We start from the raw sequence: 56708 nt of genomic DNA on the forward strand, positions 1-56708 counted from the left end.
GAAGAAGGGATCTGCGGGTCAAATGGAAAGGTCTAGATAGACTTTCGACTAGTCCTATTTCAGTCTCCTTCCACTCCTACTTCCAGAGGTACGGAGGTCACATTCATGACCACTTAGGGGTGCTCTGGGGGGATACTGAGCTGCTCCCTGGCGTTCCCCACTGCTGGTTGAGTCAGGTGTCTGCTGAGTTTTGCTTTCCTGCTTGTGGTCTCCTGTTGTTCTTTGTGGCTTGCTGCCTTATAAATTAGTAAATAAACCTTTTATTTCAGAATGATTTTAACTTACAGAAAAGTAGCAACGGTAATACAGGGAGTCGCCCTCAGACTCTCCCTCCTAATGTACCACCTCGCATCACCACTGCACCTCTGTCAGAACTAGGAAATGAACCGGCACACTACTGCTAACAGATTTCACCAGTTTTCCCCGATGTCCTTCTACTGTTCCAGGGTCCAACCCAGGACACCGCCCTGCGTCACTGCGTCCGGCTGCCAAGTCTCCCAAGTCTCCTCAGACTTATCTTCCTGGTTTTCCACGACCTTTACACTGCGGAAGAGTACTGGTCAGGCATTTGGTAGAATGTCCCTCCACTTGGGTTAGTTTGATGTTTTTCTCATGGTCAGACTGGGGTTAATAGTTTTGGGGGAAGAATAACACGGCGAAGTGTCCTCATCACGTATCAGGATACACTAATGTAAAATAACACAAGGGAGACTGATGGTTCATCTCTAGCTCTTAATTCTTCAGCCTACGATGTCCAAAGCGTATGCAATACATTAGGAGACAAAGTACACATGAATGTAATGACATATTAGTCACTGTTCTGTCAAGAAAGAAGGCCACTTGGTCATGTAAAATCAACCTAACACGTCACTGAATTGAGTTTTAAGAAAGTCATGACATTTCAAAAAATTTTTTCCTCTTTATTTGAACACAGAAGACATTTACAGCATGCAGGTTAGCTATAATTATATGGCGCCTTCCCAAACCAATTATCTTTGAATGTATCTTCAAGCACTGAAAAGAAACCAACACATTCCACAGGTGAACTCAGACTCTTTTCTATCACCTCCTGTCAAATTGAGAGTTACGCACAGTAGTTTTCTTAAATTAGGCAAATAATTTAATTGATCACCATGAATAAATATTTTTATTTCACTGAGTTTCTCTTCTGAACCATTTATCAATACCACTCAGAAGAACATTAATACAGTCAGTCAAAAATAAAAGACACTGCAAATTGAAGTAAGTGTCAATGTTCCAGATGATCAGAAATTTTCATTTGTAAGAGTAAACGCTGTGTTTAATGACCTACCATAGCAAAAGCAGTTCAGTGAAAACAAATTTAGGAAATTCTCTGTACACTTTGTGAAAGTTTGAAATTATAAATAGAAAAGAACCATTAAGATATTTAAAAAACCCTAGCACTGTATACTCTGAACCACATGCTAGTTACAATTCATTGTTTGTTACACAGTACCAATACCATGATGTATCTTATAAGAATGAAACTACCATGTTCAGACAAAAGAGAGAAAAAAAATTCTGCTTCATCTAAGAATATTGCCCAAAAAGCAAGCTTTCGTTTGAAAACAAAATACAAATGTGTATGTGAATGCAGCCAAACATCTCTCCATTTAGAAAACTATCATCACAAATAGGTGGTAGCACTCTTTTTAAGTGAACTGCACTGCTTCAATCTTGCTGCTCTACAAGGTTTCATCTCAATTTTTGGAGTGTTTCTTTTGATCATTCCTAAAAACAATACAATCATTTGTAAGGTTGCAGATCGTAACAGCAAGGATTTTTGACTGTTAAAAAAATAAATTTATATTTTAAATGAAAACTATTATAAAAGTGGAAATTGCAACAGTTAAGGAAATAGAAAAATACGCCAATTATGATCTGAGTCTTCTGACTACGGCTCCAAATTTAATACAAATATCTGTATATAAAACTTTTTCGAAAAGTTAATTCTGCCACCCAGATCCTAACAGAACTTTCCAACTTTCTCTTCTGAGTAACCTTAAATCCCCATTCTCTGCAAATTTCTGCTAACACAGCTGCAGTTACCCACCCCCAACTGATGAAGCACACATTGAAATCTCTTCCCCTGTTACTTTTATAGCTTCTAAAACAAACTGCTGACTCAGTTTAATCATCTGAGGAAGAAGAACAGGTACAGTTAACGACAAAACTACCAGCTACTGCCAACAAAATAATTTATTTGAGGATTGTTAGTGACTTGCAAAAAATTTACTACTTCTAGACTAAACAAGAAATAAATTATAGTGTTATGACTTAGTGTACCAGGTAAAAAACCTCAGGGATTTCAGACCAAAATTTAACCTATATATTTATAAATTTACCATATATTTGTCTTGTCCTTCCATATTTTTTCTCAATTTCCATAGGCTATAAATTTAGATCAAACAATACGGTACTAACAATATAAAATTATGTTTAATCCTATAATATCTTAGTTCACTTCATTATATAGTAAGATGACAAATCATTATCCAATTCTTCTGTTAATTAGTGGGCTCACCAAAACAAAGCAGGCTGTTTTCATTCCATCAAGCTATGTGGATTAGAGCACTGGGAAGAACAGAAATAAATTCCTTTTCCAAACTCTCCTTCTTAAACAAAAGCAAAAGATTTGCTTTTGATATTGTAAAGTATTTCTATTCAAGATAATTCAACAACAGTCATTTCATGAGATAATTAAGTAGCCTTGCTCAGTCTCAAATGTCTAGTTAGGCAGTTTTAAAGGTTTCAGTGCTCAAAGAGTAGTTTTCAGAAGCAAACTTCAGAGATGATACAGATAATTTTTAACTCCGAAGTCATTTCAAGGGATTTTAATGTACAGTACTGACCTGATATAATTTGTGGGCATGTAGTGTTATAAGTGGTAAAATTTAAGACATTTAATCTAAAGCTTCCATTTCCCCTAAAATATTGTTTTAATAAGAAAAGAAAAACAACAAGCAGTAGCAGCTAGGTAACTTAAACTGAGATTAAAAAATAAACACAAAAAAACAAGTACAAAAAGCACAGTCCTGTATGACACAGTTAGGTTGGCACAGTGAAGACTAAATTTAAGACATGAAAGACAAACTGTGTAATAAATAGGGCCACAGTTGTAAACTGTCGTTTTTCCCTTCTAAGACACCAAAATTGCACTCTAGTTGTGTTGGGAAGCAGCAGAGTTTACGAGAAGAGAGGGCAGGAAACAGCTGTACAGGCCAGGTACAATTTATACACTAAAAAAAGGTTATAATTCTAAAGTTCCCAAGGGATACAGGCTATAGTCATTGATATAATGTCCTCTTCATACTTCAATTACTTTTAACACCTGAAGATGGAAGAAAGCACAGAGAAAAATATTTTTATTTATACAAAACTTGTGTTTGACATAATCATGAAAAGAATTAAATAAAATATACTAATGAGTTTAAAAACATTTAGCCAACAGCTCTGACCATTTTCCCCAAAACTGAAAAGATGGCAACATTAAATGACTGAATTTTTCCTTTTATATGCCTCCTAAGCAGAGCCATTTAGGGACAGTACAATATTGAAAGGAGGTCACCCTGCATGCTTTTACTCCCCGCAAGAGCTATGAGTGAGCGGATGTACGAGTTAGATTTTTTTAAAAAAGAAAAGGATGATTAATAGAATGGCAGCCAGTGGACAGTGGCAGCGACATTAAGCCAAGGACCACTAACTAACTAGCAATGTTACATACATGGTAGCCGTAAGAAACAAAAAGGGGCCGGGGAGGGATAAGCAAGAGGTACACGTGGTGGGAAGTGACAGTGAAATAAACAAGCCCAGGGACTTCCCTGGCACTCCAGCGGTTAGGACTCGGTGCTTTCACTGCTGTGCCCGGCGCAATCCCTGGTCTGGGAACTAAGCAGCTGCAAGGCGAGCGGGTGTGGCCAATAAACTACACAACACTACACTACACTACACACTAAACTACACTACACAACATTACACAACCCCGGCAGCAGGTGTCGCCTAGAGGCACCTGTGTTCAGCTGCCTACCTGCCTCCATGTTTATTAGAAAACCTCCACCTGTCCAAAGCATTACGCAGTTAGAAGAACCAGCCATGTAAAACTGGGTACTGAAAGTATCAGTATCACTCATACATTGCCATCTTTTCCCAAAATAAACCCAGTGTTTTGAAATGTTTTTCTTAATAATTAAAAACTAATTTAAAAATCTCTACAAAGTATCTAATTTTTTCAACAATTTATCACTTATGTAGATCATATACTCCTCAATCATGGGTTAAGAATGATCGATGCAAGACTTTAAAAAATAATAACCATTATCCTTTGGACCAGCAATGAAACAAACCTGTAAGTGGTTATACTTTTATAGTTACTTCAAGTCTTGAAAACCTGGGTTAGCCAGGTTAGCCATCTCCCTCATGTGCTTAAGTGCTGTCATGACGCTGCGATCAGCATTCTACTTTCAAGCTAAAACCTAGTTATATTTAACAAAGGCCATGGACTATCCTCTCTGCAAATGAGATAGGAGTTCAAAGTTCACATGTGAATTTTAATGTGAGGACAATATCCAAAACGGATAAACTTTTACCTGTATTTATAATTATCTTTTGAAAACTGCCCAGCTCCACTTCCAGAAAAGGCAGCTTGCCTACTCAGCACCTGTGCTGTACTAGGTAATGACATCTTAACTTGCGTAATTCTCAAGAATGACTTTCATTTTATTAGTAAAGGGGCTCAACAAGTTATTAATCCAAAGGGGGAAAAACAGAGGCCATCTCTTAATTGGCAGGAAAACTCCTGTAATGTCTGCTGATGTGACACAATATTAAACACGTATCACCCACAGTGTAGTCTGTAAACATGTTTAAAAGAATCCAATAAATGCTTCTAATAAACAGGGAATAGAGGAACAAGGCAACTACACACAGAAACAACCGAACACATCCGAGGAGGCATATGCTCAAGGACACTGGCTTAGTCTATTCAGTAAGTCAGTGTCATTAGAAAAGGGGGGGTGTTACTCTAGATTACAAGAGACTTAAGGGGAATAACCGCATGTAAACATCAGTCCTGGGTTACTCCCTGGTGTAGACAAACCAGCTGTAGAAAACTTAACCACAAATAAATAATTAGAAAAATCTGAATATGGATTGGTATAATACTAAAAATATTTTGTCAAGTGTGATAATCTTATTGTGGTATGTAGAAAAATGTTTTATTTCAGAGATACATTAAATAGGTCATAAATCCGTAATTTACTTTTACACTTAAGAATTTTTAAAGAATTTTAAAAGGAGTCAAAACGAGACAAATTAACTGTTTAAAAGTAACTTGTGCAAGCTCATAAAAGTAGAAAAATCAGGATGCAAACTTAGATGGGACTCCAGTATCTGTACTCTTTCCACTGTATCAATCCTCTACCGTGTGGACAAAAAACTGTATTAAATTTATGGAAATGCGACTCCTCCAGAATATTGCGTAATTTTCCACTCAAACTGAGAGCCAATGTTATGCAAAAATGACAAAGTAAAAAGCAGGATTAAAATAAACTGACTTTAGCACTGTTAGAAACAAAGCCAGTCCCTATCTCAGAGTTATCTACTGCTTTTAGTTTCCATACCACCTACACACTTGGGATTTGCTGAAGAATTTAATCTGAGTTCCTGTCATATGATAAAATATTAGGCAGCTATAATCAGTCATGCTGTATAAGAATATGTTCAGAATATACTGCCAAGTTAAAAAAGCTGGCTACAAAGTAACATATATAGAATAGCGTAGTATGTTGGTAGTATGTTATATTAGAATGTTTATTAGACACTTCAAACTTTCTAATTTAAAAGTTATAATATGTAAAGAAAGCTCCAGAAGAATATATACAATATATTGGGTGGTGTCTCTGGATGACATTTATCTTCTTGATAATTATCTTTTTGATAATTCTTCATCCCCCTACAGGGAACAGATATTACTTGTATTTAGAAAGAAACAAACAAGAACTCATAAATCAGTTAGAAAAACCACTCACAATAGGTAAATGGGAAAGGACACAGAAATAATTCATAAAAAACATACGTATATAAGTGGGCCAATAAATATACGAAAAAATCCAAATTCATTAATAAATCAATGAGATGCTTATTTTAGCCTATTAAATTAGAAACTTAAAAACTATTAATACTCAATACTGGCAAAGATGCAACAAAATGCAGTGTCCTTGGCTAAATACAATTTGGTGCGGTCTTTCTGAAGAGCAGTGTGTTAGTATGTGTCAAGAGCCTTAAAAATGTTCATTTTCTCATAATTCCACTTATGGGAATCTTCTGGAAATAATCTGAAAGTGAGGAGGTATAAAAAGATGTTTCATACTTCAGATTTCATACATGGAAATTTCAATTTTGGAAAATTTCAAGTATGGAAAAACTGACATAATTAAATGTCCAGTAAAATAGTTATAAACCATGGTATATGCATCAGACAACAGCCAGAGCTTTGAAAAATGACCCAATATTACGTTAAAAACAGCAAGAGCACAAATTAGAATATACATATAGTATGATCTGAACTATGAAAAAACTAGACGAAACCATGCTAAGTTACTTTTATAATCCCATACATTATGAAGAAATCATAACACTACTGTGAGAATCCAAAACACTGCTTAGCCACCAACGGCTGAACATCCCCACGGACAGCGGCGACTCCGAAGCCAGCCAGAGAGCACAGACCCGAGGGCGCCGCGTGAGGCCACGCCTGCTCACCTCCTCCGCCTCGCACGGCCGCCGGCGGGCCGTTCTGCACAGGTGCACCTCCCCCACGAACTGCACTGGGATGAGCCGGAGAAGCTGCCGGATGTTGCCCAGGACGAATAGGTTTAGCTGGGATGAAAAACAAACACTGACTTCAGAACAAATAACACACAACCCCAATGATTCGTTAAGTCTCTTTTCTTATTTACAACGAATTCCCAAATGTCTTGTTTTTCTTTGCCTTCTTGTTTCTCAGTGAATCCCTCTATCTCTTTTTCTTTTTCAGTTACATCCTTTTCTCCAGGACCTATACAATCCTTAGCCTCTTAAAAACCTTATTCCTGCATCAATGCCTAGCAATTAAAGCATGAAATACCGTGCAGGACATTTTCTTGCAAGTCTCTTCTTGCTTTCATAACATCGCTCTACACAGCTGCTCCTACACCTGACCAGTCTTGCTTGTCTAGTTCTGATTTATCTCCTTGTCCTGTTAATTAAGGTGGCTATTCCTCAATGCTCTGCATTCCCAACAATGCCACTCTGGTAAATTAGAAAATACAGACAAAAACCACCGTGACATCACATAACAAATCAATCAGATTACGTTCTCAAGTAAATAAAAACATTCAAACCAAAGCAAGGTTTAAAGGTTTTTTGGTTTTTTTTTTTTTTTTTTGGTTTAAAGGTTTTATTGTGTCCTACTAACCAATTTGTGCAGAATGCCCTCTTCTGGCCATATTCTTTGACCTGACTGCTTCCTTTATACGATCTACTTCCTGCTGATAGCGTTTGCGATCGCGAGATGCATTTTCTTTGGCCTCTTTCAGTGCCGACTCCAAAGCCTTCACTCTCTCAGCTGTAGCTCTGAGTCGCTTTTCCAGCTTAGGAAGCTCACAGCGAAGATCTGCGTTATCACGTACCAGCTAAAGGTATATAGGAAAAATAAGGATTCTGACTTTAACGATGATTTGAAAAAACAGAAACATTTCATAATTTCTCTTGAAAGAAAAACTACATTTTATACTAAGGTTTTTCTCACTTAGCTAATTTAAATAATTTAGACAGCAACAAAGAATACATATACCCATAAATATCATCCTCACATATGTTTCTCCCCAAAATATAACTTCATTCAATACTGGGGGATTGGAGAGACTGTTCTTTTTCCCTATGACAATATGCTACAACACTGTGTTAGGTCTCTTCATTAAGATACTAATCTGGTGGAAACAAATATCTTTTTAGATACAGCAAGATCCACAATTACACATAAACTTGGCAAGTCTCTTAATAAGCACTGAAAGCAAGGAAGGCTAAAATTCCCTTAACCCCACTCTACTGCAAACATCAGGTTTCTAGTAACAAAGACATACAACAATAAAGTATGCCAAGAAACTTAAAAAGTAAGTAACTGAATCACATATCAAGCCTTAATAAAAAATAAGCAAAAAAACCCCACAGTAAGCATTACTTTAAAAAAAATACGAACTCCCTCATTATTGTAGTATTTCAGACTCTGGGGCATTAAATGTATAAAGATCAAAAAAAAAGGGGGGGGGTATTTTAACTCAAAGACTTGTCTTCCAGAGATTTAAAAATGACCATGAATAAATTAAGAAAACTAACAGACCTGAAACCCTACAAAGAAAACAACACGTTTTCATTGACCTCTTGCTAAAGGCTGTTAGGAATATTAACTCCCATAAAAACTGCTAGTTGTTTGTTCCTACAATTGCGTGATAAAATAATGGAATGGCTCAGGGTATGAAAATCCTTAGGACTCTGAAGACTCAGATACATGCCACTCCTCAGATTTTATTGCAGCGAACACAAAACATTCTCCTTGTTACCTGTTTGTGGACTTTGGTGAGTTGTTCAAGATTATTCTCGAGAAAGGAGATTTTTTGCTTCTGAGCAGCACTGCCTCCGGTGTCGTCCGAATCAACCTCGGCGCTCTAGAGAAGACGGGCAAGTGCTATGAGACCAAGTAAGGGCAACGCTTACCTCCCCACTCTTATGACAGTGTGAGGCTACTCCACTCACAATGCAATTAGACACAGTAAACACAGTAACACCGACCCAGTATTATTTTATTACCTTTTTAACCCTGGTGGCCAGGTCCTGAACAAAGAGCTTCCGCAGGTTGTGTAAAGTCTGAAGTTCCTTCGCCTTGAATTAAGAAAGCAGTATTTTTAGAAGTAGGTCTTCAAACTGAGTAACTAGGGGAAGAACCCATTAAATATTCCCCAATCCTATTTATATCCAAGTTTTTCTTACCACCGTCTCTTCCAAACCCTTCAGGTCTTGTCTCGCTTGTTCTCGTCTATCTTGCATAACCCTAAACAGTGGAAGAATATACAAATACATTTTCAACTTTGAGTCCGTAAATTCTATATTTAGCAGAAATATTGAATCAAATATTTTTATGTGACAGGATCAATGCTTACAAATAAGTAAAAGATTATCATAGAAAAAAAAAAGATCATCATAGTTTTAAAAAACAGCTTACCAATGTTGTGTCTTTCAAAGAAATTTCTATATGCCTTGTAATTTTCTAAATCTATGGTTTATTAGAAAAAAACTGTCCTAATACAGCAATGGAAGCGATGAAAGAAAACGTGGCAGAATTCAAGGAATAAGGAGCGGTTCTTTTTATATTTTAAGAATATGCATTATCATATAGCATACTGATCTTTATCCAAAATAATTCTGATTAACTGAAAATTACAGAGATTATAAATTATTGCAGACTAAAACATTTTATGCATTTTAAGTTACCGTTACTCTAAACAAAATTATGGCTGAGATTCGGCAGAATTGTTAAAAAATCAACTCTGAGCTGGTCCTGTGGGTGTGCCCATCCTAACCAACTGTTCCTTTATAAATTGTCTCTGATAAATTCAAGGTATGTGAAAGTTATAATCGTGAGTTTTCTACCTGCTCAGATTATAGAAAACTGTGTGTTGACTATACTTTTAGTCAGTAAATAAAAAAAATAATAAATGGCAAAAACCTCTGTTCAAAAGGCAAGGCTAAAACAATAATGGTCTTTTATTTATGCAAGATCAAATCTGACAAAAATTCCGTTTTTGTGGCAGATCCTGAAATCTTCTAAATTACCAAATGTCATGTTTTAGGTGATTACCAGTGAAATATTAAGACCTGGCTTTCACTTAAGTACAAGAAAGTATTGCAAGTTTTTAGGTATAAATCAAACCAACTCAGAGGGTTTAAGAAAAACACCCTTTAGCCTACACGAAGTGAAAACTTTATCCACTGGATATTTCTGAGAGTAATGCCAGTAACTCTCTCATTTAGCTTTTACTTTTATACTTGAACTAAGGGTCTACTCACGTAAGTTCACGTAGCTTTCTGCTTTTGTCCTGCTCTGTAGCTTTCAGCTTCTCGTGCTCCGCTCTCAGGCGCCCTTGCTCTAATGCCATCTTCTGGTTCTGGCTGACAAAGTAAAAACCTCGCAGCATCAACATCCCCATCTTCTAGATGTTGCCATTATAGCTTTCCAACTCTCCAATTCCACAGTCTCACCATTCAAACACGGCAGGCCTCCTCTGTTAGGATGTGACCCCCAGCAGCAAAGAGGACTGGGCTACGTTCAGCCCACAGTACTTTTTATACTTTGGTTTGAAACCATAACTTGATTTTGTATCTTTCATCTCCCTGAATTCTTATCCCTAAATCCGTTAACAATAAGCCCCATGTCCCAAACTTTGCCATCGTTTTTTGTTACTCTCCTCTGGTTCCTACTCAAATCATGATTTGGTCACAGATCTCAAATTTCTATAAATTCTGTGCTATACGCATATGGTTCTGGAAGTAGCAAAATGTGTCCCAGAAAAATGGAGATGATAACTCCTATTAAAACACACACTTCTAAAATCCACAATTTCCAATAAAGTTTTTCTCAGTTAAGAATATTTTTTAAAAGTTAAGGAAATGATTCGGAGGAGACAGTAGTATCTATTTGTAATAATGGTTGAAGTTGGGAATTCTTTACTTTTTACTGAATATTTACATCAAAAGACCTAAGACATTTTTCCAAAATTTCCTATGGAACTTAGAAGTTCCACTCATAAATGAAAAGATTCTTCATTTTCAAGTCAAAAATTGTTTCAAAGAAAAATGCAGGTTTCTAATAAGGATATACTGTCCACCAGTAGTTTCTGCTATCTCAGAGGAAAGCATACTTACTCTTGAAGATCAGTGATAAGTTTTTCTTTTGCCTCGACTTCATCTCTCAAACTACTGATCTGTTTTTGATGTGTTTCTCTGTGGCTTTGGATCTGCTGTTCAACGGCTTGCTAAAATCATTGGGGGAAAGATATTACGTCAGATTACTCAAGATTAACAAGGATGAATGAAAACTGTGAGGATCCAATGCTACGTCGAACTTGCCTTGACTTCATTTGCAGTCTGAACTTTATTCAAATGCTCCTTTTCCATTTCATGCACCTTCTCTGTTTGGGTGGGGAGAGAAAACAGAAGAGAGGAAATGGGCCTTAGAGTTCTTGATATAAACCAAGGGGCAAATGGGTTTTATGAGGCTATGTTCCTTAACAGTACTTGACTTTAAATTATCCAAATGCCAAACGGTAAATCTTGCTCTCTATGCTCAAGACATACTGACTTGTAACTTTATATTCTTTGTGTTTCCTTTTACTTTCTTTGGTTTCCTTTACTTTCTTTGCCAAGTCCTGGAACAGATGGGTTAGCACATGGTAGGGAAATGAAACAGCTTTCCCCTATGTCAGGACACACACACACACACACACACCACTTTATAACTTTGTGGGAAATTCCTAGACTGGCCACTTGAATATTCAAACACGATTTCAAAAATATGTTTCAAAGCCACATTAAAATGTGTTATTTGTTTACTATTCCAAGTTACCTGTATTCCTACTAATCTCTATCAGTGTGAATGTTGACTACAATTATACTAAAGTAGGTAATAACTTACAATAGAGATATAACTCATAAATAACCGGAAGTGAGTACCTTGTGCTCGAAGCTGGACTAGTTCTTCACTGAGGGAATCCACAGACTCCTCCAGCTGCCTTTTCTTTTGCTCCACATTTTGAAGGTATTCAGTCAATGACCTGATTTTGGCTTCATGCTTTTGGGAAAAATATACTGCTATGAGGTGGAATAAAATCTCTGACACAAACTTTGTTGTCCAGAATATTTGAAAGTAAGCAAGTTTTATCGACATTATCTAAACATATAATACATTTACAGAATAAGATATTTAAACCTAAAATGTTCAGGGGCAAGATTTACAATGATAAAGAATTTAATCAATGAAATGGTCATGTGTACAAGTTTTTAACACTTATAAAATAAGGCACTAAAGGCTGACATATGAGATAATATTCTTACTGTTATCTCCAACTAACATTATTACCCTCATCCCTCCTGCTACAATTCCTATCTTGGTGAATGGTCTCACCCATTTAGTTGCCAAAGCCACAAAATCAGCCCCACATTTTTATTCACCCTAGAATCCTTCCAGATTCTTCAATAGTCACATCAGTCACAGCTCTCTAGTAAATTCCTCCTATACGTAACATACACGTTACCAAATACAACCCACTTAAATCATGCATGTTATTTTACTGCAGCTAGAGTAAGAAAAGCTAATTGAATTAACCTCTTAATGTTGTTACTCAAAATAACCTACGGACGGTCATTTTTAGTAACACGTTTACAATAGATAAACTTTACACATGGCTGTTCAGGAATGAGGACCCTGCTCTGCGGCACATACCTGGGAGATGCGAAGCTGGCACGCCGCCAACTCCTTCTCATTTTCTTCCACTTTTCTGCTGCTCTCAGTCTGTGTGCTTTCTAGCTGTCTGCAGCGCTTCACCATGGTTTTCACTTCTGACTTCATTTTGCTAATGTAGAGCCTTGCGACAGTGAACTCTTCATCTATCATGCCAGTTCCCTCAGGCTGCTGTGAGAAAAAGGGAAACAGAAATGAAAGACAGAAATGTCTAGTTAGTGTTTACGCAATTAGACTCTAAAATCTTAAAACAAAATTAAATATTTTAATACTACTCAACATTTGTAGGAAGTCTGGAATTTTTTCTTTTATTAAATATTGTTTTTAATAAAGGGTGAGTAAAGCAGAGCTTGATTTTTGCCTTCCTTACTTTCTAAAACTTAAAGTTAATACATGCCTACAAGGAAGATGGATGTAAGCGTAAAAACAAACAAACAACACTAATGAACGCTGCCTCTTTCAATTTTTGGATTTCCTCCTCAAAGGCCCTCTACAGTAAATTCACTGTTAATCATGTATATGTCCAGTTCAAAACTTAACAAATAATGATGTTTAGGTGGCAGGGAAATGATGACTTTTAAGTTCTCCAAGGAGGAACTGTGGTCAGTGTACATTCCTTAGTAACTTTCATTACAAAATTCCAGTACAATACTCAGTGTCAAAAATAAGGAGCTCAGGGGAATTCCCTGGTGGTCCAGTGGTTAAGACTCAGCATTTTCACTGCTGGGGCATGGGTTCAAGCCCTGTTCAGTGAACTAAGATCCTGCAAGCTGCACAGCACGGCAAAAAAATAAGAGCTTGACCTTCCTACTAAAATCTGGAACAAGACAAGACACTCTCACCAATTCTATTCAACACAGTATTGGAAGTTCTAGCCAGAGCAATCAGACAAGAAAAAGAAGTAAAAGGTATCCAGACTGGAAGGGAAGAGGTAAAACTGTCATTATATGTAGATGACATGATATACACTATATACAGAAAACCCTAAAGACTCCACACAAAAACTACTAGAATTGATAAATGGAATTCAGCAAGGTAGTTGGATACAAGATAAACATATAGAAATTGGTTGCATTTCTTTACACTAACAATAAAACATCAGAAAGGGAATGTAAAAAAACCAGTATCTTTTAAAATTGCACCAAAAAAAAAAAATACTTAGGAATAAACCTGACCAAGCAGGTAAAAGACTTAACCGCCAAAGCAATCCTGAGGAAAAAGAAAAAGGCAGGAGGCATAACCTTCCCAGACTTCAGACAATACAAAGTACAGTAATCAAAACAGCACGATACTGGCACAGAAACAGACATATGGAGCAATGGAAAAGAACAGAGAGCCCAGAAATAAACCCACACAACTATGGTCAATCACACAGCTTTGACACATGAGGCAAGAATGTACAATGGGAAAAAGACAGTCTCTTCAGCAAGTGGTGCTGGGAAAGTTAGACAGCCACATGTAAATCAATGAAGTTAGAATACTCCCTCACATCATACACAAAAATAAACTCAAAATGGCTTAAAGACTTAAACATAAGACATGACACTATAAAACTCCTAGAAGAGAACATAGGCAAAACATTCTCTGACATAAATCGTACCAATGTTCTCTTAGGTCAATCTCCCAAGGCAATAGAAATAAAAGCAAAAATAAACAAATGAGACCTAATCAAACTTAAAAGCTTTTGCACAGCAAAGGAAGCCATAAACAAAATGAAAAGACAACCTACGGACTGGGAGAAAATATTTCCAAGTGATGTGACTGACAAGGGCTTAATTTCCCAGATATACAAAACAGCTCACACAACTCAATATCAAAAAAACAAACAACCCAATCAAAAAATGGGCAGAAGACCTAAACAGACATTTCTCCAAAGAAGACATACAGATGGCCAAAAGACACATGAAAAGATGCTCAACATCATGAATTACCAGAGAAATGCAAATCCAAACTACAATGAGGTACCACCTCACACCGGTCAGAATGGCCATCATTAAAGTCTACAAATAACAGATGCTGGAGAGGGTGTGGAGCAAAGGAACCCTCCTACACTGCTGGTGGGAATGTAAGCGGCTGCAGCCACTATGGAAAACACTACGGCAGTTTCTCAAAAAATTAAAAACAGAGTTGCCATATGGTCCAGCAATCCCACTCTTAGGCATCCCCTTGTGGTTGCCAAGGCGCAGGAGGGGAGAGGAGTGGGAGTTTGGGATTAGCAGATGCAAACTATTATATGTAGAATGGAAAAACAAGATCCTACTGTAGCACAGGGATGTATATTCAATATCCTGTCATAAACCATAATGGAAAAGAATATGAAAAAGAATGTATGTGTGTGTGTATAAGTGAATCACTTTGGTGTACAGCAGAAATTAACACAACATTGTAAATCAACTATACTTCAATTAAAAAAAAAGAGAGGAAAAAAATAAGGAGCTTGAGAAGGAAGAAATAAACCTGTCTTTGTCTGCAGATGACACGGTTGTTTAAATGTAACATAGTATGTGTAAGATCCAGATGACAAAAGAAATCAAAGAAGGACTACATAAATGGGAGACGGTCCATATTCATGGACAGAAGACTCAATATTGAGATGTCAGTCTTTCCCAACTTGACCTATAGATATAATATAATCTTAATCGAAGCCCCTCCAAGTTATTTTGTAGATATTGACAAAGGGATTCTAAAGTTTAAATAATAAGACCTTGAATAGCCAACATAATATTAAAGAACAACAGAGCTGGAGGACTGATGCCACCCAACTTCAAGACTTACTATAAAGCTAGTAATCAAGATGATGTGGTATTGAAAAAAGAACAGAAAAATAGGTCATTAGAAATGAATGGAAAGCCTAGGAATAGACATACACAAATACAGTCAATTAATCTCTGACAAAGGGAATTCAATTCAATAAACTGTGCTGGAAAAACTAGTCATCCACATGTAAATACAGAAGAATTTAATTTCAGAAAAATTAACTCCAAATGGATCATAAACCTAAATGTAAATACAAAACTAAAAAACTTCTGGAAGATAACACAGGAGAAAATCTAGGTGACCATGGGCTTGGAGATGAGTTTTTAGATGTAACACCAAAACCACAATCCATGAAAGAAAAAAATTGGTAAGTTGGACTTTGTTAAAATTAAAAACTTCTGCTCTACAAAAGACACTTAAAAAAATGAAAAGATAAGCCAGACTGGAAGAAATATTTGCAAAACACATACCTGATGAAGGACTATTATCCAAAACATACAAGGAGAACTCTTAAAACTGAAGGTAAGAAAACCAACAACCAAATGCAAATTAAAACAACAATGAGGACTTCCCTGGTGGTGCAGTGGTTAAGAATCCGCCTGCCAGTGCAGGGGACACAGGTTCGAGCCCTGGTCGGGGAAGATCCCACATGCCACGGAGGAACTAAGCCCATGCACCACAACTACTGAGCCTACACTCTAGAGCCTGCGAGCCACAACTACTGAGCCTGAGTGCCACAACTACTGAAGCCCACGTGCCTAGAGCCTGTGCTCTGCAGCAAGAGAAGCCACCCAATGAGAAGCCCGGGAACCGCAACCAAGAGTAGCCCCCGCTCGCCGCAACTAGCGAAAAGCCCGCGTGCAGCAACAAAGACACAAGGCAGCCAAAAATAAAAAATAAATTAAAACAAAAAACCCGCACAACGAGATAATATCACACATCTGTTCGAATGGCTCAAACTAAAAAAACTGATGACCTCAAATACTGGTAAGGATGTGAATTAACAGAACTTTTATTCACTGCTGGATGGACCAAAAAATGCTATATAAGCCAGTTTGGAAGAGAGTTTGGGAGTTTCTTACAAAGCTAACATAGTCTTAACATATGATCTAGTGAACCATAATGTAAAAAACACAAAACAAGTAGAGCTCAAGCAGCACTTACTGATGTTTATTAACAGGAAAAGAACTACATGCAAAACACAAAAATATCGAGGATCCTGGTTTTTTTTTTAAAGAACCTATTTGCAAGGCTGACTTATTTTCAAAATACTGTAATGGTTTAGTGAAAAAAGCAGTTTAGGTGTCAGGGTATCTGTACTATTATCACTCTGCCACTAGACATAAGCCAGTCTTACTCTTTATTTTCTCTATCTTTACGACTTTTTCACTTAAATTAAGATTATTTGAACATGAAATGGAAGGATTTTTCTAAAAACAAGTCACAAATCTACAAAGCAAATTTTGAACAACACCTTTCTAGTGTTCAGTAATATGAAGGAAATCTACTTTTTCATCCCAGAAGATTCCCACAGAGCTCGATCAATCTCACATTGCTTCACCATAAACAGGACAGGACAGGATGTTCAGACTGATGGGGAAGAAAGAGCAAGCCATGTCATCCAGCATTTAATAACAACACTTTGCTCTGTTTCGATGAGGTGAGCCAGCATTAAAAAATGACATGATTACGAGAACGAAGGCCTGCCTCCATCAACAAACAGTAGCTCTGAATAACATCTAACAGAAGGAATGTGTGCTCCACAGTGAAAACTTTTATTTCATTTCCAACTCTTGTTAAACGGCTGTTTAGTTGGTTCTCACTATAAACCCAAGTTTAAGTTTGTTCTCTTTGTTACTATAACTAGACTTTAATCAAAAAAGGAAGTCTAAACAAATACCTACTACAACATACAAATCACAACATACAAATCTTTCACGTTATGTGTATGTTTTTGCAGTTAAGAGTCTTTGGTTTTTTGGTCTAAGTTTTAAAATCTACCAGGTCACAAATTTTTTTTTTACCACAAGCTAGTGCTAATATAACCAGTATTAGCATCCTGAAAAAGCTTATTAGAAAAGAAAAAATAAGTGTGGCAAAATTTTGATTACTGATTAACTCTAAGGTTCATATTATTCTCTTTACTGTTATATGTTTGAAATTTTTCAAAATAAAGAGAGAGAGCGCATTAATTAGCAGTGCTCACCTTTCATCTTTTTAAACATTTAAAGCAATCAAATTCATTCACAGTTTACTCCTTGAGCTAATTTTCACTGTTGTTTCAATTACATACTTCCTGTGTGGTAATTTATTAACATAACTTCTAAGCACAAAATCTTTACAAAGAAGAAAAAAACAAACATGGGGTCCAAATAAATGCTACTTACTGAGCATGTCTCCCCAAGCACCCCTTATTCTCCCCCTTGTTCCTCGGCTATTTAAAATTAAGTTAATACCATCTACTACAAATGGCTGTTGTGAGGAGGAGGTAATGGGTATGAAAAGAACTCTGAAAAATGAAAGTATGAATTGTGTAAAGATTATCATGCTTAATATTTGGTAATTACAGTTACCTTTACGTCGTTGTTTCCTACAGCAATCCCTATTTCTGCCAGGTCTTTCAGTAAAGATGCCATCATCTCCGCTGCTCGCTTTTTCTGGTGGTTGGTCATTTCCTTAAGTTTCTGAAGCTCAGCATCTATACTTGCTAAACTTGCCTAACAGAACCAAAACAAAAGGTACTGTTAAATCTATTAAATGAAAGATCAATTCAAATATTGACAGGTATTTCAAGTTTTCACCTAGTACTCACAAAACCATTATTTTCTGCTTTCATTTTCTTGAATTCTCTACTGAGTTCTGCGAAAGCTCCCAGCTCAAACTTAAAAAATATTTTAGGCCTAAGAGACCATGTAAAGTAGCTATATTGTAATTTCATTAAGGGCAAACAGTTTGTATTATTTCACTCATTTCTGAGATTGGGTAATGTTTTCTACTTAGAAATGGAAAACTTCCAAATTAACTATATTTGCTTTTCATTTATGACCATAGTATGGTATGCTTGTGGAAACTGAGTCTGAGAAAATAAGTGTTAGAATGCAACTCACAGTCTTCTAGATGGTTGGTATGTTTTCTTCATCTGCTTTTTATATACTACTTAGTTTCTGAAAAGAATCCACCTGATAATTACTACTACTTTTGTACTATGATACAAGCAATTATCCAGGAGAGAGTGATAAAGTAGCATTACTATCTGAGTTAAATTACTATAATTATAAATTTAAAACACTAGCTGGCTTACCAGCAACAAAGTCACCACAATTTTGAAAACCCAACCGAATCTGGTTGCTGTAAAACTATTCATTATATCACAGATCAGATACTGCATTTTAAATGTAGGTTATTGACTTTTAGTCAATATCTTTTAGTATCATTTCAGCTGCTCATTTCCTTAAGTATCTGAATAGCGGTATATTGTGTGTTCACTCAGTTTGACCTACAGTGTAATACCAGGTCTAAATTACCAGACATTTTCTCTAGCAGCTGAACAGCAATATTGTAAGCATATAAAAAGAAGCAGAACACTCTAGGGGTTTCTAACTCCTTACCAATACAGTGCTGATATATAAACTGGGACACAAACAGAACTGTCTTAAAGACTGAAATCGGTGACCAAGGACCCACTTACAGTTTACAGAGTTGTAAGAGACTCCTACTGTTCTTCCAAACAGAAATTAGGTTTGCTAATAATGCAACTCAGTTAAGAGTTATAAAGGTGTCTTGATCTCCATGGTATTAAACTGTAACTACAAGCTAACTGTAAGCTGGGAGGTTAAAAAGGGAAAAGGAACTTCTCCAGGGGCAGGAAACCTTTTAAAAATGCCATTTCATAGTGTTGACTGCTTTCCTTTAGACACTTGACACGGATAGGGAGATAAGTAGTGAGCAGTGATCCTGGGTCCAACTCTAAATGTGATTCCTAAACAAGAAGTTAGCATTAACAACAAGAAAACTTTTAAGAAAAAGAGCTCATCCATGGTGATACTCAAAATACTGCAGCAGCAATCACAGCTGTATACTATTTCTGGCATCACTGTTGGGGGGCAGCAATTCCTGCCTTACAGCTATGAAAACAAAACCCTCATCCCCTGGGGAATCACAAGGAAGATCCAACTACACTGTCCTAGGAAGGCACTGGTCCGAGTGCTGGAAACGTAACAGTGAACAAAACATAAGTTACATGAAGTTACATATCCTGCTATTTTATTTTTACGTGCACATTTTCAATTCTAGTTTGAACAATTAGCTAATAACTTTACTGAGCAACTAGAAGCCAACTTTCACTTTTTTAACAGTAGAATAATATTTGGAATAGTCAATATGTTTTAAAATAGCATTTAATTACGTATTAATAGATGTTTAGAAACTAAAAAGATAACCCTCCTCCCTCCACCTTTAAGGCTTCATATATGGGAGGAAATAAAATTGACACTTCAGTTCCTTAAGAACTGACGTTATCAATCTTGAGCTTATATAGAAATAAGTTACTTAGGTAATTTTTCAATTAAGAATACTTGTTGTATAGTATTAGGAAAAGAAAACTATATCCTACCGATTTCTGATTCAGCTCATCACTAAGTAATTCATATTCCTTAGTTTTGTCTTCAACTTCCTGAGACTTCTGATCATAGTTGACAGCAAGTTCCTCTAAGGCTTGTAAAACTTCCTTTACTTCTTCTTTAGAGGCATCATTTTCTGCCTGAAGACGATTCAGCTCAGCCTGCATATTATCTTGATCCCTTCTGGTAGATGCCAGAAGCTATACAAAGGAATAAAAATATCTGTTTTATCCAGGTTTTTAAATGTACACAGGTTTTTAAAATGTATACAAACCAAAAATAATCTATTTCCGCTATCATTTGCAAATCACAAAGGGAATGAAATGTGGATGTTATTATGCATGGTAACATTTATTCATTCAACCCATTTCCTGAATGCCTACTATGTGCAGGCTCTGTGCTAGACACTGTGGGAGGTGGAAAGGAAATCAAAGATTCCTTTGAGGAATCTAGTAGAAGAAAGACAGGTACACAAATAAATGCAATACAAAATGAAATGTAAGAGCCATAAAGGAGATAGGACATGACAAAGTGCTTGGTAGTATAGGAAAAGGGGGGGATATTTCTGGACAGGTATTCATGGAGAAGGTGGCTATGACAGGAAGATTTCTGTCATGTACAAACTAACATAACAGAAAGAAAAAGGCATACAAGGCTCACAATAGTGGGCACAGAAAAAGAAAGAAATCAGTAATGTTTTAAAAGTTTAGATTTTCTTTGGGCAACAGAGGGTGGCACCTGAGCCATGCCTCAGGAAAACCTGTTATCAGTAAATAAAATTTGAACTGGAAGAAGCCAAGAGACTAGTTAGGAGAATACTGTAATCACCCAGGGTCGGTGGCTTTTAAGTAGGGGCATCTGGAAATGTATAGGAGTATTTCTAATGGGGCAGAATGCCAATGGCACTTCGAAGTGGGAGCCAGGGATGCCCACTGTCCTACTATAATGTGCAGGACAGAACCATATAAATGGAGAATTATACAATGTTACTAGTGCTCCTTTGAGAAACAATACGAGAGGTCAAACAAGAATAAAGATGATCTGACCAGGATTAATTTCACTGATGCTGGGTATCTCTCACTGAAGCTGTATAGTCTTTGCTCCCATCCCCAGAACAAACCTTAAACAAAGGACCATTTTTCAATTATCCCCCCATTCTGCCAAGTGAGATGAAACGAGGGTCCAAAGTGAAAAACTAGAGAGAAGGAACTTGAAAGAAATAAGATGAAAGTGAAGATGACAGAAATGAACAACAGGTTAGATGAGGGTAGAAATGGTGAAGGGGTAAAAAATGATCTTATTCACTGACATTCTCATTTCCTCAATAAAAGTCATACCCTAAAAAAAAAAAAAAAAAAAAAAAAAAAGTCATACCCCAAACTACAAATTACTAAAAACAAAGCCAATACAATTCAGAAATCAGTATTTTCTTTAATAATCCCTTTAGACATATATCTGTGTTTAACTGTTTTTTATACTCCTTCCCTCATCATTTCCATGACGAAATATGCTTCATAAAGGGAGGGGGAATCTAAGGTTACTCCAGCTCAGTGTAGTCTTTCCCAAGGATCAGTAAGAAATGATTTGGGGGGCTTCTCTGGTGGCGCAGTGGTTTAGAATCCGCCTGCCAGTGCAGTGGACACGGGTTCGAGCCCTGGTCCAGGAAGATCCCACATGGTGCGGAGCAAATAAGCCCGTGTGCCACAACTACTGAGCCTGCGCTCTAGAGCCTGCGAGCCACAACTACTGAGCCTGTGTGCCGCAACTACTGAAGCCTGTGTGCCTAGAGCCCATGCTCCGCAACAAGAAGCCCAAGCACCACAACGAAGACCCAACGCAGCCAAAAATAAATAAATTAAATAAATAATTTTTTTAAAAAAGAAAGAAATGTTTTGGGGAAAATAAGACAAAACAGCACTGTACAAGGAAATAAGACAGAGTTAAAAAGAAAAAAGTCATTCTCCCCCCTCTAGTCAGAACTCAAACTGAAAAAAAAAAACAAAAAACCCAACCCCCAAAAACCTTAAGAGGAGGTCAATCTTTGCTTCAGTCTGTATGATGTACTGGTCTCATAGGATACCCACAGTGAAGCACGAACATATTCAAAAATTTTTTTAAATGTACTCGAGAATATTCCGAGCTCCGTAGGTGCCTCCATCTTTTATATTTAAGTGACAATGACAGACTATAAAGCTTTCCTGGAAGCAATATGACAGGTTTCAGTTTACCTCTTCCTGATCCAACATTTGGGTCTTCAGTTTCTCTACCAATTGGCTCTGTTGATTAATTTCTTCATCCTAGAATTTTTAGTAACAGGTTAACAAAGTAGCTCACAACCTGGTTCTAACTGATTCCTAACACAAATTGTGATTACTTCCCACCCCCCAATATTTCAAAGTCATTTTCTCCAAATTCAACATAGCTTATTCCAATATCTTATCTTAGGACGGCGTTGAAACAGATGGAATTTCAATGATCAATCATAGTAACATACTTATCACACAATAAGAAAAAAAGGCTTATGTTTATGAAAGCTATTCATTAAATACTTTAAATGCTAAAAAGTAATAAACATGTTGAAAGCTTTGTATTGAAAATAAAGCCATGTAGCCACTTCAAACCTACCTACCATCTCTGTTTAAAATACAATAAAAACATCACCTAACAACAAAAACCAAAAACAAAGCCAGAACAATTTTCTTCTGGTCTCCTTACTGTTTTTCTTCCCACCCTCTCTACTTGGTTCAAAATTGTGCTATTTTTCACACTACTGATATAATCAAAGCAAAAGATATTATTTCCACTCAATTCTGTTCCCTCTGTCTAATCTCTTGCATCACTTTTATTATTAGAGCCCTCAGATCCCTGATTCTAAGAACATTTCATTAAGGCTCTCCAAGGACCCATGCCAAATTTCCTTTTGAAAGTTCTTTTAGCTTAAAGAAAAGGGAAAAAAAGATTTGCCTCATATACAGTTTCTACATACAAACAGAGATTGTGATTTTATATTTTTTGTTAATACAATGATCTTGAAAAAGTTAACAGAAATCTAGGAAGATGTATATAGGTCACAAGGACCCATAATATTGAAATTAGAACATAAAAATACCTATGTCAAAAATGTTCCAAAACAGAATTGAACATGAACAATACCTACCTTGTCATCAAGTTGTTTGTACAACTTAGCAATTTCTTCTTCACACTTCCTTCTTTCAGAATCAGTAAAGTTCCCAGTAACTCCAATTGTGGCTGCTGGTTTATCATTGGTAATAGTAATATCCTTATCCACTGCAAAAGCTTCCAAGTTGGTTTTCTCTTTGTCAAACTGTTCATCAATAGGCACTGTCTCTCCTAAAATAAGACAACAGAATGGTTAATAAAACCCACCTGTCTAAAACTAATTTCAATTTTACTCAATTTCAGCAGCTCTTACCAACTTTATCTGCTCAGTCCCTGAGATATGAAAAGTTGGAATTACCTTTTTTTTTTTTTTGCAGTATGCGGGCCTCTCACTGTTGTGGCCTCTCCCGCTGCGGAGCACAGGCTCCGGATGCACAGGCTCAGTGGCCATGGCTCACGCGCCCAGCCACTCCGCGGCATGTGGGATCTTCCCGGACCGGGGCACGTTCACCCGTGTCCCCTGCATCGGCAGGTGGACCCTCAACCACTGCGCCACCAGGGAAGCCCTGGAATTACCTTTGACTCTCCCCCATCTTCTAAAGCCAGTCACCAAATCTTATCATTTTAATTGATTTCACCCTAAGCTAAGCATCTTGCCATCTTGAGACTTCTATAGCTAGCTAGTTGGCCTTTATGCCTCTATTTATTATTTTAGGTAAAATCAGAATTTAATGTAAAAGATTTTATTCATTTTTATCTGATGATCCCTAATGCCTTTTAAATTTATAAAACAGGTCTAAATCTGGATTCAGCAACTCAAAACAACAAATTCATAAGTTATTACCATTACGCCATCGGTTGAGTTCATTTTCAAGCCACTGAATGGTGTTCCGCAGGGTCTTATTTTTTTCTTTTTCTCTTTCATACTTCTTTTTCCACTGTTCTGCAGTTAACTCTACATTGACACAAACTGTGTTCTTAATTGTTTTGGCCCTAAGAGAAGTAGTTGGGGAAAGGGGAGGGGGGAAGAATGTGACAATTACTTTCAATTGGTATCTATATTTCTGTAATATATGCATGTGTGGCTGGTAATTTAACTTAACTATTCTTGTCCAGTTATCTTTGACTAAATCCTAAGAGCTATAATTAGTACGGTGCTTATTTACAATCCATTAAATTTGGGTCAGTCCCAACATCTGTAAATAGATTAAAAAACAACAACAAAACCTGATGAGTATAAAAAAACACGAGCCCATCATTTCTCCAATTCATTTATAAGGCTGAATTAAGAAAAGCAATTATCAATGATGTTCAGAGACAGAGTCATCATTATTGACTTTCCCAGGCTAGCCATCTCATATATGGTTATCTCACTATGTGAACAGGTCACATATGTCAACAGGCTTAACATAGGAGATTATGTGTCAGGTTTTGCTTTATTATCTGATTCAAATGTTTGTTTTTTTTTAATGCTGAATTGAAGCTTCTCACATAAATTTGACTCAAGTTAACATTTGACTGTAATGCACTAAAACTTAAGTAGTAAAATTAGTACTTAATAGTACTAACTTTAGTACTAAAAGTTAAGTACTAAAACTTAACTCAAACCCAAGCAGCCTACAAGATGGGCCTTGGTTACACTATCTGCCTCTCAATTAGAAAGCTCCCAGCACACTAACAGTACACACTGATTTGAATATCTACCTGAAACTTTCCTGGATTTAATAAACAAAAGGCCTATCTACATTTAGACTGCATTTTCTTTTCTTTTTTTGATATCCCATTCAATTTTATTTAGTTCAACAAGCATTTTCTACAGAGGGTATGTAAATGTAATACTTGGTTTTCAGGTGATTCTAGTCCAGAAGAGGAGACAAAAATATAAACCAGGAAGTTAAAATATGGGTGATAATATCAATCACATAAAGACTTCTGTTGCACTTATAACACGATAAGAAGCAATTGGGATTAACATATAGACACTATACATAAAATAAAAAACCAACAAGGACCTACTTTACAGCACAGGGAACTATACTCAATATTATGTAATAACCTATAAGGGAAAAGAATCTGAAAAAGAATATATATATAAAACTGAATCACTATGCTGTATACCTTACATGATATTATAAATCAAATATACTTCAATAAAAACATTTTTAAAAAGATAAACAGCAGAGAAGCAGGCGGTATAGACTGCATTTTCGTAACAACAAACCTCTGACCAAACAGGAGCGTAGATTTTGTTTCAGATTCATTGTATGAGGATGGAGAGCAGCAAATTACAATAGTGGTTCTACAGTTCCCACCTAATGAATCTTGAAGGATTCTTGTCATTTTACTATCTCGATATGGGACATATGTCTATGTACAAAAACAAACAAACAAACAAGAAAAAAAAACAAAGAGGACCAATGGATTTCTACGTAATAAAATTTGTTGTAGAAATGTTACTTCACAATAAACTACAAAGTGATTTCAGTTGTTTTAAATGCTAGTTATTAAGATGGAAACAAGGATATACATACTAATACTATAAAATAAATCCCTAAAAGACAACTTATTCATACATACTGATTCAGTGAATCCCTCTCTCACTCACACATCCATGCACATGCAGGTATCTATCTGTAACTCTCCACTAACGAACGACAGGGAAATAGAAGACAAGTATACTCACACTACCCTCAGCCAAGGCAGAAATGACATTTCCAAGAGCAGAAAGGGACTTGTTGATGTTCTTAGCTTCATCCAGCACAGCACCTTCAGCTCCAGTTTTACTAACCTATACATAAGATTTTAAAAAGACGAAACAAAATTACGAGTTTAGGTGATTTTCTTTGATTTTATAAAAAGCTCAGAGGTCATCAGTAACTAGTAAAAAAGAAAAGGGAAAGTTTCATGATTTTATTTGCCAAGCGTTTACTGTAAGTTATCATTATTTATTGAGTATGACTCTTCTGAGACCTTGGTCAAGTAACTAGCTGCATGACAAAAATGGGATTAAGAAGATACCAAATTTTATTTTTAGGTGTGCTCCTGAAATTAACCAATTTACACGTACATTTGTAGTTTACTAATTTGTTACCCCCCCCTTTTCTTGGCTGCATTGGATGCTCGCTGCTGCGCGTGGGCTTTCTCTAGTTGCGGCGAGCGGGGGCTACTCTTGGTTGCGGTGCGCGGGCTTCTCATTGCGGTGGCTTCTCTTGTCGTGGAGCACGGGCTCTAGGCGCGCAGGCTTCAGTAGTTGTGGCTCACAGGCTCAGCAGTTGTGGCTCACGGGCTCTAGAGCGCAGGCTCAGTAGTTGTACCTCACAGGCTCTAGAGAGCAGGCTCAGTAGTTGTGGCGCACGGGCTTAGCTGCTCCACAGCCTGTGGGATCTTCCCAGACCAGGGCTCGAACCCGTGTTCCCTGCATTGGCAGGCGGATTCTTAACCACTGTGCCACCAGGGAGGCCTGTTAACCCCCTTTAAAGAGAAACTTTAAAAAATTTACTGAAGCATAATATTGATGTTGTAACTGTTAAAGAGACAGACCAAATTTATATTATATAAGCAAACCTGCTTATATCAGAAAAATATAAAATATATATTAAAGATAATAGAATAATATGTTAGCAATGATGGCTGAAAAAACAGCCTCTCAGTATTCACAAAATTAGAGACGGGCTTTGAAGTATGTGTATAAGACTTTGCGTAGAAGGGAACAGGTATGTCATTCTAATCAGAAGAAACAACAGATTAGCAGAACAGCAAAAAAGTTTCACATATAGGTCAATATTAAAACATTTGAACTTATTTTGGTTTTGACATAAACTAGAATCAGATTGTATACGACTGGAATAGTTAAATAATCGTCAGAAAGAAAGAAGTACAACAAAATCCGAAAGGACTAATGGATAGTTACCAGTTTTCAGAGAGAGCTCACTGCCAATATGAATAAAATAGATACTAAAAATTAGGAAAAGGATACCTAGTAAAATTCTTAATGACATACACTCAACACATTCTCAATAAAAGTACACACCTTAAGTCAAGGATCCTTAACACTTACTGGTTGAACTGGACTGTGGCCCAAATGACAGTAAATTTGTAATGACAAAGCATTGGCATAAATGCTTGTAACTCTCAAAAATGCTACCAAATTCAATTTGATATACATTTTCAATATATAACAATAAATAATACAAAAGCCCAAATCTGAGTTAAAGTTCGTAAAAATGCTTAGATATCTATCAGAATATAAAGATTTTACCTTTTCACTACCAGCTAAATCAACCAGATAAAGTTTTCCACTCAGCTTTTGTTCCGTTTGCGTGTTCTCTTGTTTTACATTAATAAGAAATATACTGTGACTCCTAGAGCTATGTTCATTCATATCTGCAAAGAAACCACACAAACAACTATCAACAAACATGGCTCTCCCTTACTAATAGCTTCTACAGCATTATTTCACCTGAGAAAAATCTTACAGTTAATCAACTTGATAGATATTTTAAGGCAGTTTGTACGTTAACTAGTGTTAATACATAGGCTACTTACTTGTAACCGCTACGTGTCTGTTGGATTTTCCTTCATCTATGGTGTCCATAACTTCATCTGGACTACATACGAAACGCTCTGTACACCCCTGTAAAACAAATTTTTAAAGTATGTCACTATCCTAAAAAAATGTTATTGTAGGGCTTTTCTAAATATTCTGTATTATACATACCTTTACATAGGGAACTCGGTTTTTATCCTCATGAACTGAAAGATTGGTCTTTGAAACTGAAAAAGAAAAATAAATAACATTAACAACGTTTACCTAAACTCTAACACTGGCTGTGAAATAGTCAATCAACGGTTTCTCTCCCCAAGCAGCCTAATAATAATACATAAACTTCAAAAATATGTAGATATCACTATAAAAGCAAAAGCCTATAGAAACAGTAGGAGACTTATATAGAAACCAATGCAGCAATACAGAATTTTAAGTCCAGGCCAACGTCTGCCACCCACATTTTGGAGCGGTTCAATGGTTTGCCAAGGACAGCGTCTCTGACCGACAGCCGAAAGATGATGAGCGCTCAAGACTCAGGCTCCCGGACTCTAGTCCAATGTGCTAATTACTACTTACAAAGCGCCCACAATATATGCTTTCAGTAAGTCCAAAGGCATTCAATTAAAACTTTTTCCTATAATTTACGTCAATTGCATATAGGTTACTCAGAAATGGTCTCACATTTACTACTAAAAAAAAGCAGTATGTGGTATATTGAAAAACGATTGAAGAGCAAGAATTTAACTTACCATCTAACAGGTCCCTTATCTTATCCAAATAAATTTCAAAATATGAAACCTAAAGGGCAGAGGGAATAAAGGAAAAGAAAAATCAACCATTTAAAATTACAAAGTAATTTATTCACCTATTCATTAAATATTTACTGGGGTCTGACTTCCAGGTACCATCTAGACTACAGGGACAACTCAGCCACAGCTCTTATTCTAATGAGAAGCCCTAAATCCACCAAACCCCTTATGTAACTAAAGTACATTTTCCACTCTGTATCGTCTCCTAAAATTAGACAATTAGGTGTAATTAGTCAGAACTTTTGAGCTTTGTAGCCAAACTCCCTTATCTTACAGAGAAGGCAGCTAAGGCAAGAGAGGCTCAGCTTACTTGTTTATTACCATGGCAGATGAGGGATCTGAGTTTACTAATTCTAATAATCTTTCAGCTACACCTGCCTGTAAGATAATTTTTAAAATATTTAAGAATACTTTTTTAAAAGAAAAAGTACTGAACAGAATTATTCTAGGAATAAAATAAAATACAACCTTTCCCCAATGATTTTACCTTAATATGAAATTCCAAATTTTCATCCATGGAGTAAATATAATTAAAAATATCTTGCACTATTCTTGGAATAATTCCCATGCCTTCTGGATCATGAAGTTTACCCTAAACAGAAAACAAAACCAGTTCTTAAACAAATTGTAATATACAAATTAAAAATCAAAACTTTTAATCTATAATTTACAGTCAACAGAGGATAGGAATTCTAATTGTTGCAATTTTTTGTGAAACAAAATGTGGCTGTACAAAATACCTAAAAAAACCTAATTCAACCGTTACATATTTTCGTAAGTTACACATAAATAATATATGCCAACCATATGGGTTACCAACTGATCTTAGCCTTTTATTTAATTGTTAGATCAGATTATGCAAATTTGTAAATGAACACATTCTAGGAAAATGTTTGTTAGTTGCTCGGCATATAAATCTGCATTGTTGCATCTACTTCAAGTCAAATTCATCCAAATGCTAGGAATGTGCTTGTTCTCTGACGTTATGGAAATGAGTAACATGAGTGACACTAAAATAAGCCAGTCATTTACTTTATATGGAATGCTCAGATAAATGATAAAAGCAGATACTCTGTAGCAGTGGCAGAAAATTACAGGCTGTGTTCTAGAAGCAAAGCTTGAGCAGGTTCACATTTATTATTAACAGCAGCTCTGATAATTTTGGAGACCTTCTTATGAGAGAAGAGGGGCAAGTATTTGGCTGGGGGTGGGGAAACAGGACGGACACATGGACACGACCAAGGAGAGGAGGAAAAAATTAAGTGCTCTGAATAGAACTGAAAGTACACAAACATTAAAAATTTCCCATTATAAGGTAACAGAGAATTCTTACTTAATTCTAAAACATTCATAATTTTGTGGTTATGTGGATAAAACAAAGCTAGATATAATTTCAAATATACGGTTTCACCATTCAAACTCAGGAACTGATTAGATTGCAACAACGATGTTACTCATGTATAACGCGTATGAGACAAAGCAATAGAGTAAATAAAGCTGTTTAAGCGTATGGTAAAACGATGTCACAAATAACGAATGAGTGCCCTGTGCACAGCAAACTACATCTAAGTACAGACTGTGAGATGTTACCTCCATTGTGTGTGTCTTCCCGGAGGAGGTTTGTCCATATGCAAATATGGTTCCATTGTACCCCTCAAGCACATCTATGAAAAAAGCAGAGATTTTATACATTAGGGATTTTTTTCCCCTTAAGCAAGGCATTACAGGAAACAAGAATATATTAATAGTAATCCTCTTAGTGATGATTCACCTAAGGAATTCCTTTCTCTCCAGCCCAGATCACTTTCCGTTGTCAGGAAGAAGGAAATTTTAAATTCCACTGCTTATAATCATCTCTCCTGTCAATGTACATCTCAGACGTCATTACACCTGTATTCCAAAGCTTTACGTGACCGAAAAGAAAAACAGTGCTCTGGCAGCTTGCATACAGATATGAAATAGCTTTTAGAAGTAGGACTGATTGGTGGTTAACTGGTGGTTAAGCCTCACAAACCCACACAACATACCTCCTTATACAAAGTGTAACAAGGCCAGTCCTACTTCAAAACCGATTATCAGGGAGGTCCCGTGGAATTCAAAAACAACCCAAAATAACAGCGAAAAACTTTTCTAGCCCTTTGTGTATCCTAAGGCCTACCATTAACATTTAAGCATCTTCCTTTACTAGGCTAAAGGGGGGGTTGGGAGGGATGTGAGTGAACAAGGTGACCTTTTAATTTCCAGTTTTCAGGGATTCAGTATGTTTTGTTTTTTTTTGTTTGGTTTTTGTTTTTGTTTGTTTTGGTAAAAAGAAAGGTACTATAAAATTACATTCTAGGACTTCCCTGGTGGCGCAGTGGTTAAGAACCCCCCTGCCAATGCAGGGGACATGGGTTCCAGCCCTGATCCAGGAAGATCCCACATGCCGTGGAGCAACTAAGCCCATGCACCACAACTACCGAGCCTGCACTCTAGAGCCTGCGAGCCACAACTACTGAAGCCTGCACACCTAGAGCCCGTGCTCCACAACAAGAGAAGCCACCGCAATGAGAAGCCCGCGCACCGCAATGAAGAGTAGCCCCCACTCGCCACAACTAGAGAAAGGCTGTGCGCAGCAACGCAGCCAAACATAAATAAATAAATTTATATATATAAAAAATTACATTCTATTTTAGAGGAAGCCAAAGTAAAAAGAGAAACCTCAGTTGGAAACAGCAGATGTTAACAGTGGAAAGTAAACCTGTAGTAAGCAAGTCAATTCTTGTCTTTTTCTTTTAATTGATTATTTTAAAAAGGAAGAAGAAAAAAGAAAAGAAAAGAAAATTTTAAAGGTCCCAACGTTGGGCACAGCTAACTAGATAACAGATTTGCTACAGAAATATTTAATAAGGAAAAGAAGGTATTAGTACTTACTTCCCTGGGAAGATTTTACGAGATTTCAAACATTTGAAACTTTCATTCAAAATCTTTTCAGTTTTATGAAGGGAAGCAAAATAACTTCAAGAATCACATTTAAAACAGATAAGACTGGACTTCCCTGGTGGCACAGTGGTTAAGAATCCACCTGCCAATGCAGGGGACACAGGTTCGAGCCCTAGTCCGGGAAGATCCCACATGCCGTTGAGCAGCTAAGCCCGCAAGCCACAACTGCTGAGCCTGCGCTCTAGAGCCCATACTCCGCAACAAGAGAAGCCACCGCAATGAGAAGCCCGCGCACCACAACGAACAGTAGCCCCCGCAAGCCGCAACTAGAGAAAGCCTGTGCGCAACAATGAAGACCCAACGCAGCCAAAAATAAATAAAAATATGGTACATTTGTTACAATTACCAAAGCAATATAAAAAAATTTTAAAAAGAATAAAATAGATAAGATTACAATATTTCTGTAATTCTGAAGAAGCAATCACCTGGGGAAAAAAAAAGCACCAGACCCTTTCCAATCCACTTCCTTTACATATAATTGTTCTCAGCCTGTCGGTATCATACCCTCTGCTTAAGATCTTTTAATCAATCACATAAAACCTAATTTTGTTTGATCTATACATGAAAGGTTCATTCATGATATGATCCAATTACCTAGCAACTACCACAATAAGTACTTAATAAATACTGGTAGGTGAATGAGTAAGTGACCTTCCCAAGATCATATTAGTAGCATATGTCTATAGGATATTACGGTAATTTTGTGTTAGGTGAAGTACATCATATGAGGGCTCACAGGATAATCAAGGTATGCCACATGTCTGTATTTGGGACTTCAAGCAAAACTTTAAAATTTTATATGATTACAGAAATTACGGAATAGTCAATGTTCAAGTATTTGCTGAGCACTACGACCTAGGCTCTCTGTTCTGGGAGCAGGGATGTAACAGTGACTAGGTGGTTTCTAGAGGCACCAGGCTATAATTAAAGTAATAACTGTTATCAATTAGGAAAATAATAATCCCTTCTTGCCTAACTTCAAATCCATTCCTGACCTTTGCTTTCTATAGTGATTTAACTGCCAACACTTTATTATGAAAAAGTCTAAACGTACAGAAAAACGGAATGAATTTTACAGTGAACACCCCTATAACCACTACCAAGATTCTATCATTAACTTATCATTTTACTGTTTGCCTTAATCATCTTAATCTGTCTTATTTATTTAATGCATTTCAAAGTGAACTGCAGACTTCATTTCCGCCTAAATACTCCAGCATGCATACACCATTGGCTAGAATTCAGTGTTCTGCAGTTTTATTCTTCAGAGATAAAATTTACATACAATGAAATGCACATATCTTAAAAGTGCAGTTCTTTTAAACACACACACACACACAAATATAATACTCATCTCTTTGAAAATCCCAGAAAGCACGCATCTGTAATCAGATAAAATTAGGCACCTTTGGAAGTGGCTCTTTTTTGCCTATTCAGCTCCATCTCCCACCATCCTTCCCCTCACACTGCTGTTTTTGTTGGTAAAAATGGTTGAATCTGACAACTTAGTACGGTTCAACGTCACAGTCATATCATAATGTATGTTCTTCCCTACAGAGGTGATACTTTTCTCATGTGGGCTGCCTCAGTTAGCCCACATGCATCTCTCTGTCTGGAGTAAATCCCTCACTCTCCCTCCCACTCTTGTGCATCCTTTAGACTAGCTTAGGCTTTACTTCTCTCCAATCCTATTCCACCCCCAAACGAATCTAGGAAAGAGTCCCAAGGTGTTCTTGTAGCACCTGCATTTAATCATAATACTGATCACTGTGTATTGCAACCATCAGTTTACTTGTCTGCCTTCCTCACTAGCCTGTAAAATCCTTGAGGCCAGGGCTGTGTTTAACCCCTAGCACAGTGCCTGGCACTTAGTAGGAACTCAAATGCTTGCTGAATGATTACTACTATTACTCATACAGCATCTTTCTAAAGCGTCCCTCCCCTTCTATAATATACTTTTGCCTTTCTTGTGAGAAACAGACAGAGGTGGAACTATGGACAAATACTACTTTCATACTTTGTAAACAAGAAAAACGTATTTAGCAAGTGAAGGAACAGCTTATCACCTTCTGAAAGTCACTTAATCTCTCTGAACTTCAGCTTCCTCATCGGCAGAATGTCTGCTTAGGGGAAGGCTGTGAAAATTAGAAGTCATCATATAAAATTATTACTGCTGGGCTTCCCTGGTGGCGGTAAATGCCGCAGAGCAACGGAGCCCACATGCCACAACTACTGAGCCTGCGCTCTACAGCCTGTGAGCCACAACTACTGAAGCCTGCGTGCCTAGAGCCCGCGCTCCGCAACAAGAGAAGCCACCACAGCGAGAAGCCCGCGCACTGCAATGAAGAGTAGCCCCTGCTCGCCACAACTAGAGAAAGTCCGCACGCAGCAATGGAGACCCAGTACAGCCAAAAATAAATAAATAAAATAAGTAAATTTTAAAAATAAATACATTACTGCTAACATTTGAAAGCATTATGTGCCAGGCTCTAATAATCTTTCATATATGAATGTACTTAATCCTCACAAAACCCTATGGAAGGTACTATTTTTAGTCCCATTTTATAGATGAGGAAACTGAGAAACTGTGGCCTACAGTTCCACAGCCAGTAAGATAGAGCTGGGATGCAAACCCAGACAGTCTTGGTTCCAAAGACAAGCTCTTAACTACTACATTATATTCTCAAGGAACAGAGGAACCAAAATAAATACATGGCAGGCTACACCTGGAAAAATTAAGGTGGATACAGTGGCACACAGTCCAGGTCAGGAAGCTATGGTGGGAAACTGGGGACTCCCTGGAGGCCTGGTGAGATGCCTGGCATATAGCAAATATTGAATAAATGAAAATTACTTTATACCAGGGAAACCAACTTGTAGACATCACTCGGGTTCAGAGTTCGAGAGAATACAAGTGGACAAAGCATGCTCAAAAGAAAACAAAAAAAAATCTATCTGACGAATCTACAAAAAGGAAAAGGTAACAGCCCTATACGTAAGTTATATACTTGTACAGATATTTATGAAACAATGCAACCTCGGTGGGCTGTCAGGAGCCCAGAGCACATGAGCTGCTCTCACCTCAGTCCCGGCAGCTTGCTCATCGAATCCACGTCTCAGAAAAAATACCAGCTCACCCATCGTTTTGCCAGTCCTTGCCTACCAGTTTCTTACCATGGCCTTCCACTTGACCTGTGTGCCAGTGAATAGCCCAAGTCCAGCGTGCCATGTATTTAACTGCTTTCCTGCCCTGACACCTCACCTAGCCCCCACCCCCATCACTCTCCTTAAAGCTACGTGTTTACTGGTAACTCCGCCACATTTGTGTCTTGTCCAGGGCAAGTCAGTACTTTTTCATGAATCATCTTTTAAAATCCTCACGGTACCCTTATTTTGCAGCAGAGGAAATGGAGACTTAGAAAGGCTGGGGAACTTGCTACAAGTCACAAGCTAGAAAGTGGCAGAGCCTAGACTTCAACCTAGGTTTGTCTGATTCCAAAGTCTATGCTCTTAACCATACTGCAAAGAAGGGAACTGCTACCCAGAACTCAGTTCCCAACAGTAAAGCAGGAATCTGCTGGTAAAAGGTAAAAAGTATCAAAATGTTGAGAAAAGGAGAGAGATTTCAAAAAAAGAATGATGTCATCTCAGAGTTGTAAATAGTAATGAAACAGTATAAAAGGTAGTAGAAACAAGTACACTAGATGTCAGGACCACAGACTGCAGAGTTCTGAGAAAGGTAGGTATGAGCCTATTGTTAAGAGGCTTCATAACTGAAGATATACAAGAGATAAAAATCACTAGAACAGTATGAGAAAGGTAAAAGCCCAGGATAAGTGAGTCTTATAAAAACAAAATAAAAAGGCCCTAAAGAGAGCTTTTAAAATATTCAGAAATGAGTAGACCTGCACTGCCTAGAAAAGGTGACTATGTCAACAAATGATGTATTACCGTCTTCTACAACACCATGTGCAAAATGAACAACAGAAAAAACACTGCTGAGAGCGGCTTCGGGTCTGAGGTGGGTAGGATGGCCAAAGAATGGCTTTAAATGAGCCCAAGTTTCTAGTTGTAAGAGAATTACATCCCATGGATAAAAATTTCACAAAAGCCACAGGGAATGGAGGTAAAAGATGACTAACTTGTAAATGCTACACTCGTTCTCAAAAAGCAAAAAGTCAATCGATTCTGGGAACCTCAGACAAATATACCAAAATTTCACTGAGGAAAAGCTATGGCTGAACTAATCTCATTTCCTGTTTGGGTCACTCAACTAGTACTTTGGGGGAACACCAGAGTCATGCACCATGATTTCACAAAAGGATGCAAGCTTTTCATTATATTCTTGTGGATATGTTGGTAAGCTAAGAACTAGACAACTGTACAGGTAAGAGAATCTGAAGTTGGTTAAATACCAAGTATGATTTAATAACTGCCAACAAACTTATTCTATTTTTAGAAGATTAGGCTAAGAACCATGGCCCATTAAGTACTTTATAAATGATTCATAGTAATACTTTCCAAACTCCACTGTGCTTAAATAAAGACCTTAAAAAAAGCCTTCAATATCCTTGTCACCATAACAGACTTATTAAAACATGCTGATAGCCAACTCAGATCCCTTGTAAGACAACTGTAAAAACAAAACTCAAAATAGGATTATGAGCTAAAATGAACAAAATGGAATCTGCACTTTAAAGGCTTGTGCAGATGCCAGATGAAAAAAATACGCAATGCTGGTTCTATGCCTGATGAAAAAAACTCCAATATTTAAGTGTGGATTGGGGTCTACCGTTGGCTGCAGCGGATGTGAAAAAGATTCATACATTTAAACTGCCCATGAATTCATGAATCAACAACTTCATGTTATTAAAAAAGCAATCTTTTGCTATACTGACGACAAAAGTAAGTCAAAATCAAAGAATGTAGTATAATTGTGTTCCATGACAGATCCATTTGGAAAACTATTTGATGCTTACAACAAAAGATGACACTGCCTGTTCCTCTTTCTTGCAGTCGTTTACAGAATCAGCCATTAATTCTCCCTCCAGTCCACTGTCTCTCACCAATTCCATACCTGCTGTAATTCTTCGTGGTTTCATGTCCACGTAGTGGGTGATCCCATGACTAGACGTCCATGTACTAGATGATATTCTGGCCTCTAGGTCCTTGAAGCTAATTTTCTCCATGATCTTATCCTTTTCTCCCTCCAATGCCAAGTCCATGGTCACACTCTAGACCTTTCATTACTAACTGCACTGCCTTCCTAACACCAAGTATCCACTTCCTTTCACTCCTTCTATTACCCTGATTCCAAAAAACCTTTGACTCCACTGAGACTATAACACACTAACCTTACCACCTTTTTTCACTGTCCCTTAAATCCTGCCTCCCCCACCCAGGCAGCTTAGATTCCAGGGTTCACCATTAGCAGCACTCTCGACTACATCGCTTGCCCTTCTCTCCCTCTTTTGTACTTGCCTGGCAAAATACAACTGGGTAAATTCAGCTCTCTGGCAGCTAACCACAAGTGGGCTCTTAACGTTGCCTGGCAATGCTGCCACACCTCCCTAATCCATTCACTTCCACACTGCTAGAAGACTCTGTACCTTTTCCTAGAACCTCCTCTCCCATCCTCACTCTCTGTGATGACTTCGCTCCCTACACCAGAGACAAACTGGAATTAACATGAAAAGAACACGTACATTTTCCCGCCGTCACACGAATGGACCTCCTTCTATCCATAAACTCTACGTTTCCTCCTGTTACTAGATGAAATGTCTGTGCTCCTACTTAATCCTAACCTTCCACTTGATACTGAATCCCAACCCATCTACGCTGGTGAACACTATAGGAAGACAGATGTTGCCTCAATCTCGTAAGTACTCTTTAACAATTAGACCTGTCAAAAAGTGCTATAAAGCATTTCACGAAGTAATGGCTATTTAATCATAAGATCCCTTTGATGTAAGATATTTCTGCAGTAACTGGAAGTAAGTCCAGATAATCACTTAACACCCTCTCAGCTCTAAGGTTCTATGGTTTTAGAAAACATAAACCTGAAAAATACCTTAGTATAGGTTAATAGTATTAACTGGAATGTACACACACTATAATTCTCATAACACCCTTTAAAAGGTACTGTATATAAATTAGTTCATGGAATATGAGCAATAGATTTACTAACTATATTTGACCTTTTCATTATTTAAACAACCACTGCAATTAACTAAAGGGAAAGGGAACGTAAAATGAAAAATAGAACTTTGGGTAAACAGGAGAGATCACAAACAAAATTTGACTTATTGCTGGAACAACTCAGCAGGTTAAATATATTTACCTTTAACAATCTTCTTTGCACAGTCATTATACACTTGCTCTTGAGATGTGTTTGACTGGAACACCCGGTCAAATGCATAAGGCTTGGACTGAAAAACAGAAACAAGGGTTTCAACTACACAGATTAAAGGTGAACAGACATTTCTAAGCTCCTTTAAAGATGTCATCATATATTTAACCTTCAAAATAGGATACCTACTATGCCTCACTTTATGTCACAGAATCTTTGCAGAAAGGACCTTAGGGCCCAAGAACAAATCCACTAGAATAAACTCCACAAAAACAAGCATGTCTGTTTTAGTCTTTGTTGTATTTCCAGAACCTAGCACAGAACCTAGCACAAACCTAGCACCACTGTGGCGGGCACTCATATTGCTGAGTGAATTTTTATTTAATGCATATTTTTTCTGGCAGATACTGAGACCCTATTTTCAATACTAACATCATCTTGCAGATAAGGAATTAGAATCGTGAGAGGTCCAAAAGTTGTAAATGACAAAATTAAAATTCAAACCCAAATCTCCTGTCTTTCAGTTCAGGGCTCCTTCCACTATTCCATTCAGCTTTCAGTTTACTGCAACAGCATTTCAACCGTTCATCCACTTAATAAGTATTTATGGAGTGCCGATTATGCCGGACACCATGCTAGAATGATGACCAAGACAGATTCATTCTCTGCTTTAGTGGAACCTAAGTAACAGTGGGGCAGACATCAGACAAATGGTCAAGTGACTAGAATTCCGACGGGCACAACGGAGTGCTAATGAAAGTGCTATGAGAGCACTTAGAGGAGAACCTGAGGCTGGGGAAGGCAGAAGAATGCCAGAGACACACTCTGGAGAAGGGATGTTAAAGAACTCAAGAGTAAGTAGCACCCAGCTCACTGTCATTCTCTTCAATGTTACTCATGAGGGAGGGTGAGCATGGGGAAGTACTCCAGGCATTGGGAACAGGAAAGGCTGAAGGGAGCTTGTAGCATTCAAGAAACCAAAGGATGTTGTAAGTCTGAAGTGCAAGGATACAAAAATCAAATGCAAATGTCAACACGGTGAAAAAGGCAAGTAATATCTTAGTGTTATTTTGAAAACAGTTTTGATTTTGTGGGCCCCTTAAAGGATCTTGGGGACACATTTAGAGAACTGCTGATGTAGCCTGAGAAGGAGCCAGAGACATGAAATGAATAAAATCAAGAGTATGATGTCCATGCAAGTCAAGGAAGAATTTTCAAGGAGGAAGTGATTGTGTCAAATTCAGCTGTGAGGACAAAGCAAAACTGAAAAGTATCCAACCACCACAAAGATCAGACTGGAAAAGGTTGAAAAAAGAATAGGAGGTAACTGAACAGAAATCTGGCTGTGGCTCAAAGAAAGCTGTCTTTTAAGATAGACAAGACCTGAGCAAGTTTAAATGCTGGCAGGAACAATCTAGAAATCTAAGAGAGAAAGTGAGCATCTAAAGATGAGAGAGGGAGCAAGGGGATTCTGGTATTGAAAGTAAGTGTATGACGGCTCTCTAGTCTCTTCTAAAGTAAAGGAAGGGCGCTGGGCCCCAAAATAAACAATCACCACCCCAGAAATAATCCTTAACATTATCGAATACTTCCTAGGTCTTAGCTGAAAAAGACCATACTTTTTAGAAACTCTACCCCACAATTCCCCTCCCTAAAGCTTGGAACAACAGTAAAGATGACACAAACAGCCCCTAAAGACCTGTCCAAAGCCATTCCCAATTCCCCGTCCCCTTCTGGCCTCCCACCAGACAAGCTGGAAGCTAACCACCTGCTAGCGGAGTCTCCTTGCAAGTAGTGTCACATGACCCAGCTCTAGATACCATGAAGTGATGGTCTGCTGGGAGGTTTCAGAGAAGGGTTTTGTTTTCCTGATAAAAAGGACCGCCTCAGCTGAAGCTACCCTTTCTCCTTTGTGGAATGAAGGTCTGGAACTGGAACATCCATCTTGCAAACACGACAAATACGATAAGGGAAAGTCAATAACTTAGGATGACAGAGGGTAACAGAGTCAGTAGAACTAAAGGCCCATCTCCAGACTTCCTATGTGAGAAAAATAACCTCTTATTTATTTAAACCACTATTAGTTTGTTTTCCCTCTGCAGCTGAAAGCATTCCTGAAGGATATACTCAGATGACCTCACTTTGGCATCAATTAAATGTAGGCATCTCAATGGCTGATTATTCTTTGGCTATGACATACATAAAAGTGGCCCTTTGCTAAGATTCTGAGACATTAACTAATCTACAGGTGTGGCTAATAAAAGATAATCTATTGTTTCACTGATTGTACAAGATGTATTCATGATAAACAATTGTGAAAACAAACACAAGTACAGTCAAAATAACAGAAATAAACCATACTAATATTTTTTCTATCAAAAAGAAAGTAATTTTCCCTATTCATTTATCCAGCAAACATTTATTTAGCACCTTATAAAGTATCAGATATTGTAAATGAGTAACAATTTTAGAAATGATACTAATTAGTACAGAGAGTAGAGTTCAAAGAATAATAGAGGATAAGGCTGGATAGATTCTTGAATACTAAGTTAAACAGCTATATACTAGGATCGAATATAAGTGATCAAGTAATGTTAACTAAATCGAAATGGAGACCACTTCTAGGGTTAAAGAACTCATGATTCATTTTTTTTTTTTTGGCAGTACGCAGGCCTCTCACTCTTGTGGCCTCTCCCGTTGCGGAGCACAGGCTCCAGACGTGCAGGCTCAGCGGCCATGGCTCACGGGCCCAGCCGCTCCACAGCATGTGGGATCTTCCCGGACTGGGGCACGAACCCGTGTCCCCTGCATTGGCAGGCAGACTCCCAACCACTGCGCCACCAGGGAAGCCCTCATGATTAATTTTACTTGCAAGAAACAAGTTAACAAAAAACAGGTAATAGTGTGACAACTGCATCTCTCCAAAATAAGGCAACTAATATTTTTTTGGGGGGGGGGAGATTTTGTTTGTTTAATTTTTGGCTGTGTTGGGTCTTCGTTGCTGCGCGTGGACTTTCTCTAGTTGTGGCAAGCGGGGGCTACTCTTTGTTGCGGTGCGCGGGCTTCTCATTGCGTGGCTTCTCTTGTTGCGGAGCATAGGCTCTAGGCGCGCCGGCTTCAATAGCTGTGGCACGTGGGCTCTAGAGTGCAGGCTCAGTAGTTGTGGCTGATGCACATGCTTATTAGCTGCTCCACGGCATGTTAGATCTTCCCGGACCAGGGCTCGAACCCGTGTCCCCTGCACTGGCAGGCGGATTCTTAACCACTGTGCCACTAGGGAAGCCCTTACCTTAGATTTCTTAAGTGAAGTGGTTCCTATTTGAATCTGCACGGACCAGGCTGAACACCAAATTTGGTTACAAAGGACACTCTCTGGCAGGAATATGTCTTTCTCTGGAATTCTGAATAGTGATTTTCAGATAACATGGGATTACACCATATTAGATTTCCCTTAGATTCCTTAGATAGATTATGGGTGAACATTCCACAATTGTAAAGGTATATTATGATGGCTCCTTCTCTTTTAATTTTCGTATTTAAGGTAATCAGGATCAAACACCAAATCACCATACATTTGAAAGGGGAAATTGTGTTGTGCTAGAGGTAAGGAACTGGGTCTAGCTTCAATGAACTGCCACAGCCTGTTTCGGGCTCTGTGCTCTCCAGTATACACCACATAGGGAATGATGATTAGTAAAGGTGCTTAACGACGCAAATACGCACATTCCACTTTCACGACGCATAAATAAATGTGGGAATAACCTTTTCTATTGATTTTTTTATTTGGTGTTTTCAGCAGGCTCCTCTGAACTATATAACCAGGTGTTGCCCTGGTCCCCCAGTTTTTGTGGATAACAAGTTTGCATATCTAAAGCAAATAGTTCTATCTGTATCATTCAAAGTTTTTCAAAAAATAATGCATTTATTTCATTCAATATGTGATATTTATAGCACTTCACTGAGCACTTAATTACAAAAAAAAAATCTGTACAAAGGCTGTAAAGCACAGAGAAACACTACAAGATTACATTGCCATGGGGTCACATTACATTAAAATCACTGATTATATGAGTAACAGGAAAAAAGTCTGGACAAAATATTGGAAACTGAATTTATAGGAAAATCAGAATCCTATAAAATTATCTTCTACGTGAGCACTGATCACACGTACAATTCAGTTAACACTGTAAACTAAAATACTTATTTTTTTAATTTTGATTTAACCAGAAAGCTGTGTACAAAATGTTGTAAAATTGTTTAAGATAATTTAATTTTAAATGCTGCACTGCAGCAATTCCTTCTTAAACTATTTACTTTGAATCAGGATCAGGATCCAGTAAAATGAACAAAACAAACCATGGGATGACTTTTACCTGGAGATTTTCTAATTCCACTCCTCCTAGCTGCCCTTATAAATTCCCAGACAACTTTTTAAAAAGATAAAATAAAGCACTTTAAAAAATTGGGGGGGAAAAAAGACCTCAGAGTAATTAATGACTTACTATATGCAAAACACTGGTTTCAGAAAATAATGAATTAAACATGTTGCCTTACGCTTTTTAAAGCTGTATCGCACTCAGTTTAATGTATTTTTGCTTATACTTAAACAAAAACAAACGACTAAAATGCTCACCAGTTTATCTAAAGGCCAACTGTACATTACTGATTCACAACTCCAATCACTCACCCATGATTTCCAATATTATCACTTAAATTTATTTAAATGCTAAGGAAACCTAAGTAAAGAAATTCAAAGGAAACAACCTAAAATAAACGTTATGCTTCCTGTGGTAATTGTTTATATTCTTTTAACTCTTTCCTCGTATCTTATGTCACATTTGGCCTGCGTTAGAAGGTTGCCTTCTAACCTAATCATAAAACATTTTGTGAATCCTAAATTCTATCATTCCAAAACATAAATCTTGATAATACTTATAGATTTGTGTAAATACGCACACAAAAAAATACCTGAAGTAATAAGACATTCTTACTACAAATCTGAAAGGAAGACAGCTTTGATGTTCAACCACTGTTGAGAGGCTGAATAACCATAAAAACTCTGTGAGAAACTAGCAGCCTACTAGTGTTTGCCAACTAACAACCCAGGCCTTGCAAGCCTCCTCTGATTCCACGCACGTACAGTGTATCACCCTAAAGGAAAAGGATGACTACTTTCGTGCTTAACTTCTTGGCCTCGCCACGATGTCATTTATAGCCTGAGTTTTTCTGTGGACTTGTTAACAAAGAACCAGCCTGACAGTCCTCACACAGTAGTAGCTGGCACTTGTTAGGAACCTAACGACTTGTTTGCCAAAACCCTCCTGAGCTACGTGGAGCTATGACATTCATATTCTAGAGCTGAACTTTGGAAACGTTTACATAAAAACTCTAAAGAACTTGAGTTCTGTCTTACATTTCATCTTCTACGTTCCATCTCCCGTGATCCCTTTGTCTGGTTTCCAAATTAACTATCCAAACATATGCCAAATGTGGAATACCACTAGAGAAAAAGTCAACGTTAACACTGGGTAGCATGACAGCCATGTAGAAGCAAGTTCTGTCAAACGGCATCACCAAGAAAGATGACTTTCATTTCCAGTCACAGTTAACCGTTCTGTGGGCAGTATCTTGCCACCCATTTTAATCTCCTTGATCTGGGGATGTTATTTTCAGAGACCTTTCAATACCAGAGATCAGACCTCAAAAAAAAACAAAAACGAAAAAAGACAGACACCAACCCCACCTTACTTTCTGGTTATCAGAAGTTGACAATGATCCGCCAAGTCTAGTCATGTCATGGTTTATACTACGAAGGACAGTATCTCACCATCCTCGGCATATTATCAAGTTCTTCAAGGTAGCTCCTCACCGTAGACGTAGGAAGCTGACACTAACAAGAAACCTAGTTTACTGGTCCAATTTTACCTTTTTCTCCAATTTTACCTTTTTCTCAAAAAAACCTAGTTTACTGGCCCAATTTTACCTTTTTCTCAAAAAACTGGTCCAATTTTACCTTTTTCTCTTTTCCCTTTTTCTGTTATAATACTTTGATATACACACAACAGAGTTCACACTCTTTCCCATATACCGTTACCCCGTAAAACCCAATGAGAATGAGGCTCATTTATAACCCAGAGCGAATCGGCCAGATCCGATGCAAGACGAAACGAAGTCGAGCGCTCCGAGTTCAAAAGACACCTACTTCTTTTCGCAGCCCTCCCCGTTCGCCGTGTGTAACTGTAAACCCGAAGGCGGGCTGGGCGACCACCGAGGGCACGGGTCCAACTGCGCTAGGTGCAGTTTCCCTTTCCCCGTAGGGGAGACGATGCAGTCTAACGCCTACGGCTTTCCCCGAGACCACGCATCGTGACTATTTAAGGTACGAAGGGCAGGTCTCAGAGCTCAACGCGCCCGAATGGGAAGTCGTGGGGAGGCGGCGGCGCGACCCCCCGACAGCACCTGCACCAGGACCCGCAAGCGCACGCAAGCCGGCCCCGGTGCCCGCAACCCGCGCCCGCACCGCCCCTCCCGCGCGCGCCCCAGGTGCGGGAGGGCCGCGGACCCAGGGCGGGTGCATCCCGTCGCCGGCGCCGCAGACCAGGGCGGGGCGACCCAGGAGCACCCGAGGAGGCGCCGCGCCCCTCCCCGGGGCCATCAGGGCCCCCAAAGCTCGCTCCCCGCTTCCCTGAACTCCAGGAGCGGCCGGGCCCGAAAGAGGGGGCTGGGGGCACTCACCGCGATCATGATCGTGTCTTCTCCCTGAAACTTGGCGATGTACTTATCGCCGCGGTTCACCTCGGACTCGTTCAGCGGTCTGAAGCGACACATCACTTTGATGTTGCACTCGGCCGGGTCCGCCATCTTCCTGGCTGCCGGGGCCGGAGGCCGGGAGCCACTCCCCGCCGCTCAGTCTTGGAGGAAACGGGCCGAGCCGAGGGGCTGGGGTCGCGAAGGCCGAGGGCCCGCAGTCCGCGGCGTCGCGCTTCCCCGGCGGAGCGGCCGGGACCGGGGCTGCAGCGCCCGCGCCGGCACCGTCGCCCGCAGGCTCACTTCCGACCCATCATGGCAGCCATGGCGGCGGCGCCGGGCGGCGGCGGCTCCTCAGCTTCTCCTTCGCCGGCGGGGCAGGGTGCGGGGCTGGGGGATCCCGGAGACCGGGAACACGACCTCCTCTTTCTTCCTCGGAGAGAGCAGGCCGCGCTCAGCGTCGGCCCGCCCTGCTCTCCGCTCGCCGGTTCGCCCGCTACCGCCTACTCATTCCAGACTCCGCGGACGGGCGACGGGCGGTGGGAAGGGCAGCGCGGGGCGGGAGGAGCATTGCGCACGCGCGGCGGGCCCGGCGCCCCGGCGACCAATCCGCGCCCGCGCCGCCGCTCCGCGCCGGGGTCGCAGGGCCAAGTTTCCCGACGAGCACGCGCAGAGGGACCTGTGGATCCCGCCGGGGGATTCGCAGGAGTTGGCTGAAGCGCTAGCTCTATTTCCTTTAGAGTACAAGGGACTCGTTAAGACTGCTTGATGTTGTGGTTTAAGTAGAACACTATATTCCTCTTGGGAAGTGTTTGCTTTCTATTTGATCTGGAGATACATTGATTCCTAGCCCACCTTTTTAGAGCGCTTTGCCAGAAAAAGGAAAATTTGAATGAAGGGCGGTACCTGGCTTCTGATTCAAGCGGTCGCTCATTCCCGGGAGAGTGGGTTGGGAAGACAGGACTTAGCAAGAAAAAGGAGATTTCGTCTGAGTGATACAAGGTGCTGAAGAAATGTGGAACAGAAGGCCCTCGGGGAACTGGGGGTCTCAGTGACCCCGTAATAATCGTTATGGAGCTCGTCAGCCTCGGTACCTGGAGTGTAAAGACGGAAGAACTGCAAAGACAACTAGAAACCCTTCTCCTGGTCCCCAGGATTTGTCTGTGAAGTGTCTGTGAAGTGGAGGAGTGTACTGTGAAAGCCTCCGATGCTCTCTGTCCTCGCCCGATCGTCCCAATACCCCCAGAAATGAATCTAGAGTCCACAGATGCAGGTTTATTGATCCACGGTAATGGGGGAGAGTTCGCATCTAAGGAGCTCTGGGGCATCTCACCAAACACAGAAAAAGATGGAGTTGTTACAGGACTTTCGGGGAAGTGTGGAGTTTAGGTAAAATTTAAATGAAGTTGTGTTTTGATCGGTCCCAACAACGCAGAGCTGTGAGCGGCATCATGTCTGGACTACAAGTGGACCCAAAGCCTCGTTTCCTTGGAACTACAAGGTTAAGATAGATGTGGAACGTTGTCTCCAGAAACCCCTTACCCACAGCTCTGCACCTGGCTTAGAAATCATTCAGGGCTGCCTCTCTGTGCCTGAGACTCTGCGGCAAGAGTGGGATGTTTTCCTCTTACTGATGTACTTTCAGGGGGCAGTTTCTGATAGTCTGTGATTTTAGAGAACAATGTTTTCAGTAAGAAAGCAACAGTCACTCAAGGAGGTTGACGTGGCAGGTGGGTCACCAGTTTTCATCCTTCGTAGCAGGGTCTCATAAAGCTTCTGTTCTCAGCCCTCTGCTCTGTTCTCTCCGAACTCCCTTCTTCAACAGTTGTTGGAATCTCTTATCTACAGCCCTGACCTTTTCACCTGTGTGACATTCCCATCTCGCCAGCTGCTTCTAGGCCACCTTGTTTAGAATGCTGTACCTTAACCTCCAATTTAGCATTCCAGAGATGAAATTAATTATCCTCTGCTCCCTGGAAATACTGAGTGCAACTACTCAGCTCTCCATTTTTGATGACCAGCATCAGCGTTCTTCCATACTCCCAGGCTTAAAAAGTCCCAAGCACCTGTCATTCCAATGTTTCCCTCATCCCCTATACGTGCAGAAGAGAAACATGGGAATCTGTGTATCTGAAGTTCCTCAACTTCCATTCCACCAGTCCCGACTGTTCCCCAACTCAGAAGAGCTGAGGAATAATTGTTCTAGAGCAGTGATTTTCAGATTCTGTAGAGGATCCAAAGAAGTGACTCAGGAGGTTTCACGGGTCTGGTGAGGGAATGGAGGTGGATGGAAAGGCTAAGCTGTGAAGCTCTGGGAACCTCTGCTGTTCACGGTCCTTTTGTTGCCTTTCGACTCTCGCCTTTCCCCTCTTCCTGCACGACAGATTCTGGAAGCTCAGGCTTTATGCAAACAAAATCCAGAAAGGGAAGTGTCTGCAAGGGTCTTCTGCTTTCGTGTCTGACATACACACTTCTCCTGTGCGAGGGAGCACAGAGTGCCTGACTGCAGAGAACCAGGAAGGAGAAGAAGGCTATGTGAGAAACAAAATCTTTCTTTTTCTTTTTTCTTTCTTTCTTTTTTTTTTTTGGCTGTATCGCGTGGCTTGCGGGAACTTAGTTCCCTGACCAGGGATTGAACCCGGGCCCTGGCAGTGAAAGCGCGAATCCTAATCACTGGACCACCAGGGAATTCCCAAAACCAAAGTATTTCTAAAAATTGCCCTACCACACAAGTGAGGACTATCAGGCAAAAGGGTTTAAGAAATATTTTCATAAGAAAATAAAAGAATGATTTTTTTTAAATGGTTCATCTCAGTTTTTGTTCCAAATATAGAAAAGACCACCATTATTCAACATTAGCAGTGAAACAGTAGGTTTCCTTGAGGGTATAGTTTGAGACTCATCAACATAACTTTTTTCTTATGAAAATGTGAGTGGTACTTTCACCTATACAGATTTTTAAAAAATTAACTAATTAATTTTTATCTGCGTTGGGTCGTTGTTGCTGTGCATGGGCTTTCTCTAACTGCAGTGAGCGGGGCAAGCAGGGGCTACTCTTCGTTGCGGTGCACAGGCTCTAGGCCCGCAGGCTCCAGTAGTTGTGGTGCATGGGCTTCAGTAGTTGTGGCTCATGGGCTCAGTAGTTGTGGCTCACGGTCTCTAGAGCGCAGGCTCAGTAGTTGTGGCCCACGGGCTTAGTTGCTCTGCGGCATGTGGGATCTTCCCGACCAGGGCTCGAACCCGTGTTCCCTGCATTGACAGTTGGATTCTTAACCACTGCGCCACCAGGGAAACCCCACCTATACAGTTTTAGAACATTAAGTCTCCACTGTTCAAGTTAACCTCCAAAGCATGTCCTCCAGTAAACCATGCCTACTTGGATCACACTGTTGTGTAGCCTCTCTCCTTGACTCTTGGCTGGCCCTTTTATTCACTTGTAAGCAGTACAAGGTGGCAGAAGTGTGATCCTGTGGGCTATCTGAAGCTGGGTGAGAAGAAGCCTGTAGCTTCCACTTAGTTCTCTTGGAACACTCCTTCAGGGGCATCTGAAATGCCACATGAGAAGACCAATTACCCTGAGAACACCATGCTGGAGTCAATAGAACCCAGCTGATCCCAGCCTTCCAGCCATCCCCACCCAAGCACTAGACTTGTGAGGAAAACCACCTTGTACAGTCCAGACCAGCACACCCACCGCTTTAGTACCAGTGAGTAATCCTAGTTGGTACCCTTGGAGCAAAAGAATCACCCAGCTGAGGCCTGCCCAAATTCCTGACCCATGGAATCATGAGATGTAATAAAATGGTTATTGTTTTAAGGCACTCAATTTTGAAAATTTGTTACATAGCAATAGATAACTGGAATAATCACCTACAACTTGGAACTTAAAATTTATCTCCTGGAAATAATCCTATAAAATGTTACTTACGTATAATAGGTGTATTTAGGTTGGACTGTATTTTAGAGTAATTATAAATAGTTGGAGGGTGTCTGAGAACATAACCACTGTTTATAACATTACTATAAGAAAATTTGTTTCATATTTAATGTAAAGTGACTTTTTTAAAAAATGGGCATTTTGAATAGGAAATTAGAGTATTTCTCTTTTTCAAATGTGTTCAGGAAATACCTGTTCCTTTCCATTGCCACTACTCATTCCTGGTCCATGGCCCTACTACTTCACGCTTATATTCCTCCAACACCTCCCAGCCTCTTTCACATTTGATCATTCAGGAAATACAGGTTGAGCTCCTATGAGCACCCAATAGGTGCTGGGGATGTAATGATGAAAAAGACTAAACAATTGCCTCCCATATCCACTAGTTGCATACAATTTTCAGATTAAATTTCCTAAATACTGCTTTTATTACATAATTTCATTTCTCAAGAATCTACAAGTCCCTTTTTTCTCAAACAAGTTCAAGTTCCTCTACTTAAATCCCAAGTCCTTCTTCCATCTGACCTCCCCTTATGTAAGCAGGATTTTCCCACTGTTCCACAACTTACTTTCTTGACTCCTGGCAACTGGCCATTTCACTGACCGCCCCCCCCTCCCCGCCGCCCTTATAATGTGCTAATTTCAAGGTCATGTTGATCCCACCCTGAATGTCTCTCCCTTGTGTCATCCAAATCCTACCCATCTTTGGTCAAGTCTCCGCATCTGCAGATGGTTTTTCAGCACAGAATTATTTTACAGATCAGACAGAAAACCCCTGTACTGTATTTACTATCATAGTTTAATTCTTTAGGACATTTAAAATTTTTTTTAATTAATTAATTAATTTATTTTTGGCTGCGTTGGGTCTTCGTTGCTGCACACGGGCTTCCTCTAGTTGCAGAGAGCGGGGGCTACTCTTTGTTGCGGTGCATGGGCTTCTCATTGCGGGGGCTTCTCTTGTTGCGGAGCACGGGCTCTAGGCGCACGGGCTTCAGTAGTTGTGGCTCGCGGGCTTAGTTACTCCACAGCAAGTGGGATCTTCCCAGACCAGGCCTCGAACCCGTGTCCCCTGCACTGGCAGGAGGATTCTTAACCACTGTGCTACCAGGGAAGTCCCTAAAATATTTTAATAAAAATAACACATGTGGGCTTCCCTGGTGGGGCAGTGGTTGAGAGTCCGCCTGCCGATGCAGGGGACACGGGTTCGTGCCCCGGTCCGGGAAGATCCCACATGCCGCCGAGCGGCTGGGCCCGTGAGCCATGGCCGCTGTGCCTGCGCGTCCGGAGCCTGTGCTCCGCAACGGGAGAGGCCACAACAGTGAGAGGCCCGTGTACCGCAAAACAAACAAACAAACAAAAAACATGTTCTAGTTTAAAAGTAAAATTACAACAGTGAAAAACAGAAGTTCTTCCTCCACCCAGTCCAATCCCCATTTCTATTTTTAAAGCAATCACTTTAACTCTGAGCAATCTCTTCTGGTATTTCCCTTCATATTTGTCTTCTTTTCTTTCTTTCTCTCTTTTTTTTTTTAGATTTTGCCAAATGCTTTCATTTATTTATTTTTCTTTATTGAAGTATAGTTGATTTACAATATCATGTTAGTTTTAAGTTACAGCACAGTGACTCGGCTATATGTGTGTGTGTGTGTGTGTGTGTGTATACTTTTTCAGATTCTTTTCCCTTATAGGTTATTACTAAATATTGAGTATTTTTGTACTCAATAATACCTTGTGCTATACAGTAAATCCTTGTTGGTTATTGGTTATCTATTTTATTTATGTATTTTAAAATTTTTTATTTATTTATTTTTGGCTGTGTTGGGCCTTCACTGCTGCATGCAGGCTTTCTCCAGTTGTGGTGAGCGGGGGCTACTCTTCGTTGCGGTGCACGGGCTTCTCATTGCGGTGGCTTCTCTTGTTGCGGAGCACGGGCCCTAGGCACATGGGCTTCAGTAGTGGTGGCACGCAGGCTCAGTAGTTGTGGCTCACGGCCTCTATAGCGCAGGCTCAGCAGTTGTGGTGCACAGGCTCAGCTGCTCTGCAGCACGTGGGATCTTCCCAGAGCAGGGATCGAACCCGTGTTCCCTGCATTGGCAGGCGGATTCTTAACCACTGCACCACCAGAGAAGTCCCTTCCCAATGTATTTCTATCACCATTTTAAAATTAGTGTACAGTGTTTACATTCTAAATAATCGTTATTCACAGCTTAGCCATGTAATGTACTATGATTACATTTTCTATCTTGTACAATTTTTTGTTTTTCCTGGAGTTAATAATTGCCTCACTTTCCTCCAGTTGTTTGCTGCTGACACATTCCAAATCTTCATTAGAAGAATAAAGCTACTCTTGATAGTCTGAAGGCATTTGTCCACTGTCTTCTAGATCCTATTGCAGTCGTGAAGTCTGATTTCCCCTGAGTCCTGATCATTTGTGCGTGATCTGCATTTTTCTTCCAGGCAGCTTCTAGTATCATTTTATCTATACTTCTCTTTTCTTTCCTATTTTCCATTTCCTTGGTTTTTGTTCTCCTTTTTGAGAGATTCTCTCAACTTTACTTTCAACTCTTCTGTTGTGTGTGTGTGTGTGTATATATATATAGATAGATAGATAGATAGATATAGATATAATTTTCTGAATTTTTATTCTCTAAATGAATGTTTTTAGTGAAATTGGTTCTTGCTTCATATAACAATATCTTCTCTTATTCTGAGGCTCTATTTTGTTTTTTAATTTTCTAAATTTTTTCTGTGGTTTGTTTTGGTCTCTCTCACTCACGTTAGAGGATCTTCTCAAATGTGTGGTGGCCCTTGGTGTCCTAATACACTGAGTGAGAAACTGAAACACTTAGAAGCTCTGTACATGTGAGTGGGGTTTGAAGATTGATGGTTTTCACCATTGTGTGATTGGGCAGGGCCTAGCAATTTCATCAGGGAAACTCTAAGTTGTCATTTTACGTAGACATTTCTTTTGGACTGGTTAGTTTCCTGAGAGAGGAATTCTCCAGTTTCTTGGGAGGTGAACATGAGTCTCATGGCCAGTTTTCTTTGAGGTGAGTAGGTTTGGGTGATGTCAACATTCAGTTTGTATACTTTTATTGTGTCTCCCTATTTTCAGTCAGGCAAGTCACCCCTCTCTTCAGCAGAGTCTGGTGTCCCAGACCCCACAGATTTTCTGGTTCGACTTCTCCGCAGTGAGCTTCCTTCCCCGTGTTGTGCTGGGGAAGCTGCAATCTTCTGGCGCTTTGGTTGGGGGAATTGCATTTTAACAGCTCCCTATATAAACTTCCAACTAACTCTTCCTATTCTCAGTTCTACCCTGCACGCCTGCCTCCTGATGTCTGCAAGCTTTCTGGGTTTCTGTGTGGAGAACTGACTGACTTCTGGCTTTCCGCCCTGCAAGCTTAGGTTTTAGCAACCTCGGGGCTTTCTAGGCAGTTACACACTTCCAACGTTTTGCTGAAATCCTGTTTGCTGATGATCTTTTCTCAAGTTTTCTCTACATTTATGGCTTTAGGAGTTTTGTAATTCTGTACTGTTACTTTAGTGGAGCGTCAGGGGAAATCAAAGATAAATGTGAATATTTAGGTTATCATATTTAATTGGCCACCCTTAAATGGTCTCTAGCTGTTTAAGTGGGTTATAACCCCAGGAATATAACATGTTCCTGGAGGGTAGTAACTGTGACTCATTTTCTCAAACAATGTTTAGCTTGGTGCCCAAGATCTCATAAGTGCTAATAAATCCTCTACTGATTGAAACTGGAATTCAGTAAGGGCCTATTAATTACTATGCTCAAGAGGTAGAGGGATACAGATGTGCATAATTTCCCACTGAGGAAGGCCTAGTCTAGTGGGGGAATTAGAATAAGTATACATCACAGGGATAGGTTCTGTAAAAGCAGTGCCACGACAGCACAAAGAATGGGTATTTGGGGTAAACTTCCTGACTTTTTTTTTTTTTTTTTTTTTTTTTGTGGTACACGGGCCTCTCACTGTTGTGGCCTCTCCCATTGTGGAGCACAGGCTCCGGACGCGCAGGCTCAGCGGCCATGGCTCACGGGCACAGCCACTCTGCGGCATGTGGGATCTTCCCGGACCGGGGCACGAACCCGTGTCCCCTGCATCGGCAGGCGGACTCTCAACCACTGCGCCACCAGGGAAGCCCCTTTCTGACATTTTGAAGTTGATATCAGGGATGACTGTCAAGATCTTTCACAAAATCTGCCAGAACATTGGACTGGATGTACCATGATTTGACCAGGTACATCTTGGTCATGTCTTCAATGCCCAAGGTCTCATTCTTTTTCAGAGAGTCACTCCATATTAACAATTAATTGTATTATAAGGAAAATACACATAATTGAGAAAGTAGAAACTAAAGTGTCTCCTATTCATTCATATATTTACTGTATTTGACAAGCTTGTTAATTCTATTTTCTAAAAACCAGACTTGTATATATTCTACAATTTTTTATTTTTGCAGACTCCTTTTCAAATGAACATATATACAACCAAGTCTGTACCCCTAGGATTAGGCAGAACAGATCCACAAGAGAGCCATCAGGAATTTAATTGCAGCCAGTCCATTCAGCTTAATTGAGTAATCTGCAATGACATAAAAATGGTTATCTTTAATCCTACCGAAGAATTTTGCCTTATGTCTTAGCTGGGTTTGATGGGGGAAAGTCTCTGAGGCAGAAATTTATTCACAGGAGGTAAATTGGGCAGTGCTCTCGACAGCACTGCCTGCAAGGGAATGCGGGAAGCAGGTTTAAAGGGGAGTTGACCTGGGGTGCCGTTGCAGCAGAGGCCTCAGTTGATTTTATGGCAAAGCTTTGGAGCAGGGAGTTATTCTAATTGAGACAAAGGGCTGATCATTGGATGTTGGCTGCCCCTGGGGAGGGGGCCTAATCTTAGGTGAGGCAGCTCCCTCTGTGGAGGACAGTTCCCACAGATGTGCTGAGCCACCATCAGCCTCAGGCAAGAATGGGAAATTCGGGAGTTTGGATGGCACATCACAGCATCCACTACACCAATGTTTCGGGTCACTTAGGAAGTCTCTATATTGTCCGTTTCTGTTAAAGACTTGATTTTTAACATAGTAAGGACAGTCAGTCTGTGCCCTTCCATCAACTGCTCTTTTCTTTATCAAAAACACAACAAAAACAAATGTCTGAATAAGCTGAATTACAAGGCAGACAACTCGAAATCCATTCTCAGTGAATACCTTCGCGGAGTTCAGATACTTCCAGGTTTTCTAACTGGTCAGCAGAATCAACTCCTTCCAAGTATGTTTCTTAATGTTGAAGAACCTTTGGAACCATGAACCTTGATGTGTCACCACTGCCCACCTGCCTTTCAATTCTGTTCATTACTGTCACTCCACAAGACTAGAAGTCAGGACAAAGCCTATTTGGAAAGGTAATGAAAACTTCTCTCTAATTTTGGAGGCCCTGAAGTATGATAATGATCAAGAATAGAGCCTGACGTAGGCATCTTAGTTACAGACAGGACTAAACGAGGAGAATCTTTAAGTCAAGAAGATGACGTATCTCTTACCCTCATCCTAATCACGCTGTAGCATGTCTATTCCGGTTAAACCTTTTGCAGGAGTGTCCTACCTTTGGGTTTCACCTGTACAAATACGCAGAGTAATCAAGTTAAAGTACACGGCTGTATAAATACAATCTTTATAAGGGTTATGGTCTTTTTCAAGATCCGGGATGGTAAATATATCCTGTACGGGTGGTAATTAAATAAAGTCGCAGTAAAATAGTATTATAATAGCTTGTTGGCTGGATGAACCTATTAGGTTTCAAACCTTTTATTCAACAACATTTAAATGGATGTGATTGTTTGAAGTTTCTAAAGGTGATTTGTACTCAGCCCATTTGCAGTTGGTAGTTCTCATGCTCATGAGGATAAAGAGCTACTTTACTACGGATGAATGAGGAAACCACTAGAAAGAAAATGTGTCGTTTCTTTCAAATCAACAGTAAAAACAAAGATTTTAGATAGGAGGAATCTCTGGCATTAAGCTTTTTTTTTTTTACTGGCAACTCTTCATCTTCTTTGATTTATTCTAAAGGTTATATAGATTTATGTATTAAAATAAAGGGAAGACTTATTTTTTTAATAAGTTTATTTATTTATTTATTTATGGCTGCATTGGGTCTTCGTTGCTGCACGCGGGCTTTCTCTATTACACACGTATCTGTGATGCATACTTTATGTGCATATAATCTGTAATTTGGGGTCCATCATTTATTTCTACATTATTATTTCCTCCTTGACCCCCTCAAATCCTACTTCCCTGTCCCACTTGTAATAACCTTAGGAAGAACAAACAGCCACAAATTCTGTTCCTGCAAATCTTCAAGGGAGCTCTGTCAGCCACTGAATGAAGTCAGGATAATCTCGCATCACTCATCACTCATCATTGAGTTTGTTTATCTGCCGTCAGAAGTCAGTGTGACAGTTGCATTAGCTCAGCTGCTGAGGAACAGAAAAGAGGGTGGACTTGGGACTCAGCTCCCTGGCTCCAAACCTTGGCAACAGCACGAATCACAGAAATCCTCCGATCCACAGCGTATCTCCCAGGACTGAGGTCTTCATTCAACAAATATTTACTCACCACCTAGTAGACACCAGGCCCTGGAGTTACCACAGAGAAAAAAAAAATAGGCCTGGAGCAGTTCAGTGCAAAAGACTAGACCATGGGGATAATTGAGGTAGGGATCCATTTTTTTATGGACAACTGCTTTTCACAGCACCATTTATTAAATAGTTAATCATTCCCCACTACTTTATATTGCTAGTCATACGCTGAGTTCCCATATACTCCTGGGTACGTTTCTGGGCTCTCTATGATTAAGGATTCTATTGATCTATTTGTGTATTCCTTTGCCTTTAATTTTTAAATTTACAGCAAGTTTTTTTTTATAAATTTATTTATTTTATTTTATTATTTATTTTGGGACGCATTGGGTATTCGTTTCTGTGCGCAGGCTTTCTCTAGTTGCAGCGAGCGGGGGCTACTCTTCGTTGCGGTGCACAGGCTTCTCATTGTGGTGGCTTATCTTGTTGTGGATCCCAGGCTCTAGGTGCACAGGCTTCAGTAGTTGTGGCACATGGGCTCAGTAGTTGTGGCTTGTGGGCTCTAGAGCACAGGCTCAGTAGTTGTGGCGCACGGGCTTAGTTGCTCCGCGGCATGTGGGATCTTCCCGGACCAGGGCTCAAACCCATGTCCCCTGCATTGGCAGGCAGATTCTTAACCACTGCACCACCAGAGAAGCCCTACAGCAAGTTTTAAAATATAAAAATAAAAATTTAAACTTACAGCAAAGTCAACAGAATTGTATAGTGAACACCTGCAGAGCTACGATCAAGATGCTACATTTACAAACACTTTGCTGTACTTTATTATGTATCCGTCCAGCTGTCCATTACTCCATCCATCCATCCATTGATCTATCTTCTTTTTGGTGTACTTCCAAATAAATTGCAGATATCAGTACACTTTTCCCTAAATACAATACCACACTTTAAAAATTATAATTTTATAGTAAGGTTATAGTTTCACTGCTACCACAACTGAAATTTTCAATTACGTCTCAGAATTTTTGATATTTAAAGTAATTTCCTGTTAAGACTATGAAAAATGAAATAGTTGGGACCTTGACGACTTGCTGGGTCAGGGTAAATGGAGCTTATGCTCCTCTCAAGCTCTTTTGATTCTAGACCAACTGGAAGGAGGTGAGCTCAGATAACTTTACCCTGATTATCTGGGTCCCTGGGATCTTTAAAACTGCGAGATACTTGTAATTTCAAACATTCAGTTTCACATCGCCAGAGGAGGAGGCTTGAACTTAACTCTGAGGGCAGACTGTTCCCTTGTTCCCCTGTTCTTGGACAAACATGTTAATGGACTTTTTGGTAAAGAAAGATCCTATTTTGTAATAAAAAGATCCAAGAAAATGAGGAGCTATACTGCTCTGAGTAATATTGATATTTCCAACATTTGTCTTCAATGTGGGCATTACATCCCCGCAAATCTGAGTCCTTCCATTCTTTTCTATAAAGAAATATGATTTCTTTAGAATAACATTTATTTATTTATTTATTTATTTATTTTTGGCTGCGTTGGGTCTTTGTTGCTGTGCGTGGGCTTTCTCTAGTTGCAGCGAGCGGGGGCTACTCTTTGTTGCAGTGTGCGGGCTTCTCATTGCGGTGGCTTCTGTTGTATTGGAGCACGGGCGCTAGGTGTGTGGGC

At 39.3% G+C, this 56708-nt stretch overlaps 1 protein-coding gene across 1 annotated transcript; it reads right to left on the reverse strand.

The window, feature by feature from the left end:
* Window positions 1-906: 906 nt before the first annotated feature.
* On the reverse strand, window positions 907-45062 carry KIF5B (kinesin family member 5B). Its single transcript, XM_022580631.2, has 26 exons — window positions 44489-45062; window positions 37745-37832; window positions 30013-30086; window positions 28910-29014; window positions 28363-28411; window positions 27785-27840; window positions 27613-27700; window positions 27326-27450; window positions 25751-25855; window positions 25289-25434; window positions 23912-24060; window positions 23105-23298; window positions 22176-22244; window positions 19941-20147; window positions 17902-18045; window positions 12554-12742; window positions 11785-11902; window positions 11182-11243; window positions 10978-11087; window positions 10123-10224; window positions 9046-9106; window positions 8866-8937; window positions 8619-8723; window positions 7475-7691; window positions 6781-6897; window positions 907-3352 (listed from the first exon to the last, which is right to left on the reverse strand). Exons 1-26 carry the CDS (start codon window positions 44612-44614, stop codon window positions 3336-3338), a joined length of 2895 nt encoding a protein of 964 aa, XP_022436339.1. The 5' UTR covers window positions 44615-45062; the 3' UTR covers window positions 907-3335.
* Between the last annotated feature and the right edge of the window lie 11646 nt (window positions 45063-56708).

This window comes from Delphinapterus leucas, chromosome 2 (assembly GCF_059928025.1).
Source record: "Delphinapterus leucas isolate spDelLeu-1000000601 "Yukka" chromosome 2, BTC_Dleu_Yukka2, whole genome shotgun sequence".
In the NCBI taxonomy this organism is placed as follows: Eukaryota; Metazoa; Chordata; class Mammalia; order Artiodactyla; family Monodontidae; genus Delphinapterus; species Delphinapterus leucas.

What these genes read in the sequence shown, in the direction of transcription:
- KIF5B (XM_022580631.2), bottom strand. Translation starts at nt 44,614, where the DNA reads ATGGCGGACCCGGCCGAGTGCAACATCAAAGTGATGTGTCGCTTCAGA. An exon ending in ATTTGGAATTTCATATTAAG is followed by an intron (nt 28,412 to 28,909) that starts GTAAAATCATTG and finishes TCTGCCCTTTAG; the next exon opens with GTTTCATATTTTGAAATTTA. An exon ending in ATGAGCTGAATCAGAAATCG is followed by an intron (nt 18,046 to 19,940) that starts GTAGGATATAGT and finishes TGGTTCTGTTAG; the next exon opens with GCAAGTTTAGCAAGTATAGA.